Source organism: Loxodonta africana, chromosome 14, assembly GCF_030014295.1.
Source record: "Loxodonta africana isolate mLoxAfr1 chromosome 14, mLoxAfr1.hap2, whole genome shotgun sequence".
NCBI lineage: Eukaryota > Metazoa > Chordata > Mammalia > Proboscidea > Elephantidae > Loxodonta > Loxodonta africana.
The window spans coordinates 66521871-66593959 of record NC_087355.1 but is presented as its reverse complement, the minus strand read 5'-3'; positions in this window follow the sequence as shown (position 1 = coordinate 66593959).

The window sequence follows — 72089 nt, the reverse complement described above, 5'->3', positions numbered from 1 at the left end:
TTTTTTTCTGATGCTCAAAGCTCTGAGTAGATATTTGCTTATATGTACCTACAACATTCATGTTTTAATTTATTCATTTATTCAGTGCATGTTATTAAGCATCAACGAGCTGAGGTAAATAAGACAGGATACTTAGCTTTTGAAGAGCTCTCAGACTAGTGGGAGAAATAATATGTGAATAAGAAATTAAAGTACTGAAAGTGAATAAGAAATTAAAGCTGAAGCTAAAAGAGGTATGTATAAAAGGGCATTTTAGATTTTTTTCAGAAGAAGGAATTGTGCCTGGGAAGGTGGGAAGGTAACTGAATGAGGGTTCGTATCCTGTCTTATTAACCGGTCCAAATAAGAGGGATGCCACACTACCCGTTGCAAGGGAAACAGAAAGTGGAAATTTATTGTTTGCACAAACAAGGAGGCACTGGGTCCTAGCAGCAAAAGACCACAAGCTCCCAGTCCCAGGGGAGCTTGGAGCTTTTATGCCCTCCAGTCCCCAGCGGGGCGGGATTGACACCCCAAATCTGACACCGCGGTCCCTCCCATGTCAATATTTGGAGATCCAGGTGCTGAGTCATTTGCACAGGAAGGGAACTTTCACTTCGCAAACTGGCCCCAGTCTTCCTCTAGGGGGTCTTGTTCGTCCACAGCTCCTCAGGTCCCACACAGGCCTTAAGTTCCCAGTTTGCGCATGCGTGCGATTTGGGCGCCAAATTCAAACAGCGGTTAGGGCCCTAGCGGCACGGTCGGGTCAAGCAGCGTTTAAAAACGGAGGTTTGGCAGGCTGCAGGGGGGAAACTGCAGTAGGGCTGGGGAAGCCTTGGCGGCGGCTTCCAAAAGACAAAGTACTTACAGAAGAGTAGAAATTCTTCAATGGGAGGAGCACAAACGGTTTATAAAGGTGAGAGTTAAATGTTTTGCTGAAGGCTACATGGGCAACACAGGAGGAAATACAGAAGGAACTTGAGGGCTCCCAACTGTCTTTAGAGCTCTGTTCATTGGTCCAGTTTTTCCAAACCATCCTTGTGTCATATCTGACTTACAAATCATGATATTGCGACTACACGTGGGCATTCAATGGTTGAGAGAGTGAGCTGGGGAGAGGTGGGTGGCAGCTTGTGGCAAGGAGTGGAGAGGACTTTGAGGAGCAGCTAAGAACTTAGAATCTAGACTGAACTGACCCGGGATTTTATCTGCCAGCTGGGAAGCTTTGGGCAAGTCACTGAACCTTACTTTTCTCAAATGTAAAATGGAGAGCCTCATGCTTACCTCAGAGTTTTTATGAGGATTAAAAGTATTAGGTATTATGTAAGGTGCTTTTAAAAAAAAACTGTGGGCATAGGAAGTATCAATACATTGTAAGTCTCCAATCTGAGATACTCAGTTTTCTCAGGTACACACTCAAAGACCAGTATACCTTTTATGAGACGTGCATGATTTTGGAAATAACATTTCAGATGTGTTTCAAGGAACAACACAGTTCTAGAAATTTCTCTGATATGCACATCAAATTTCTTTTACATATAGATCCATTCTGTAGTCCCGTGTCTCTACCTCCAAAAGCCTTCATAGAAATGATCAGGCTTACTTCATCTGGGTGTCTAATCTGACCTCTGCATGCCTTGCTCATCATTCTTCATCACTTTTTAAGACATTGTGTGAAAAAGTTGACTTTTGAGAAAGGCTTTGAAGAATGCATGGAATTCCCTAAGACAGAGAATTGGCACTTTAGGTGGTGAGAGTAACATGAGTTAATGGCATAGAAATATGTTTAGGAACAACAACAACAACAAACAAACAAAAAATGAGCAAAATAGTTGTTTTGTTTGAAACAGGGCATGTTGGCAGGATAAGTAGAAGAATAAAATTCAAAATTTAGGCTGGGTCTGTAATATCGTTCTTATGGATTCTGAATTGAAAACTAGTGACATTTACATATGTCTTATAAAATAACTGACATCTCTTAGGAAACTTGGGTCCAAATTTCTTTTTAGAAGAATTTTACCTTACCTTTCCTTCCCTTGTTTGTATCATTTCTTCCCTTGTGTCTCATTAAGGACATTTGTGGTGAGGCCCCTATCTTGGCTGGTTGAGAGTTCATCTACTTCTGATGCCTGTTCTTCCTCCACCTAAAGCCACAATCTGTTCTTGAGAGAACACACTCATTTGCACAATAACCAATTGTGATGTGGGAAAGGGGGAATTATAACATCAGCTGGGATATGAGCGGCTGGCATGGATGAATTCCGACAAGGCACAGATTCTGTTTCCATACACATGTCCTTAAAAATAATGAAGGAGTAAAAAAAAAAAAGGGGTAGAAATATGCTAGAAGGGAGAAGAGTTGTTTCTGAATAGCTGTTTTTCTGAGGGAGTACATATGATGTCAGCCATTAATTAAGACCCTAAATTCTGTTTTCCTATAAAAAATTCTATTTTAGTTGTGGTATCTTTGGTGCATCTGCTGGCATAAGCAGGATATATGCCACAATAAAATTCAAAAATGTCTCTTTCTTGTAGAACTTGGAAACAGAAATTCTGAAATTGAAGTCAACTGGGTCTCCATGAAGTCCATGCTAAATCGAAATCCAGGTACCACATGAGTGCAGGCTAAAGGGGTTTATTATTGAAGGGAAGACAACTTGGACAGGAACCAGGTCTAGGATTTATAACTGCACAATTTAAAATTGATGTTGGGTGATCCTACAGCAGCAAGGGCATTTCAGTATCAAAAGTGAAATAAAAGTGAAGAATTTACTCCTGACCCCAATAATGAAAGTGAAAATCTTATTCTTTAAAGGTTTGGGATATCTTTAACAGAGGGTGGATGGTTGATGACAGAGCCAGGCATCACAAAGTCCTTTGGGAAATTATCTTGGCAATTTATTTGGGAGCCTAAAATAAGGACCAATGGATTGTAAGTAGAACCCAGATGGCCTCTTTAAAAAATGATGTAAGTTACATCCAGAATGATAGACTATTTGAGCTGAAAGGAACTTCATTACACATTGAGACTATCTCCTCATTTTATTAAGGAAATAAATAATAATCACTCAGCTAATTCCTGTCATAGCCAGGGAAGAATTTGCACCTTGTAAGAACTTTGTCCATGTTCTCTTAGTGCCCAACACTCACTTTATATATAAGCCCATGAACGCCCCACAATTCACTTGGGAGAGTCCCAAGGTAATCGTAAGGAGGAAGGGATATGTTACATGAACACTGTGGGAAATCTGACATGTCTGTGTAACCACTGGGAAGGGCAAGTGGCCAGAATCCGCAAAGAGAGTCCAAATAGTAGGCTGGCCAATTCAGTCCAGTTTTTCTGGTCACCTTCAAGATTTGGGGGAAAACAAATAGGAATTTTGCTTGAAAATACAGGATAGAATTGAGCAATTCCTTAGAAGCAAATCAGGGAGATCCTTCTAAGTCAAGGCAATAGGAACAAGGGGAACAGGAGCCCAGATGTCCAGGCAGTGAGTCTCCCAGGAAAAAGATAGGGTCGCAGGCCCCAGTTATCTAGTTGTGTAGAAGGTGGTGGCTGTGGTGGTCATGGTGATGGCTGTGGTGGTAGGAGAAAGTCTGAGAAGCTGCAGATACCTATGAATCTCAGGAAGAAGAGAGCAGACAGAACCATCTGGGGGGAAGGGGTAGAAGAAAAAGGCTGCATCTGACAATCCTGACAAAGCATCCAAAAATTTCAGACCTCAGACACGTTCTTTGATGGGATATGAACTGGAGATATATGACCCAAATGAATCCTTACTGGTTCCAGGGGAGGAAAAAGAAATCAGATTGGAGTTCTTTTTATACAGTAACCCAAAAAGTATCCCAAAATGACTTCTGTTCAGTGGAGGGGACACATTGAGGAAATAAAGAGCTGGAAGATTTGTTTACTACTATTAAAAATAATATTTAAAAATTTGTCTTTCCATCTCCGCATTCTGTCATCAGTAGAAGTATTCTTAGGCATCTATGCATTAGAAAATTTCTCAGAGAATATGCTGATGGAAAGGATCCACAGAAAATATTAGGAGCAAAGAGCCAGAGCTCTAGAACTGTGGTTTATCAGAGTGCTATCTACTCAGGTTCTAATCTTTTACACAGTTAAAGAGAGATTAAGCATTATCAACATTTAGTAGTATCAGCAGTATGCAAGGCAGCCACAAGTGTAGCATGGATCAGCATGAAATACAGATAGGTAGGGGGCACAGAAGAGGATTAGAAGACAGGACAGACCAAGGATATAAAGAGAAAAGGTGACAGGACTGAGAGAGTTGCTTCCCGATTCATGCTAAGGGTTTCAATCAATACTTCGTTGTTGTTAGGTACCGTTGAGTTGATTTTTTGACTGGTAGTGACCCCATGCAACAGAGTAGAACTGCTCCATAGGGTTTTCTTGTCTGTAATCTTTACAGAAGCAGATCGTCAGGTCTTTCTTCTGTGGAGCTGCTGGGTGGGTTGGAACCACTAACCTTTCATTTAGCAGCTGGGACCTTAACCATTGTGATACCAGAGCTCTTGCATTCAATACTTTACAAAACCAAAACCCACTGGCGTTGAGTCCATATGGACTCGAAGCGACCCTATAGGACAGAGTAGAACTGCCCCGCAGGGTTTCCAAGGAGCACCTGGCAAATTCGAACTGCTGACCTCTTGGCTAGCAGCAGTAGTACTTAACCACTACGCGAATACATTAGTGAAGGTTAATTTTAAGATAAAACCATTCCTATACTGTATTGTTTTCCTGAAGTATGTGTTAATATTATTAAAAACTCACAAATATCATCGAGTTAATTAATGAATAATAGTTTATTTTTTAAATAGGTTCTCCCTGCTCCCCGTCAGTGGATGTTTTTAGCTGTCTGCACAAAACCTTGAGTTAAAAGAACACTTTAAAGTCCTGTTAGAGAGTTCCTTGAGACCAGGTGGATCTGACTGATTCCTGCAGTCCATAAAGAGATGCTCACTGTGGGCAGACTGGGAAAAGCTTTCCTACCCAAGGGTGTTCCTGAACAAGGACGGGTACATTTTATTTTTAAATTTTGCAGTTACACACTTCTACCACTAGATGATATGCACGTATAAACAAGATCAAAATCCTGCACTTTCCGCATCCGTGGCATTAGTGATGAATGGGTAAATTCAAAATTCAATTACAGATGTTACTAGGAAAGATGAAAAAAATGTGAAAATGAAGAACTATCAGTATTGATCAGAATAATAAATATAATAGTGATGAATTTATTGGACACTTATTGTTTAAGCCAGGACTCAGCAAACTACAACTGTCTGTGGAACAAATCTGGCTAACTGCTTTTTTTTGTAAATAAAGTTTTATTGGAACACATTAACATTCATTTGTTAGGTGTTGTTTGTGGCTGCTTTCTCTCTACAACAGCACAGGTGATTCGTTGCAACAGAACTCTATTGTCTGCAAAGCCTACAATATTTTCTAGCTGGTTCTTTACAGGATAATTTTGCTGACACGTGGTCTAAGCATGCAAGGTTGTTTCATTCTTACAATTCTATGGTCGTGGGCATATCATATTGTCTTGTTTCACAGATAAAAGCATTGATTAAGGACAGAGAATGAATCCTGGCACATTTATGAAATGTAGGCATACATGACAAGTGTCCTATTGGTGTAGGACACGTGTGATACTGTCGGGATTGCATACCAAGATGAATGATAGCCAGCTTCAAAGTGGTTACAGGGAAACCTAAAACTAAAACCTAACCCATTGCCATTGAGTTGATTTTGACTCATGGCAACCCTCTGTATTACAAAGTAGAATTCCATAGGATTTTCTTGGCTCCAATCTTTTTTGTTTTAACATTGTGCTTTAGATGAAGGTAAACAGAACAAACTAGCTTCTCGTTAAACAGTGCACATATTGTTTTATGACTTTGATTACAACCCCACAACATGTCAACACTTTCCGTTCTCAATTTTGGGTTCCCTATTACCAGCTTTCGTGTCCCCTCCTGCCTTCTAGTCCTTGCCCCTGGGCTGGTGTGCCCCTTTAGTCTTGTTTTATGGGCTAGTCTAATCTTTGGCTGAAGGGTGACCTCAGGAGTGTCTTTATTATTGAGCTAAAAGGGTGTTTGTGGGCCATACTCTCAGGGTTTCTCCAGTATCTGTCAGGCCAATAAGCCTAGTCTTTTTTTGTGTGTGTGTTAGAATTTTTAGAGTTCTACATTTTTCTCCAGCTCTGTCTGGGACCCTCTATTTTGATCCCTGTCAGAACAGCCAGTAGTGGTAGCTGGGCACCATTTAGTTGTACTGGACTCAGACTTGTGAAGGCCGTGTTAGTTGTGGCCCGTTAGTCCTTTGGACTAATGTTTACCTCCTGTCTTTAGTTTTCTTCATTCTCCCTTGCTCCCAAAGTGGTGAGACCAGTCGAGTATCTTGGATGGCCTCTCACAGGCTTTGGCTACTCAACGAAGTAGAATGTAGAACATTTTCTTTATAAACTATGTAATGCCAGTTGAGCTAGATGTTCTCTTAGACCGCGGTCCCCATAGCCCCCATTCCAGTAATTCAGTCCCTCAGGGAGCTTGGATGTGTCTATGACGCTCCCATGACCTTGCCTTGTACAGGTTGTGCTGGCTTCCCCAGTATTGTATACTGTCTTACTCTTCACCAAAGTCCTGGCTGTACTCTTTATGGAAGTCGATTGCCAGGACTTTCTTTTGAGGCACCACTGGGAGGATTCAAACCATCAACCTTTAGGTTAGTGGTGGAGCACAAATCGTTTGTGCTACCCAGGTACTTTTAGAAAGAAGAAATTAAAATTATTGCAAAGCCAAGCATCTGTGTGACCCACAAGTAGAAATGTAGCTGTGAGGGGGAGAGTAGGGGGGAACTCTTGTTGCCCATGAATACTTTCTCCCAATTTATTCACAATAACTTGTAAGAAACCATTTTGACACAGTGGGTCTTAAGACTGAAGATGACTCATCAGATGAAACTATGTTTAAATTGTAATAGAAACATCAGTTGTCAGGTGTAGAGACACAAGAGAGAAGGCAGTCAAAGGAGGATTTCTTTGTGATGTCCTTGTTTCTCCCAATCAAAGACACAGTTCCATTACCAGGCTTGTTCTTCCAGTGTTAAAAAATGGATATACCTGGGTCCTCAGCTTATCTTCTGGAAAGGTGGAAGTTGGGAGTGGACTTGGCCAGTAGGGTGGCGTTCAGATTTACAGTTTCCTAACCTACTAGTCATCTTCAGAGAAATCTTTCCCAGTAGTTCACCCAGTAGTTCACCTCAGTGTACTCTGGTTACCCCTGGCTGCTCGTTAATCCCTGGTTGCCGTCTGATGATGCACAGTTGATTGCTGGATTTTTAATTCTTTTAACTGAAGGATTCAGGTAACTGCCTCAGAGGCATACAGGGTTGAGAAGAACAGGAGAGAAATCAGAAATCAGGAACTGGGTCCCTAGTCTAGCTAACTTAATCCTTGTCCTACATAATGAGGTGGGCCACATTGCCTAGGTCTTCGGAGGACTCCTACATGGATGTTCCTTTGCTTCAGGGAGACCTCTCCTATGAGATTTTTTCACATTCCGTGTCTCCCTTCCCTAGAATACTGCATCAACCCTACAGAATAAGGATGCCCTGATTGACTGTTCCTTCCACTCAGTCTTTGTGGACTCTAAAAAAGGAGAAGGTTCCAGTGTTTGGTGTCTCCTTGGGGTGAGGTGGGGTGTGAGTCGGGATCGGGGTGAAGGAGGGGGAGTGAGAAATTCTGGGGCCTTGCAGAAGTGTGTAGGGGAAAAATCAAGGGCTTCCATTCCCAGAGACTAATGTTTTGTCATAAAGACTCAGGAATAAAATAAAGCTTTCCACTACAAAAATGAATTTCTTCTTAAGATTATCCCATCTGGGCTACATGAGAAATTTATATTCCTTCTAATAACATGACTTGGGCTTTGTGTGTGTGGGTGAAATAATAATTGCAACCTTTGTGTACCAATGTTACATGTTCTTTGAGGTCTCAGAATGAATGTCCCAATTCCAGATCCCCTTTCCCTAATACCCAGGTATGTATGTGGGTTTGTATGTATGTGTGTATGTATGTATTTATAGTTGACTTTTGGTTGGTGCTGTGTATGTGGTATAGTGGCAAGCTGAAGAACTGGTAAAGGTAGTCTGGGCTATTGGAATTCAAGAGAGGGGAAAGGTTGAGAGATCAGACAAGGCTTTGTTTCAAATAAGTGAGCTGGGTCCTGAAGGAATTTGGACTTACATAAACCCAAAACCAAACCTATTGCTGTCAAGTGGATTTCAACTCATAGTGACACTGTAGGAATCATCTGATAGTGTTTCCAAAGCTTTAATCTTTACAGAAACAGAGTAGGTTCAAACCACCGACCTTTTGGTTAGCAGCTGAGGGCTTAACCACTGTACCACCAGGGCTCCTTTGGACTTGCAGAAGAGGGGACTTTTATGTGATGGAATTGTGAGGCAGAGGTGTGGGGCTTACTTGACATGGGATATACCTGTTTGTGAGTGGTTGGGAAAGAAAGAATTCTGATAAGGGCTAAACACAGGTGTTCAGGAATATCAGGTTAAAGTTTGAACTTGATCTCATGTCCCTGAAGGACCCAGAAGACTTGACTAGAGAAGCATTACTGACTGTAAACTCCTCATGGGCAAGGCCCAAACATCACGTTTATCTTTTCTTCTCTGTGCTTAGCTAAGTAAACATTGACATGTGGTCAGAACCCAACAAAGGACAAGTTAATAAATGCCAAATAGACTAATCAGGGGACCAGGTATAGGATGAACTGAAGAGTAAAAATAGAGAATAGGGATGAAACAGGGACAAGGGCAAAAGCATACAAACATTGCTTTCCTTCACCAAATCTTCCATGTGAAATGGTTAAATTTTAAATCTCATTGCTGTTACCACAAGTGTAGTTGGAAATAACCGAACATGAATCAATCATTACAACAGTAATTGTAAGCAGAAATAGGAAATGTTTCATAAAAGTCTATTTGTATCACTTCCGACTACATGGCCATGCCCAGCTGTGCCCAGTGAGGGATTCCACAAGGGGAGAATAATGGAGGGAAAAAAAAAAAAATCCAAAAAGTGAACTCTGTGTTTGTCATGATCACAATGTATTTGTGATTGGTTTGAGGAATAGTTTATTTAATAAATATTATTTCTTTTTATTGTTCCCATCTCCAGATTTAGATCTGAGTTTTTTTTTTTTTTTTTTTTTTTAATGAGAGTCAGGAGAAAGGGTGAAATTCTGAAGAATCAAAACAGATTTTGTTCAGTTTTTTAAAAATTCTCTCCCAGTACTTGGTTGGTGTGTTTGAATAGAAGGCTCACTTTCAAAATCTCTGTGTTATTGGGTGGAGAAATGAGAGCTGTAATCCATCCCTGGTTATGTCAAGTGGTGTCAAATTTGGCTTGCCATTCTTACTTCCTGTTGACTCCAAGAGAAAGGCTGCAGTTGGCGTCTCATAGTAAAAAACACGAAGCTCTGAAACCAGTCTGAATTACTAATCACTACATGTTCTGTTCAGTCTAACTGCTTTCCAAGTGATTAAATGAACTGGCCAGGTCAGTGACTCAGCTTCCGAGGTGGGAGCCAGCAATCCTCCCTGATCTGCACATCCCTGGTTTCAGTTCCCAAGGTTTCATCTCGAGCTGCCTCAGCTGGACAACTTCCCTCTTGGAACTTGTCTCTCCCAGGACAGAAAGATGGACACAGATGACGAAGTGTGTAGTCTACTGGAGAAAGGCCACCTCACCATGAGTCTTTTGAGGGAAAGAGTTACAAGAATGTCATCTTTCATCAGTTGGTGTCACTCTTTGGAACCAGTCACAAGTAGCTGGGTGTGGTAGGGTGAAGCTGTCTGAAGTTTGAAAGGAGAAAATAAATTGAGTAGGAAACATTAACTTTTTTTTTCTTGGCTCAAATGTCAGTAGATACAGTATTCCCTTGTTTATTTCAGTAACTACTGAGGGTTCTTGAAGATGTCACCATTTCAGAGTAGTATATTCAATGGTTTGGTTTTCTCAGTGATTAGCTGAACTTTGCTGCTTACTAAGATGGCCAAAGTTATCATAAAAAAGGCAGCACATAGTGGTGGAAATAGGGGTGGGAGCTGCGGGGCCCCATGGGAATACAATTCCAGGAACTCCCAGTCTCCTATGCAAATTAGATTAAACTGCTGCAGCCAGGGCTCCCAGGGCAGATAATTCTCATTCCCACCTCTTCCTTAGCGTTGTCTCTTGTGGGAATAAAGAAATCACTTTCAATTTGTTTCAGCTACTGCTTTGTTTTATAGAAGTACAGTCTGTGCCTCAATTTGTCCACTTTGCTTAAGGGAACTATTTAGCAGATAACTTTTGAAATACTTTAAAAAAAGGAAAAAAAAAAAGAGGTTTTGAGATCTTTCGGGGGGAGTGACAGATAGGGGGTGGGAATCAGAGTCATATCCTCTCAGGAAGAAACTGAAGTTGAGTCTTGAATGGCTGATGCCACCACATCCAAGTTTCATACTTGGCATGAAACTTGTAGCCACTTCTCATATTTCCTTTGTTTTGATTAGTTAATGCATGATAACTTGACAACATTCAGATGTGCAAGAGTGAGGAAGCAAGGATGGCAGGGAGGCAAGAAGGCCTCCAGCCAGCAACCCTTTCTTTTTATTATTATTTTTTTAACATGAATATTTTTCAAGCACGAGAACCGAGGGTGAATGTGAAGAACACATGGAAAACCACGACCTTGAGTCCCTGAACGGGGCCATTTCAGAGCTAACTGGAAAGAACACCTGAGCATGCGCACAACAGCGAGCAACATGCAAATCACTTCTTTCCCAGGACACTCCAGCCCTGCTGCTTTATCTGCGCAGATGTGCTGTGGGCCTAGCAGATAGCATCTGTTTGTTCTATTTATGGAAAAAGAAGCATGTATTTGTGAACCCAGCAATGAACACAACTTTTTTTGTGGATCTTTTATTTTATTTTTTTAAAGTTACATTCGGGAACAAAGAATTTTGGAGTAGTTAAGGATTCTAAATGCCATTTGATTCCCTCCTCTATTCATTCCTTACACCATCCCCAACCCCCTGCCCCAGAGTTTACAGAATTAAAATCAGGCCTGGGGAGATGAAGTGATTTGCACAAACACATGTAGTATTTATTCTTTCATTCAGCATTTATTGATTTATTTATTCGTTAACCAGATATTTACTGAAGACCTACTATGGTACCTACTGTAGGTACTGTGCAGCATTCTAGGACACCCTTGAACCCATTGCCATCAAGTCGATTCCAACTTGTAGTGACCCTGTGGGACAGAATAGAGCTGCTCCATAGGGTTTCCAAGACTGTAATCTTTATGAAAGCAGACTGCCACATCTTTCTCCCAAGGATGGGCTGGTGGGTTCGAACCACCGACCTTCGAGTAAGCAGCTGAGTGCTTAACCACTGCACCACCAGGGCTTCTTTTCTAGGACACAGTGGTGAGCAAAAATGCCACTATTCTTGCCCGTCGTGTATTTGACAGTCTCCTGGGGGAATACACATTAATAAAAGTGTTACTGTTTGTCACGGAGTTGATTCCAACTCACAGTGACCCTATAGGATAAGAGTAGAGCTGTTCCATAGGGTTTCCTAGGTTGAAATCTTTAAGGGAGCAGATTACAAGGTCTTTTCTCCTTTGAAGCCACTGGTAAGATCAAACCAGTGATCTTTCTGTTAGCAGCTGAGCACTTAGCTATTGTGCCACCAGGGCTGTTATTAATAAAAATAATCACACACAAATATACAAGTTTATCTGTGACAAGGGTCACATGTTGAGGTATGAGCCTAAGATAGGCAGTTTTGAGCTGGTCAAAGTGGTAGTCCTTGAGGAAACAACGTTTGAGCAGAGATCTGCAGGGTGAGTAGGACTTGACAAGGCATAAAGAGGAAGCAAGAGACTTCCGATCAGAAGGAACAGCATGGGAAAAGGCCCTGTGGTGGACGGAGCCTGAGAGTATGAGAAACTGAAAGAAAGTCAGTGGGACTGGAGGGAAGAGTGAGGGCAAGCAAGAATGAGATAAGGTTTGGAGGTGAGTGAGAGCCAGACACTGCAGCACCTTGTGTCTCCTTTTGAAACTTTGGCCTAGGAGTAATGGGAAGCCCTTGTAGGGAACAAATGGGAGGAGGCAAGAGTGGATGAGGAAGACTATTCTGGGGGGATATTGTAGTAGTCCAGGCAAGAGATAACCAAAGCTTGTTCTAGAATAGTGAGTGGTGGAAGAGATGGAAAGGAGTAGATATATTCCAGAGGCATTTAGAATGGAAAATGACATTCTAGTGAGGGAGTAAGTGGGTCAAGGACGATCCCTAGTTTCTGGGCAGGGAAAATGGATGAATGGTGGTATCATTCACTGAGACAAGGGACACTAGAGGGGATGATGATGACACATTTATTTGAGGAAGTGTTTAAGTGAGAGGTTAAGTGTTGACTGTAAGAGTCTGGAAAGAGCCCTAGTGGTGCAGTGGTTAAAGCATTCAGCTGCTAACCAAAAGGTCCATGGTTTGAAGCCACCAGCCGCTCTGTGGGAGAAAGATGTGGCAGTCTGCTTCTATAAAGATTTACAGCCTTGGAAACCCTATGGGGCAGTTCTACTCTGTCCTATAGGGTTGCTATGAGTCAACATTGGCTCAACAGCAATGGGTTTATATGGGTCTGGCCTTCGAAGGCAAAGCCTAGGCTAGAGGTAAAATATTTGTGAATTAGTTGTATATATTGTTTTGATAGCTGATATAATTTACTCCTCTTGAGCGTCTTTCCAGAACTACATGTCTATAAGTAGGGATAAGTCAAATAATCTTGGACGCCAGGCTAATTGAATGGTTGAACAATCTATTCCGTATGGCTGGAACTTGAACTGATGGGAGGCAGTTTCAGATCTAGTATGGATGAATTAGGGAGTTGTATGATTTCAAGATTAAAGAAGAATTGATCCATTTGAATTATGGTGTTGGCAAAGAGTATTGAATATACCATGGACTGCCAGAAGAATGAACAAATTAGAAGTACCGCCAGAATACTCCTTAGAAGCGAGGATGGTGAGACTTCGTCTCACATGCTTTGGACATGTTATCAGGAGGGACCAGTCCCTGGGGAAGGACATTATGCTTGGTAAAGTAGAGGGTCAGTGAGAAAGGGGAAGACGCTCAACGAAATGGATTGATGCAGTGGCTGCAACAATGTGCTCAAACATAGCAATGATTGTGAGGATGGCACAAAGCTGGGCAGTGTTTCCTTCTTTTGTGCATTAGGGTTACTATGAGTTGGAACCAAGTTGACAGCACCTTACAACTACAGCAACATGATTTGAAGGGTATAAAAATGTACGTCAGTACCCAAATATTTTCCTTCTTCCTCTTGACTTGCCAGAGTGGCTAAAATTACTGGCAATTATGTCATACTATAAATGGCTCTCTCTTTATTTTATTTGGCTTAGAATGATAGAATTTTAGTGTTTGAAGGGAATGTAAAGATTGTTTACCTTGAACTTCTCACTCAAAATGAGAGTCTGCTTTACAAAATCTCTAGACATATAGCTTCGACATGAACAATTTTGTGATGGGGAATTCAATATTTGACAAGGCAGTACATCTTATTTTTAGTTCTTTTCTAAAACTTATTATATTGTATTTTCCCATCCAGGATGACACAGAATAGTTCTCCTTTCACTTCCACATAGCAGACCATCCTCTGGTTTTAACCCATAAGTCATTACTATTCTCAACTATGCTGATATAAAAACAAAAACAAACCAAACCCAGTGCTGTCAAGTCGATTCCGACTCATAGCGACCCTATAGGACAGAGTAGAACTGCCCCATAGAGTTTCCAAGGAGCGCCTGGCGGATTCGAACTGCCGACATTTTGGTTAGCAGCTGTAGCACTTAACCTCTACACCACCAGAGTTTCCATGCTGATATAGAGATGAATTATTTAGACTCAACAGTCATTGAAGTTATTGGATTCTTTGGGCATGCATATTCTCACTGTTACAACAGCTCTTGGAAGCAGGTATTATTATTCCATAAAGAGATGAAGAAATCAAATGTCAGAGTTAAGTGACTTGCCCAAAGGCATGTCACTATAGTAAAGGACAGAGCTTGGATTTGAATCTAGGTATTCTGCCTTCTACTTTGGAATCCTACCCAAACTGCTGCTCTATCTAGATTAGAGCTCTGTGCTGACTTGGAAGAGAACCCATTAGCAGGCACCAGTTAGCTGATGGTGCTGAGGCAAAGTTTACTCACCTCCCCCTTGTGGGCTGAATGATTCCTGCCAACTTGACCTGCTCGGCAAATGTTTATCACAAACAATCGCAGATGTTCACATTGTTTTTGATTTTGAACACCTGGAGGCAGGATATGAACTCTCAACTTTTCTTCTTTCTCTCTGGCTCCCTTCAGCCCCCTACACTTATCTACCGGCACAGCCCCCTAAGGTACTTGAGTTTGTTACCTTATTCTAAAGGAATGGGAAAGAACACTGATCTTCACAGTTTTTCAGACTTCGCATGCTACTAGTTAAAAAAAAAAATTTTTTGAGCTTGTTTCCCAAGTATATTTATATGTGTGTGTGAGTATATACATATACCAAAACCAAAAAACCCAAACCTGTTGCCGTCGAGTCCATTCCAACTCATAGCAACCCTATAATACAGAGTAGAACTGCCCCATACGGTTTCCAAGGAGCAGCTGGTGGATTTTGAACTGCTTGGTTAGCAGCTGAGTTCTTTACCACTGTACCACCAGGGCTTGTCATATACATAAACATATACACTCATATATTCATGTTTGCCCCTGAGTAGCACAAACAGCTAAATGCTCAACCACTAGTTGGAAGGTTGGTGTTTTGAACCCACCCATTTGCACCTTGGAAGGCAGGCCTGCCAATCTGCTTCCAAAAAGTTGCAGCCTTGAAACTCTATGGCGCAGTTCTACTCTGCACATATGGGGTTGCCAGGATTTGGAATCAACTCGACAACTAACAACAGCAACAACCTATACATGTTTAGATAATACGTGTATGTCTATTTATATTTTAAATATATATCAAATATAAATTTAAAAGGATAGTGAAACTTTAAATCAAAGTTCTAGTATTTCTTTACTCACCCCAATCGATTGTTTGTCTTCATGGTTCATATTAGCGGCTGTCAGTGGAGGAACCACTGAAATGGAGTAGAGGAATGATGGCAAGAAGGGAGCCCAGTGTGATAGACCATGGCTAATTGGCATAGGATACCTGGAAATACATAGAAACAATTTAGATGTGCTAACATTGTGCATTCCTCTCTGTTGCCAGCATCAGCTCTGTTCTGAGGCTCATGCATTGTTGAGACCTCTCCGGAGGCTCAACAGTGAGTGAAGGGCTCATTGCTTTGGCCTGCATTGTTCGTGCTTGGTCTTAATTGCCACTTGTGTCCTGAGCTATGTGGTAGTAGCACTAATAGCTAACATTTGTTGACTGCTTACTATGTGCCACTGTGCTAAGAGATTTACATGCATTTCTTCATTGTCCTTATTACAACCCTGTGAAATATTGTATCCTCATTTTCCAAATGGGAAAACTGAGGTGTGGAAAGCTGTGATTTACCCATGGGTGTAAGGCTAGTTATGGGTGAATGGTACAGCTGGGAATTGAACCCAAGTGTTTTCTCCACCGAGTCACTCATACTTAGCTATTAAGCTATACCATAGTGAGATTAGTGGTTGGATTATTGATAGTAATCTGGGTTGATTTCCAACATTAGAAGTGACTCAAATGGGAAGACTCACTAGCTGCACTGACCAAAAGGTTAGGCTTGTATCAGGTGTGGATAAATGAGAAAAAATAGCCAGGTTTATAGAAATACAAACATGCCACCACAGTTAAAATGTACTTCTCCAACAGAATGTGAATACTTCTTTATTTCTAGCTAATTTGGCTCTCTGTGTAACCCACAGGCCTAGGTAGTAAATACATCCTGAATACTTTCCTGGATGAGACCCTTGGAGGCTATAGTTGTTGTTTAGGCCATACACAGTTTAACTCTTATATTTAACTGTTTGAGTGTAAGAGAGCTGTCAAGGGGCTCTGGAGTTCTCATTATCTGTCAGAGTGCTTCAGCCTGGTGGCGTCAGACAGACCTGAGTTTGAATCCTGGCTCTGTTGTATATCAGCTATGAGAACACTGGCAAGTTATCTAAGCTCTTCAAGCCTTAATTTCTTCATTTTAAAAATGGTGATAACACTATCTGCTGCAAAGTGTTCTTGTTAGGATTAAATAATGTACTATACGTACAGCATTTCACACAGTCCTTGGTGCATAATAAGCACTCAAAAATTAGAAGCAGTTATTGCTCTCTCTGACTCTGCTGTCTCTAACAAGAAGCACTCATTGATTATCTGTGGCATAAGCTTATGTCCTTGGCTGAGTTGATTATGTCCTATGGATCTATTTGAAAACAAGAAGGGACTTTCTTCTGCATCTCTTCAATATCTTGATGCCACAGAGAAAGAAATCTGTCTCCACAAAAGAGGAGCAGGGACTGGAGACATTAGAAGTTTATAGGCTGGAGGAGGTTGGCCCCAAGAAGAAAAGAATTCTGGCAATCAGTGACACCCTCCTGAGAGGGCCCAGATGTAGGCCAGATGCTGTGAATCTGTAGACACGTGAGGCTCGATGACGGTTATGCCATGACTTTCATCCATGTAGGCATGAAGAATATTGACTGATCTCACTCAGAGATTATTAAGAGTGACTTCAGGGCTCTGGAAACATGGGTATAGGAGGCTGGGACTCAAGGGGTGGTCTTGACATTCCTCCCAGTTGAGCAAAAGAGTTTCTGTAGATGACAGCCCTGTTCCCATGATGGATGCTTGCTTCACATGCCCTGCTTCTTGCCACCCCCAGAAGGGTGCTCAGCAGAAACATACTGAAGATTCTTCGATGGGTAGGGATTTGAGATTTCTGCCCAGGCAGAAATCATCTCTTGTGACTTTATCTAGTGTTATCAAAGTTGATTTCGATATGTGGTCATCAATCTAGTGATTATTCCTCAGCTCTTAGCGTCAGCCTGCAAAAAATGTTTTCCAGCCGGAATTTCCCCACACTGACTCAGTCTTCCACTCCATGTTTTGATAAGCATGTTTAGCTCTTCTAAATTTAAAAGGGTGGTAAAAGTTTTCCTTTCCTTGCTGGTGTGAGTAGAAGCACATTAGAATAAGTCTTTTTAGAAAAGGCCTGAATGCAAGAGCTGAACCACAGACACAGGAAACACAAAATGCATTGTTGTCTCTTCCTTGCTTTCAGTTTTGCCCTTGCTCTTCCCCAGTCAGTTCATTTTGCTGAAGCTGGGGTGATTTTTCTACCTTCACAACTATTAGTTTTCTGTTGCTGCTGTAACAAAATCAGTTCACACTTAGCTGCTTAAAACAATGCAAATTTATTCCCTTAGACTTCTATTCATCGGAAGTCTGATACGAGTCTCATTGGACTAAAATCCAAGTGTTGGCAGGATTGCATCCTTTTCTGGAGGCTCTAGGGCAGAATTCATTCCCTTGACTTTTTCAGGTTCTAGCAGCTGCCAATATCCCTTGGCTTCATCTTCAAAGCCAGCAGTGTTGCATCTCTGTGGTCATTCTCCCACAGATCCATCTCCCTCTGGAAAGGGAAGGGTCTCTTCTGTTATGGATCCATGTGATTAGATTGGGCTCACCCATATAAGCCAGGATAATGCCCACATCTCAAGGTTCTTAATTTAATCACATCTGCAAAGTTGCTTTTGCCAAGTAAGGCAACGTATTCACCGGTTCTATGGATTAGATCGATGTAGACATCTTTAAACCAAACCAAACCCAAAGCTGTTGGGTCAATTCCGACTCATAGTGACCCTGTAGGTCAGAGTAGAACTGCCCCATAGAGTTTCCAAGAAGCACCTAGTGCATTTGAACTGGTGACCTTTTGGTTAGCAGCTGTAGCTCTTAACCACTGTGCCGCCAGGGTCTCCTGGACAGCTTTAGGGGGATGCTTCATTCTGCCTACCATACCAACCATCCTGCTTCAAGCATATCTTCTCTCCCTTGGACATTTGGAACAGCTTCCTAAATGGTTTCTCTTTTCCCATGTGGTAACTTCTAGCTTCAATTAGCAGCTGAGCGCTTAACGATTTGCACCACCAAGGTACTCCAATCTGATACATAGAAGGCACTCAATAAATGATTTAGAATGAAGGAAGGCCATTTGCCAGATTGTTTTCTGAAGTTAATACAGTCAACCCCTCACTGTATCCTTTCAGGAAGCATTTATTGGGTGCAGGCATTGTAAAGTACACATGAACTCTGATGGTTAAAATCTGAAGCTAAATGGAAATGTAGGAAATGCCATGGCCTTGACTGGATCTTGTTTAGAGGGAATTGGGATAGTATTGGCTGAAGGTTTTGCTCTGAAAGCTGATAGGAAACCCTTTACAATTCCACAAATTGTAGGCCCACAACCCCTTACACGCAATTACAAAAACACTGAACAGCAAAACAATAAGTTTAGTGACACAATTCATCTGACAAAAGTACTGGATCTTCAACTGAATTGAGGTGAGGTTAATTATAGTCTCCATTTACCTCATTTCATGTGAATATTCATTCATTTGCTGTGGAAACACAGATGCGTTTCATTATGTGTGGTTGCTGCCTCAGATCCTACTGGTGGTGCGACCAAGTAAAGGTCTTTGCACCTGTGGTGGTCCTTAGTCCACCAAATACCTCCCACTCTCAGCTTTTGGAGTACACAATAGGATTACACTTTCTGAGCCCCTTGTGGGTGGTGGGACCACATGATTAGTTCTGGGCTATGAGTTGAGAGCAGAAATAAAAACTTCACAAAATTTCATTATAAAGTAACAAATGTCTATTGAAGAAAAATTTTAAATAGATAAAAGAAAAATATTCCTTTCCAATCTCTCTACCTCTGGGAGTTATATTTCCTTGCAATCATTTTTTCATGTGAAAGTCCTCCCACCCCACAGAGCTATAATCATAATAATAAGTACAATTTTGTATTTTGCTTTTCAACTTACTGTTATACGCATTTCCCACTTGATTAAATTGGCTTTTTCAGACATTTTAAATGCTGCATAATAGTTCATTACCAATCTTATTATTTGTTAAGTGAATGAAGGTAATAAAAATGTCATTACTTAACCATTCTTGTATCATTGGTAATTTGTTATTTAAAATTTTTATCTACTGTATGTATATACACACACACAAGCATTTATGTACATAAATCCCTTTTCCATATTTGGATTATATTCTTAGAGTAGATTCTTGAAGTGGGTCATTGGAATTGGATAGTTTTAAGATCTTTAGTCCATATCATCAAGCTTCCTTTCAGAAGGCATCATTGCTGTCTTCCAAGATGAAGGGTCAGAGTGCATTCTCATCATACTCTTGTCAGCAGAATTACTGTCTGCTCCATTCCTGGCTCTTCCATTCACCCTTTAATCACATTCTTTTTGACATGTTCTTATCCCTAATGCTCACTGTTTCCAGCTATGTTGAGGTATAACAGACGTACAATACACTTCACATATTTAAATTGCAGTTTAAAGTGTGATTTGATGAGTTTTGTATCCCTATATAGTCAGTTTCAGAAGAGGACTTGGACCCAGGGATATCATTGCTGACGTCAGATGGATCCTGGCTGAAAGCGGAGAATACCAGAAGGATGTTTACCTGTGTTTTATTGACTATGCAAAGGCATTCAACTGTGCAGATCATAACAAATTATGGATAACATTGTGAAGAATGGGAATTCCAGAACACTTAATTGTGCTCATGAGGAACCTTTACCTAGATCAAGAGGCAGTTGTTCGGACAGAACAAGGGGATACTGATTGGTTTAAAGTCAGGAAAGGTGTGCGTCAGGGTTGTATTCTTTCACCATACCTATTCAATCTGTATGCTGAACAAATAATCTGAGAAGCTGGACTATACGAAGAAGAATGGGGCATCAGGATTGGAGGAAGACTCATTAACAACCTGCGTTATGCAGATGACACAACCTTGCTTGCTGAAAGTGAAGAGGACTTGAAGCACTTACTAAAGAAGATCAAAGACCACAGCCTTCGGTATGGGTTGCACCTCAACATAAAACAAAAATTCTCACAACTGGACCAATGAGCAACATCATGACAAACGGAGAAAAGATTGAAGTTGTCAAGGATTTCATTTTCCTTGGATCCACAATCAACAGCCATGGAAGCAGCAGTCAAGAAATCAAAAGATGCTTTGCATTGGGCAAATCTGCTGCAAAGAACCTCTTTAAAGTGTTGAAAAGTAAAGATGTTGCCTTGAAGACTAAGGTGTGCCTGACCCAAGCCATGGCATTTTCAATTGCATCATATGCATGCGAAAGCTGGACAATGAATAAGGAAGACCGAAGAAGAATTGACAGCTTTGAATTGTGGTGTTGGGGAAGACTGTTGAATACACCATGGACTGCCAAAAGAACGAACAGATCTGCCTTGGAAGAAGTACAACCAGAATGCTCCTTAGAAGCAAGGATGGCGAGGCTGCATCTTACATACTTTGGACATGTTGTCAGGAGGGATCAGTCCCTGGAGAAGGACATCGTGCTTGGCAAAGTGCAGGGTCAATGGAAAAGAGGAAGACCCTCAACCAGATGGATTGACACAGTGGCTGCAACAATGAGCTCAAGCGTAACAACAGTTGTAAGGATGGCTCAGGACCGGGCAGTGTTTCGTTCTGTTGTGCATAGGGTGGCTATCAGTCGGAACTGACTTTACGGCACCTAACAACAACAACATATCCCTAAAACCATCACCACAATCAAGATAATAAACATTTCCATCAACCCCAAAAGTTTCCTCATGCTTCTTTGTAGTCCTTTCCTCCTCCAACTACTGGCAACCCTTGATTTGCTTTTTGTCCTTGCAGATTGGTTTACATTTTCTTGACTTTTATATAAACGGAATCATAAAATCTGCATCCATTTGCTTGTTTGGCTTCCTTCACTCATAATGGTAATTTTGAGATTCGTTTATGTTGTTGCTTGAATCAATAGTTTGTTCCTTTTTATTGCTGAGTAGTATTTCATTGTCTGGACACTGGACATACTACATTGTGTTTGTCCATTCATTTATGGACATTAGGGTTGTTTTCAAATTTTGGGGGAAGATATTACATATAATAATATCTTGTGCCATAGTGGTTAAGAGCTACAGGTGCTAACCAAAACGTCAGCAGTTTGAATCCACCAGGTGCTCCTTGGAAACTGTATGGGGCAGCTTTATTCTGTCCTGTTGGAAACGCTGGTGACACAGTGGTTAAGTCCTATGATAGCTAACGTCAGCAGCTCAAATCCACCAGGCACTCCTTGGAAACTCTATGGGGCAGTTCTATTCTGTCCTATAGGGTTGTTATGAGTCGGAGTCGACTCGACGGTAATGGGTTTGGTTTTTTTGTTTGTTTTTTATTACATGTAAAGTTGCCATAAACATTTGTGTATAAATCTTTGTGTAAGCATTTGCTTCCATTTCTCTTGAGTGAATATCTAGAAATGGAATAATAGTCTAGAAATGGAATAATATCTAGAAATGGAATGACAGAGTCTTAAAAAGCAAAGATGTCACTTTAAGGCCTAAGGTGTGCCTAACCCAAGCCATGGTATTTTCAGTTGCCTCACAGGCATGTGAAACCTGGACAACAAATAAGGGAGACTGAAGAAGAATCGATGCCTTTGAATTATGGCATTGGCAAAAAATATTGAATATGCCATGGACTGCCAGAAGAACAAACAAATTTGTGTCAGAAGAAGTACAGCCAGAATGCTCATTAGAAGCAAGGATGACGAGACTTCGTCTTGCATACTTTGGACATGTTATCAGAAGGGACTAGTCCCTGGAGAAGGGCATCGTGCTTGGTAGAGTGGAGGGTCAGTGAAAAAGAGGAAGACCCTCAATGAGATGGATTGATGCAGTGGCTGCAACAATGGGCTCAAGTATAACAACGATTGTGAGGATGGTGCAGGACTGGGCAGTGTTTCGTTCTGTTGTACATAGGGTGGCTACGAATTGGAACCGACTCAACAACACCTAATAACGGGACCGCCAGTGCAGCGTTAAATGTAAGTGGTGAGAGCAAACATTTTTTACCTTGTTCCTGATCTTAGGGAGAAAGCATTCAGTCTTTCACCATGAAGTATGATGTTAACCGTAAGCTTTTTTGTAGATGCTCTTTATCAGGCTGCATTTAGTGCTATAAATGCTCTCTAAACACTGCTTTAGTTACATCCCACAAATTTTGTTATGTCATGTTTTCATTTTCATCAAGTTAACAATATTTTCTAGTTTACCTTTTGCCCTGAATCTTGTCCCTACCTCTAGCCTTTCCAGGATCTGCCACTCTTTCCCACCTTTCTCTGGGTATTTGAATTTTCTGCCCGTATTCTGACATGGTTTGCCTTTCTGACATTTTATCTCTGATCATCTCACCTGAGAGCTCCATGTGTGTGATCTGGACCCTGAATCTCTACCCAGAATCCTTCAGCAAGCCCTGGTTCCTTTGCTGTGGATGGTATTTGGCTTTTTTTTTTTTTTTTTGGTTTGGATAGTAAGTCTAGGAGAACATGCTTTCCCCTTTTAGTATATCTAAAAGTTGAAATTACTCTCTGAGATAACAATTAGGATAATGTAATCTATCCAACTTGCTTGTTGGCTTCATATCCATGTCAAAATTTGGCAGCTTGTAATTTTCTCCATCTATATAACTGAGCACAGTTCCTTAGTGATGCCTTGTTTTCATCAATATTTTAGGCATTGGGCTTTTTTCTGGGAGGGGAGAGGGGGCGAGGCGTATATGCACAACACCTTTCTTGCCCTTCCAGTTGAAGAGTTAGACCCAGTAGTAAGAGAGATGGAAATCAGTGGATCGTGTCAGCTGTATTACTGATACAGTAAATTGGAGCATGTGGCATTTGTTTCTTGGCTAAGAGAGTTTGCTAATACATCAGCCCTGAATTGACAGCCTTAACATCCAGCACCCCTTCAGACCCTGACACAGCAGGAACAATGCAGGTCTTCTCCAGCTGGGGAGCCCTTATATGAATCATAACAGAAGAGATAGAAAGGGACTGAGGAAAGCACACTCCATTTCTTCTTCCAAACTCAACATCTTGGTCATTCATCCTCCTTGTGGAGTGAGGAGAGAAAAGAGGAGAGGCTCAAGCCGAATCCCTGCATATGGTAACACCAGCAGTGGGGGGACTAAGTGTTTCTCCTAACAACAGTGGCTTGGTTACCTTTTGAGAATCATTTTGTGAGCTGCAATTATGCCACTTAAGAGTTTGCCTGTCTAAAGTCTTGCTCTTTGAAAGGAAGCAGTGAGTTAGTGTTCATTGGAAAGTTAGGAGGTCTGCATTCTAGTTCTGGTGCTAGCGGTTCTTCAACCTCCATAGCCTCAGTTTTCTTATCTGTGAAATGGGGGTAATACTGCTTGCCCATCTTACCTGATTGATGTGATAGTTTAGTGAGATAATACATATGAAAGAGCTTTATAAAAAAGTAATTTATTATTCTTTTTTATAATTATTGTACTTTACATGAAGGTTTGCAGAATAAATTAGCTTCTCATTAAGTAATTAGTACACATGTTGTTTTGTGTCATTGGCTACCAACCCCACAACATGTCAGCACTCTCCCTTCTCAACTTTGGGTTCCCAGTCACCAGCTTTCCTGTCCGCTCCTGCTTTCTAGTTCTTGCTCCTGGGCTGGTGTGCTCCTTTAATCTGGTTTTGTTTTATGAACCTGTCTAATCTTTGGCTGAAGGGTGAACCTCTGGAGTGACTTCATTACTGAGCTAAAAGGGTGTCCGGTCGACATACTCTTGGGGTTTCTCCAGTCTCTGTCAGGCCAGTAAGTCTGGTCTGTTTTCATGAGTTAGAATTTTTGTTCTACATTTTTCTTCAGCTGTGTCCAGGACCCTCTATCGTGATCCCTGTCAGAGCAGTCAGTGGTGGTAGCAGGGCACCATCTAGTTGTGCTGGACCCAGTCTGGTGGAGGCTGTGATGGTTTTGTTCCGTTAGTCCTTTGGACTAATCTTTCCCTTTTGTCTTTGGTTTTCTTTATTCTCCCTTGTTCCAGATGGGGTGAGACCAGTGGAATATCTTAGCTTTTAAGACCCTAGACACTACTCACTAAAGTAAAATGTAGAACAATTTCTTTATAAACTATGTTTTGCCAGTTGAGCTAGGTGTTCCCTGAGACCATGGTCCCCACAGCTCTGAGCTCAGTAATTCAGTCCCTCAGGGAATCCGGATGTGTCTATGGAGCTTTCATGACCTTGCCTTGAACAAGTTGTGCTGACTTCCCCAGCGTTGTGTACTGTCTTACCCTTTACTCAACATACCACTTACCTATTTAGTGTTTTTCCAACCACACCCCTCCCCTCCCTTGTGACCATTAAAGATTGTTTCTTTTTCTGTGTGTAAACTTTTTCATGAGTTTTTATAATAGTGGGCTCATACAATATTTGTCCTTTTGTGATTGACTTATTTCACTCAGCATAATGCCCTCCAGATTCATCCATGTCGTGAGATGCTTTGCAGATTCATCATTGTTCTTTATCATCACGTAGTACCCCATCGTGTGTATGTACCATAGTTTGTTTATCCATTCATCTGTTGATAGGCATCGAGGTTGTTTCCATCTTTTTGCTATTGTGAACACTGATGCAACGAACATGGGTTCATGTGACAGCTCTTATTTCTCTAGGATATATTCCTAGGAGTAGGATTGGTGGATCACATGGTGTTTCCGTTTCCAGCTTTCTAAGGAGGTGCCATATCGTTTTCCAGAATGGTTGTACCATTTTTCATTCCCACCAGCAGTGCATGAGAGTTCCAATCTCCCCGCAGCCTCTCCAACATTTGTTATTTTCTGTTTTTTTGATTTGTGCCAGTAATGTCAGGGTGATATGGTATCTCATTTTGGTTTTGACTTGCATTTCTCTTAATGGTTAGTGATCGAGAGCATTTCCTCATGTGTCTGCTAGCCACTTCAATATCTTCTTTGTTGAAGTGTCAGTTCATTTCCTTTGCTCGTTTTTTAGTTGGATTATTCATCTTTTTGTTGTAGAGATGTTGAATTTAGAGATTAGACCTTTGTCAGATTTGTTAGTGATTTGTTGTTCTTAAATATGTTTTCAGTAGCCAGTTATTGCTAAATGATGAAAATCTGCTTGGAGAATGTAATAGCAATATTAATAATTGCAGCTACCTTTGTGTGTCTACTCATGTCAGGCCACTGTGGTAGGTACTTTACATATATTCTTCCCATATTCCATTAATATATGTTCTCTTTATGTTTTTAATATATTCCTTTTCAATTATTTATAAAAATTATAGTAACTGCAAAGTTATTCTTATCCTCAGTTTACAACTTGAGCAAAGTGCTTGTTTTTACCTCAAATAAATTTTTTTTTTTTACCTTAATTCATTGCAAATCTTTGCAAGAGTTTGTTGCTTTTGTTTATTGGAAAAGGAAATCATAGCAACTGTAGATCTCCTACAAAAGAAAAAAAGAGGGACAGAACTTTAACTCTTCTCATCACTAAGCATCACCATCTGTGCTGTAGAACTGACTCTAAGTCATGGCAACTCCGTGTGTGTCAAGAGTAGAGCTGGGTTCCATAGCGTTTCCAGTGGCTGATTTTTCAGAAGTAGATCACCAAGCCTTTCATGTGAGGATCCTCTGGGCAGATTTGAATCTTCAGCCTGTCAGTTAGCAACCAAGGGTGTTAACTATTTGCAGTAGCTATGGACTCCTTTTCTTCAGTAAAAGTGACAGTAAGTGGTATAAGAATTGGGCTCAGGGAAAGAAATTAGGTCGTGGGTGTCAGCATATTCTCAGTACATGATGGTCCTGATGCCTTATAATGAAGGTAGGAGGAAGGGCTGAATCTTGGCCACACTCAGCTTTCTTCTGCTCTCACTGTGTATCTTCTCTGCTGGGTTCTGCCCCCCTTGCCCCTGCCCTTCTTTCTTCCCAGGACTTGGGCCAGCCACTTACAATGAGCAGAAGGGCAGGATGACCTCTTCCTTCTTCTCCATTGTGCTTGGGGAACTAAATACAGTAGATGTGCTCCATTCTGGCTTTACTCCGCTTCACTAAGAGATCTCTATGGATTAATTCCCAAGAGATCGAATCTAGTTACTTTACTGTGGCAAAGTGAAATTAGTGTAAAGCAACAAGGAACCAGATTAATGTGGCTTCAGGAAATAATCCATAAAAAACTTATGAGGCCTTTAGCAGGCTGTAAATTGGATTTCAGACAGAGTGAGGGGAGGGGAAAGAATCGTGTTAAAAACAATCAGTTTGTAATGAATAGAGCTAATACTTTAACACTTCAGAACAGAAGAAAACACCAGAGTAAATAACTCTGAGAGCGCATTGGTAATATTTTCTAACATGTGTAAATAATTGAAATTGTGATTATAATCCTAACTAAATTTTTCTTGCTTTATGGCTGCTGGGAAGTGTATTGTTCATTAAGTATCACAGGACTCTAAATCAAAAGAACAAAGAAGAAGGGGAAGGCAGAGGGAAGAGAGGGAAAAGAAAAATATCTTGTCTGGGGAATCATTTGTCTATAGGCAGGAGAGTCAGTGGTTTGGTGTCTTTGTAACAAGGGGTTGTGCCGTTTCAAGATATATTTGTTCACAGGCCATGGCAGCTGTAGTAGAGTCTGAAAAAACAAATAAGCAACTTATTAGGTCTGTATAGTGTTTTTCTGGGATAAGGAAACTGACTTCTGAAAGAGAGGAAAAATGGTTTGGAGGTTGATGAAATACCAAGCTTCTCTCTTTCTCTTGCTCCCTCTATCTCCCTCTCCTCCCTCTTCCTTTTCCTTCCTCTCCCTCTATCTCTCTGTCTATTTAAGCAGGGGTTGTTGTTAGTTGCCATCAAGCCGATTCTGACTCGTAGTGACCCCATGTGTGCAGAGTAGAAATGCACCATAGAGTTTTCAAAGCCATAAACTTTCTGGAACAGATTGCCAGGCCTATTTTTTGAGGGACCTCTGGATGGGTTTGAACCAGCACCTCTCCTTTGGGTATTATGAGCTCACATCAGTCTTCTATGTTGTTTTGGAGGTTCTGGGTCCCTCATAGACATGACGAATCCTCCAACCATTGTGTTCCATTTCTTCATACCGTACCCCTTCATTGTGAACATTTCCTTTCTCCTTTACTGCATCTTTTAACTTTCCTGAATTCTTTCTTCTCCTCTTTTTTCAATTGTCCCCATGAATTTGAAGATGCATGAGGGGAAAAATCTCTAAGTTTGGTTGTCATTTCTAGTAGGGTACTCCTTCTGGCTTAATTGGTTAACAACTTTTGCTGATAACTGCCTGGATGTATGGGTTGATGCATCTCCTGAGGGCAAGAAAGAATCATAAATGTCCTGCTTATCAATATAACCCCATAACATATCCTCAACATATTGAGCCCAAACAGACTCAGTCAAACCCCATAACATAGTAAAATTTATCTGTCATCTATCTATCTATCTATGCATGCCACCAACCACACATAAATCCTTCCAGATATCTCTAATTTTGGAATGGCCACAAGAATCTAGAGCCCCTTCCACATTCTTCTGGGGTCAAGGCAAGCCCCACAAAATCTAATTCATAACCATGTTAAATCTGTGGACAGTTTTTGACATTTTTGAGACACTTGAGACTCTTTTTTTGGATAGCTTTGAGAACCTCCTTTTGTTCCTTGCACTAGGACTCCCTTTCTATCTTCTGCCATCCCCATCCAGCCAGTTATAGCCTCCCTGGGGTTCTCAGGTAACACGGGAGAATAAAAAACAATGGTGACTTACAGAATCTTAAGATACTCAGCTGACCTCAAAATCCATACCTGCATCATGGGGGTCAGCTAGATCTCTAGTTAAGTTCAAAGAAGCATACCTTCATAAAAGTTTACGTAAAGTAAAAACTTTCAACCCTCCCATATCACCATAGTAACCACATCTTATAACAAGCAACTGCTGTTATCAGAACTGAACTTGCAAAAGTAACCTTTACCCCAAAATGAGGTCCTGATGGTTTCATACAAGTGATTCATGGCCCACGTTACCCATGAGCTAGTTAGCATTGGAAAGCCCCCATCTGGATCAAGCTCAGCAAATTCTTGGTACCAGAGCTGTTGTTCACAGCTCTTCATATCCTGACAGCAAGAAATAAAATTGACAGTAAATGTGGGGAAGGCGCAGAATTTCTGCTCCATTTATCTACACTCCAATCAAAAGTGACTGATATAGTGAGACTATAGCAGCTTTGGTAATGAAAAACCACCATCCAACGGGGACAAGGAGAAGGGGCGTATATGGCAAGGCAGATGATAGTGCAGCGTCTCAGACCTAACGCAGTGCCTGCTCAATATATACTTGTTGAATAATGAAATGAGAGAAGGAAGGAAGGAATTGGGATCACATTGAAAAATGGAACTAGAAAGAATTATGCAGAGTAATGGATGCCCTAACATAGAGACATTGCTATCTTAGCCAATAAAGCATTCAAAACTATTGCATGCTATTTTGCACTAGGAAAAAAAAAAAAAAAAGCCGTGGTTTTTTCCTACCGGAAGAGCCAGTTTGAAATCCTTTGCTTGGGTCCATTATATAGTCTAGATCAATGAGTTCTGAAAAGACTATGGGTTTTGCTTGCGATTTCACTCCTAATAATTCTTCTTGGTTTAATGACACCTGGACATCATTTTAGATTGTGTTCCTTTTGTATCTGCTGCCTCCATGGCTGATTTCAGATTGGCTTAGCAAACAAATTTTGGAATAAAACAAAGGAAGCTGTTAAGATTGTATTTCAACTCATTCTAAACAGAGGGTGGGAAGAGGCAACAGTAAGAATAATCAAAGTGACGAAAAAAGTCTTTACTCAGTGCATTCCCAAGGCACTTGGGACACTTTGAAGATATTAATTAATGCTTGTTAAAGTCCTATGGGGTAGGAAGGAGGCAGGGATTATTAACTTGTTTTATAGGGGAAATGAAGCAAGAGGGCAGTAATTATGCAGGAGAGTAAACTTTCAAGCCCCAAAGTCCTTTTTCTCAGGCCCTTGCTCACCAAAGCCCATTTACCATGGTTCCCGAATTGTGGTCTTGAGTGAATTTTGGTAAGCCACCTACTTATGTCTCTTGACTTCATACCTCGTTCCTCAGAAGAGGTGTTCTATGCCCTTTCCACACTGTTGGAATCCCAGCCTTCCACGGCCCTCCCTCTCAGCGGCTGGAATTACCTCCTATTTCACAGAGATCCTGCAGCCGTATGCAGCGAACTCTCAACCTCCCTTCCCTCTGACTCAAAATTTATTTTTATCTTCACCAGTTTTCCTTCCAGTCTTGTATCGGAGTCTCATCCCATTCTGTATTCTATACATGACAGTCCCCTGGTGAGGGGTGTGGGGTGGGTGTGGGGTTCCTGCCACCCTCTTCCCTCATTTCTTTAATCTCTCCTTCTCCCTTGGAAACCCTGGTGGTGTAGTGCTTAAGTGCCATGGCTGGTAACCAAAAGTTCACCAGTTCGAATCTACCAGGCGCTCCTTGGAAACTCTGTGGGGCAGTTCTACTCTGTCCTGTAGGGTTGCTATGAGTCAGAATTGACTCGTCAGCAACTTTCCCCCTCTCCCTTAGCTTTTCCTGTCAAGCTAAAATCAGGTTCGAAATTCTCCCTTCTTAAAAATACGTTTCCTTGGCCCTGCTTTTCTTTCGTGTGACTTCTCTATCTCTCTTCCGGTGAATGCTAAAATTCCGAGAAGAGGAGCCTGTGTTTCACCCTTATTGACTTTTTTGTGAAGATCATTTGGACTGCTCTTGTTTTCCCTGAGAGGTACAGGGGCTCTGCAACCATGCTGCCTGGGCTCAATCCCAGTAAGAGCAGGGCTGGCCTTATCACTACCCTGCTGCCCGCTGGAGAAAAGTGGTCCTTACTTCAGTACCGTCTTTCCAAGAACCGATTTACCGTTTATAGCTACCATCCATCTGTCAGTTTTTCATACTTTGGTGGCTTGGGTGTTGCTGTGGAAGCTATGGCACTGGTATTTCAAATACCAGCAGGATTGCCCATGGTGGACGGGGTTCAGCAGAGCTTCCAGACTGAGATAGACTAGGAAGAAAAGCCTGGTGGTCTGCTTCCAGAAATTAGCCAGTTAAAACCATATGGATCCCAACATAATATTGTCTGATATAGTGCTAGAAGATATGTTCTGTAGGTCGGCAGGCACTCAGAATACACAGTGGCTACAAAAATGGACTTGGGCACACCAAGATTGTGAGGACAATGCAGGACTGGGCAATGCTTTATCCTGTTGTGCATGGGGTCATCATGAGTCAGAGCTGACTTGGTGGCAACTTAACAACAACCAAGCTTTTACAGCAGGTCTACTTGGGGACACATTGTACCTTTTTATTTTCAAATTTGAGCTCACATCTGAAATACTAATTTTTCTCATGGGATTCAGCTGAGTTTGTACATTTTTATGGGGGATGAGTTACATATTTGGAATTCAGATTTTCCTTCTAATTGGAAATAAGAAAAAAAAAACTTAGAAAAATCTGTCTATACATAATGGGCTGACTACCATTCGCAGCTCTTCAGCGTCTTCTATCAAAATCTCTGTACACATAGATTAGGATAATTACTTAGGCCTGTGAGGCAGCATTTTTTTTTTTTTTTTTTTGTACTTTAAGGGAAGGACAGGGAAATACTACTTCACCAGTTACCTGAAGGTCTTATAAGCATTTCTTTTCTACCCAAAAACTTCTTTTCTACATTTGGTCTAAAATAACTGGAGAGGTGAGAGGTCTAAATACATCACGAAGATTGTTATAGGCCATGGAAGATGTCCTGATTGAGGGGAGAGAGAAGAAAGAGCAAAGCCAAGGAGAGTTATTGGTATTAGTTCTTTGGGTAACAAACAAAGCACCATTATGTTAAAAATGTACCACCCGTTTGTCAGTTTTTTGTACTGTGGTGGCTTGGGTGTTTCTGTGATACTGGAAACTGTGCCACTGATGTTTTGAATACCAACAGGGACATCCATGGTAGGCAGGTTTCAGCATAGCTTCCAGACTAAAACCAGGAAGAAAGGCCTGGCAATCTACCTCTGAAAACCAGTCGATGAAAACCCTATGGATCACAACATAATATTGTCAGATAGAATGCTGAAAGATGAGTCCCCTTGGTTGGAAGGCAACGATAGACTCAAACATGCTGATAATCCTGAGGTTGATGCAAGACTGGGCAGCATTTTATTCTGTGGTACATGGGGTCACCACGAGGCAGCACTGGCTTGATGGCAACTAACAATAAAAACAATGTTAAAAATGGTATTTGATGACACTTTTTACACGAGACTGTCAAGCTACAGATACCAAAACTAAAGAAAAAAGCAGTCCTGATCTTCAACTGAGGAGCCCTGGTAGCACAGTGGTTAAGCATTCAGCTGTTAACTGAAAGGTCAACAGTTTGAAAGATGTGGCAGTCTGTTTCCACGCAGACTATGGCCTTGAAAACCCTGTGGGCAGTTCTACTGTGTCTTGGAGGGTCACATGAGTCAGAATCGACTCGACAGCACTGGGGTTTTCATCTTCAACTGCCTCTAGCTAGTGGATACTCATTTATCCAATAAACATTTATGGAACACCTTCTAAGCCAGGCACAGGCAAGGCAGGTATGAATAACTCTGTCTCTGTCCCGAAGGAGCACACAATAGAGGGTGTGCGGCAGAAGGTGTACACATAGTTTAGGTGTGACGAATGCAATGATTCAGGCTCTCCTGAGGTGTGATGAGAGGATGCAGACTCCGAGAAGGGGGAAGAACATCCCAGGGAAGGTGCCGATGGAGCAGCTTCAGGGAGGAATTAGCCCAGAATCGAGGGGTGGGAGTGGAAAGGCATTTAGGGAGAGATCGAATGTGGAAATTTGGGGAGGAAAGGGTCATAAGAGGGCAGTGTGCAAGATAAGACTGGAGAAGTAGGCAAAGTCTGGATCAAAAATTAACTGATATTGAAATAATTCCAGTGGCAAAAAAAAATGGGGGTAAGAAAATACAAATAAAGGATTAAGCATTGCAGATAAAAGGTTTTGGCTGGGAATGGGAAATGTAAACCATGGTTTAAAAAAACCCTTGGGAAGATCGTTGTGCACCAGACTGCATGTGGGTCTGAGTGACCCTGACACAATCAGAAGCCCAATGCTCTTTAATGGTCTGCATGGCCGAGATCACAGTCCCGATCTCAAAAATGCTGTGTTCTTCTATTTCAAGGGAAACCTACTTTCTATCTGTGTTTATTTTCATCTTTGTTCCTTACTGCCCACTGCAGGGCAATGGAAACTAGATGTTCTTCTTTAACTGGGAGTTTGGCCTGGTCTCTAGATATCCCTTCCTTTATCTGGTGACAAAGATAGATACTTAATGCTCTAGGCTATGTTTGCTCTGCAGGTTGAGGTGTGGAGCGGTATGTGTGGCTCTGTTTCCACCCTGCTTGTTGGATTTTTTCTGCAGATGTTATAACTGCAAACTTGGTGGTACAGTGGTTAAGAGCTTGGTTGCTAACCAATAGGTTGGCAGTTCAAATCCACCAGCCACTCCTTGGAAACCCAATGTGGGCAGCTCTATTCTGTTCTATAGGGTCACTGTGAGCCATTACTTGATGGCTATGGTTTTTTTTTTTTTTAATGTTACACGTAGTGGCAGTGATACGTGGCGCTTTCATGATCTCAAATGGCTCACCTTTGTAAAAGAATTTTCACAATGGAACTGGCAGCTTTATAAAGAAATAGGCAGTGTTTATAAAGAAACCAAGAAGTACTTCTTCATCACTTTTAGGGGGTATGGAGCAACTTCTCACACAATGCTGGGCAAATATTTTTAAACGTGGTGCTGACCATGATAAAAGAAAAATACAGCTTCTGAGATGGCTGTTTGTTTTTTGCTTTTCCCGTTGCGTGTTTGCTCTGCTGAAAGACAGTCTTAACAGTCAAATTAAGAGAAGAGGTGGTATTTACTTAGCCCCTATTATTCTCCATTTCTTTTCATGTACATTATTTCCTAACAATCTAGTGAGGCAGGAAGTGTTATTATCCCCAATTTATAGACAAGAAAACTGAGAATCAAAAAGATTAAATGGTTTTTAGAAGAGTACAGAGTTATTAAGGGGGAAGAGCTGTGGTTCTTTAGCAGTGCCTATTAGATTCAAAAGCTTCAGCTTTTCTCATGGCACCAAGTTATAGCAGTTGGCGGCCGCTTACCCTCACAAGACCCTATCATTCTCCCTTTGTCTGTAAAAAAGGTTATACTTCCATTGAAGCAAAATGTACAAACAAGAAAGTGCACATGTGTCATAAACATATAGTTTGATGGGGTTTTCACATACCTGAACACACCCAAGAATGAGCTTCCAGATCAAGACATAAAGCACCATCGACATCCCCAAAGGTTGATGGCGTTGTTCAGTTCTCTATTTTTACTGACGTTCCGTCTACTACTAAGACAGGGGTGTTAAAGTCCCCAGGTGTAACTGTGGATTTGCCTCTTCTTTCAGTTCTATGTGTTTTTGCTTCTTATATTTTGAGGCTCTTTTGTTAGGTGTATACACACTTAGCATTGTATGTTTCTTGGTGAATTAACCCTTTTATCATTATGTACTATCTCTCTAGGTACATGGTTTAACTTCATTTTTCCATGTGTATATGCAACCTGAGAAAACTATGGCTAGGGCACATGGATTCTTTATTGCAGACCTAGTCATGATTATATTCTGCTGTTTATAAGAGCTAATTTGTAAAGGTCTTAACTCTCTTTAGTTGAACACATCTCACCTGCCTGGCTGTATCTTGAACACAGAAAAAGTGAAAGAACTCATCATTGAGAAACTTCTAGTCCAGTGAAGCCACAGACACCTGCCAGAGCAAATGGGTTGCCCCTTTTTCTCTATAATTGTACGGTAGAATAGTCTGTTTTTGAAAGGCTTAATTTCAGGTTATGGATTCTGAGCAGATGAAGACTGCTCCCCGAATCCTTGTCCAAGAGTACCCTCTGCTTTGGTTTTCCTTTGTCTTTGCCTTGGAGAAGACAGGCATGGTTTTCAGGAGAGGCGGGATGTCTCTCCTTGACACAGAAGGCAAAGGAAGATGAATATAGACCAAAGGAGATTTGTATCAGTGAGGGAAACGAAAGGTTTAGTAAGATTTTTCCCTTTCTCCAGAAGTTTTGGTCACTCAGAGCACCGCACTGCTGGTAGACCAATGATTTGATGGAAAGCGGCAAATTCAACAGTCTCCAGCCTAGTCCACGTAAGTCAAGCCTCAGCAGTGAGAGTGACATGGTACCTGTTGTCTTGAAACAACCTTCTCTTGTTCCCAGTATGACTCTGAAGCAAGAAATGTCTACTCCGGAGGGCAACATGGAGATGCGGGAAGGGATTAGGAAGGTAGGAGAAATGAGAAAAGTCCCTGAAAACATTTCTCTTGCTTCGTTTTATATTTGTCAGTTATTATACTTCTGCTAGAATAATAGATGGTCCCCAGATTGAACACCACCTTCAAATCTATTCTCAGCATTCAACTACCTTGGATTAACTGCTTAAGTTGTGAGCTTTAGTTTATAGCATCAGCATAACCCTTGAATGAATTATGGATTTGTATTCACTCCAGAACAATCTATTACCTGCCACATAACAGAAAATGCCATTTATTGCAATTTGTGCAAACTATAAATCAATACGTTATTACTTAGAGGCATGCAAGCTGTGGCTATATTGCATATTCCTGCATTTGGTAATGGTGTCTGAGTTGGAGGGCAGAGGAGGAATGGATATTCACTTTGTAGTCTTCATTTGAGTACTTGGAAAAAATCCCCAGGAGAATTAAAGGTGGTTGCTGTCTCCTCATGTTCCAAAGTCGTATCTCTGCTCAAGTGTTTATCTGGGTCTCAAACAGCTACTGGCCAGCCTCAAATAATCTTTGAATGTGGTTTTAAATGGGAGGACTTGATTATACAAAATCCAAAAGGTTCTAGAATCCTCTTACAAAGATTCTAACCCTTGCTGCACACTGGAATCGCTTGGGAGGCGAGGCAGACTTTTGAAAATTACTGATGCCGATGCCAAACCCCAAACCATCGTGACAGGAATTTTGGAGTGATGCACCACCAACAGCAGAATTTAAAAAAAGTCATCAAGATCCGTTTAACGTGCAGCCAGGATTAATAACCTCTGGTCTGCAGAAAGGAAGAAAAAGAAACAGAAAACACAAGTTTTCTCAAATCACAAGTGGAAATGTACCCCAGAGGGAAACATTTTGTCATCTCACCCTCCTTATTCTTGCGTCAAATAGAACCTAACCTCAATCATAATCAGGCTCTGGGGGGTTTCAGATACAAGTTTATCCACAGAGGCTGCTTAGAGTATTTCTGTGCACACTCTGAGGAATAAAAACAAACCAAGTTAAGTGTGCCTCACATGAAGTAAGTGCTTAACAAATCCTTATTTTCCTCCCTTAAAAATGCAGACAACCAATAGACATCTAGAGGTCCCAGGCGGTATAAATGGCTAATGTGCTCTACTGCTAACTGAAAGGTTGGAAGTTCGAGTCCATGCAGAGGTGCCTTGGAGGAAAGGCCTGGTGATTTACTTCTGAAAAATCCGCCATTGAAAACCCCCTGGGGCACAGTTCTACTCTGACACACATGGGGTTGCCATGAGTAAGAATTGACTTGATGGCAACTTATTTGGTTTTTGGTTTATTAGGCATCTAACATATGCAAATAAATACACATCAGCCTTGCATACAATTTTGTCTCCTTGGCTTGGAACTTTATGGAGTGCCTCCTGACCCTTGTCACATCATGGCACACTGAGGAGAAGATATTTGATCTGTACACTGGAGTGAATATACCAGGCTGCTGCCCAGCTGCCCTGAGATTTGCCCCCAGCTGGCCCTTTCAGGGCCAAAAAGTAAATCTGATTGGAAACTGATTTGATTTTTTGGCCCTGAAAGACTGGAAAGTTTGCAAGAGTTTCTAGGTATTTCTTGCCTAGATTGTACCCATCAAGACCATTTTCATTTTACCTACAGCACTAAGGAGACACTGGAAGCCATCTTGTTGGTTTCCAGGGTTATAAGGCAATAATATTATTCTTGTTAAGTGCTGTCGAGTCAATTTTTTTTTCTTTTTAGTTAATTTTTATTGTGCTTTAAGTGAAAGTTTACAAATTAGGTCAGTCTCTCATACAAACATTTACATACACTCCTAATTGCTCTTCCTGTAATGAGACAGCACACTCCTTCCCTCCAATCTCTCTCCTTGTGCTCATTCGGGCAGCTTCTGGCCCCTCTGCCCTCTCATCTCCCCTCCAGAAAGGAGATGCCAACATAGTCTCATGTGTCTACTTGATCCAAGAACTCGTTCTTCACCAGTATCATTTTTCATTCCATATTTCAGTCTAATCCCTGTCTGAAGAGTTGGCTTTAGGAATGGTTCCTGTCTTGGGCTAATGGAAGGTCTGGGGACCAGGGCCTCCGGGGTCCTTCTAGTCCCAGTCTGACCATTAAGTCTGGTCTTTTCACAAGAATTTGGAGTCTGAAAAAAAAAAAAAATTTTTTTTTTTTTATCCCACTGCTTTTCTGCTCCCTCAGAGGTTCTCTGTTGTGTTCCCTGTTAGTGCAGTCATTGGCTGTGGCCGGGCACCATCTTGTTCTTCTGGTCTCAGGCTGATGTAGTCTCCGGTTTATGTGGCCCTTTCTGTCTCTTGGGCTCATAATTACCTTGTAATTAACCCAGATGCCACTCTCCAAAGTGGGATGCAGAATGTTTACTTGATAGATTTTATTATGCCAATTGTGTCGAGTTAATTCTTGACTCATGGCAACCTCATGTGACAGGCTAGAACTGCCCCATAGGGTTTTCTAGGCTGTAATCTTTAAAGGAGCAGATTGCTAGATCTTTCTCCTACAGAGCCGTTGGGTGCATTTGAACTGCCAACCTTTCAGTTAGCAGCTGTGCACTTAGATATTAGGCCACCAGGGCTTCTTTTAAGGTAATAATAAGAGCTACAATATGTTACGTGAATACTATGTGACTGGACAAAATCCATATTTATGCATATTCCCAAGAAAGGTGATCCAACCAAATGCAGAAATTATAGAACAGTATCATTAATTTCACATGCAAGCAAAATTTTGCTGAAGATCATTCAAAAGTGGCTGCAGAAGTATATTGGCAGGGAACTTCAAGAAATTCAGGCTGGATTCAGAAGAAGACGTGGAACCAGGGATATCATTGCTGATGTCAAATGGATCCTGGCTGAAAGCAGAGAATACCAGAAGGATGTTTACCTGTGTTTTATTGACTATGCAAAGGCATTTAACTGTGTGGATCATAACAAATTATGGATAACATTGTGAAGAATGGGATTTCCAGAATACTTAATTGTTCTTATGAGGGACCTGTACATAGATCAAGAGGCAATTGTTTGGACAGAACAAGGGGTTACTGAGTGGTTTAAAGTCAGGAAAGGCGTGTGTCAGGGTTGAATCCTTTGACCATACCTATTCAAATCTGTGTGCTAAGCGAATAATCCAAGAAGCTGGACTATATGAAGAAGAACGGGGCATCAGGATTGGAGGAAGACTCATTAACAACCTGAGTTATCCAGATGACATAACCTTGCTTGCTGAAAGTGAAGAGGACTTGAAGCACTTACTAAAGAAGATCAAACGCCACAGCCTTCAGTATGGATTGCACCTCAGCATAAAGAAAACAAAAATCCTCACAACTGGACCAATGAACAACATCAGATAAACAGAGAAAAGATTGAAGTTGTCAAGGATTTCATTTTCCTTGGATCCACAATCAACAGCCATGGAAGCAGCAGTCAAGAAATCAAAAGATGCTTTGCATTGGGTAAATCTGCTGCAAAGGACCTCTTCAATGTGCTGAAGAGCAAAGATGTCACCTTGAAGGCTAAGGTGTGCCTGACCCAAGCCATGGCATTTTCAATTGCATCATATGCATGTGAAAGCTGGACAATGAATAAGGAAGACCGAAGAAGAATTGACAGCTTTGAATTGTGGTGTTGGGGAAGACTGTTGAATACACCATGGACTGCCAAAAGAACGAACAGATCTGCCTTGGAAGAAGTACAACCAGAATGCTCCTTAGAAGCAAGGATGGTGAGGCTGCATCTTAAATACTTTGGACATGTTGTCAGGAGGGATCAGTCCCTGGAGAAGGACATCGTGCTTGGTAAAGTGCAGGGTGAGCGTAAAACAGGAAGACCCTCAACAAGGTAGATTGACACAGTGGCTGCAACAATGAGCTCAAGCATGACAACGATTCTAAGGATGGTGCAGGACCGGGCAGTGTTTCGTTTTGTTGTGCGTGGGGTCACTATGAGTCAGAACTGACTCGATGGCACCTAACAACAACAACAGCATGTGCCACAGACCGTACTAAAGCGCTTCCCAAACGTCAGCTCCTTTTATTGTTCTAACCACTATGTAAGACAGGTCTATGTATTCTTCTCTCTCATGTTTCACATGAGGAAACTGACACACCCAAGAAGTTAAGTGACCTTCCCACAGACGTATTCCTAACCCTTAACGTACTTCAGCATCTCTGTCAAAGGTGTTCCTCTCTAAGGCCATGGAAAGATCTCCTCACCTCTGTGTGAGTCTAAATGGCAGAAAGGAGAAAGAAATGAAGAAAACCACATCTGCACCTTTCAAATTTATGGTTTTGCAAAAAAAAAAAAGACATGGAGGGGGGCTCAATAATGCCAAGGTCGCAGGATAAATTGGTGACCGCTCTAAGAAAAGCCTCGGAGGGCTATTTGCTTAGGGAGTTCTTCTGACCCGAGCCCGGGGAGCGAGCTCCCAGCAGTTCTCCAGCCTAAGCCCAGGGCTGTGTTTTCCTCAGCAGCAGCCTTTCTGTGGAGCCCTAACTGCAGTCGTGTTGAATCATGGACTAGATTAGCCACATTACAGGTTTAGCTACAATATATTTCAAAGTTAAAACACAGGCTACGGCAGTGGTATCAAAACCTGTAATTTCTGATGCAAATGAACAGCATGAAAAATGACCCCTGGCTACTGGGATAGACAGAGGAATATGTGAGTGAAATAACATGGCAGTTATGTCAAAATTGGAAGAATAACTGTATTCTAGAATAGTAAATTATTATCATGGCCTGACTGGTGCAGTAACCCATAAGGCTAGAAAATGTGTACTTTTTTTTTTTTTTTGGTACCTGGATAAAATTACGTTGTCAATTTTGTTTAGTCCCTCTTTAAGACCTGAACATTCATTTTTGAAAATATGTGTGGAACATAAGGTGACATTTGAAAAAAACACATAACTTTCAGAGAATACTGATCCCATTAGTTCTTATATTACAGATGCCGATGAATTTAACTTTTATAGTGTTGCTAACACATGGAAGGCATAAAATGGACTTTCAGCTACCCAGGGTTTTCAACAGTGTCTCAGGGAAGCGCCTGAGCTTTATAAAATGTTTTGTGGGGCATGCTATGGCTTCGGGTTTCATAGCCACAAGCCTCATAAGCGTCGCAGGGATCGGAAAGCCCTAAATTCAAGCCTTAGCTCCACTTCTTCTCAGCTGAGTAACCTTATGCAACCTACTTAACTGCATTGAGCCTAAATTATTTTTAAAATGGGGATAATACCTTTCTCATAGGTTCTTATAAAGATTAAGAATGATAATATGGATAAAGCACTCAGCGTAGTGCCCTAAACCAAACCCAAACCAAATCCTCTGCAGAGTGCCTTATCCAAAGTTGAAACCAAAAAACCAAACCAGTTGATGTTGAATCAATTCCTACTCATGGCAACCACAAGTGTCAGGGTAGAACTTCGCTCCAAAGGGTTTTCAATGGCTGTGATCTTTCAGAAGTAGATTGCCAAGCCTTTCTTTCAAGGCATCTCTGGGTGGACTCAAACCTCCAACCTCCCAGTTAGCAGCCAAACAAATTAACTGTTTGTACCACTCAAGTGCTCTTGGAAAAGTAGATCAAAAACTAAACAACACCTGCTGTCGTTGAGCCACTTTTGACTCATTTGTAGGACAGAGTAGAACCACCCCACAGGATTTCTAAGGCTGTAATCTTTATGGGAACAGACTGCCCCATCTTTGTCCTGCAGAGGCACTGGTGGGTTCGAACTGCGGACGTTTCGGTTAATAGCAGAGCTAGAGGACCAATGAAAATGAGGGAAACCCTCAATGAAATGGATTGCCACAATAGCTACAACAATGACTCAAACGCATCAACCCTTGTGAAGATGGCACAGGACTGGGCAATGTTTCGTTCTGTTATACGTAAGGTCATCATGAGTTGAAGCCAACTTGATGACACCTAACAACACAACAACAACAATTAAAAAAATTATGCAGAGTCCGAAACCATAACTTGATGAGAGGGCTGACATATTTACAGGGTTACCCCAGGTATACTCACATAAATCTAATAGTTCGTGGGAGGTGGTTTCAGCAATGAATATAATTTCTTTGTAGAAAATGGGATATTGTTGGTCATTTGCATGACTGGATGGGATTATTTACTTGGTGTTCCAATACATTTTTTAGCTCCCAAGGGTCATGGTAGATAGAAAAGCAAAACTGAACATTGTAAGTGGTTAAGTTACTACTATATTTAGAAGAAATGAAACTTTAGCCAGTTCTTTTTTTTTTTTTTTTTTTAATGAAAACTTACTGTTTTGGCTACAGAGAAGCTGGTGTGGTCTTGGCTTTACATTATAGGCACACTTAGTTTGATGCAGTGTATTATAGTGTTCAAAGCATTTTTCATAACTGTTATTCCAGTAGGAAAGTGTGGGTATGATAAGGAAGTGAAACTGGCTTTGATAAATGTGAGGAAAGCTAGTAAAAATGTTATGGTCTGAATGAACATTTTTGTAGACCAATATATGTATATAGATACAGCTTTCTATCTGAGGACTTGAATATGGCTTACTTTGTCATCCAGTAATTTTGGTTGTGGGTCCCTTATTTCTTTTGTTTAAAACCCTCAAATTCAGTAATTTGCACTGGGTTTCCCCCATGGTGAATATAATGCATTACCATAATTCAAGTCATATTCATTCAACTCTGTGGTTTAAGGGAGCCCATACATTTCAAATTTATTTCCAAGGTCATGAAGCCATCCCCTATGGCAAGTGCAAAATGCCTTTGATGTGGTGGACACAACATCTGTGCAGACAGACACACTTAACTCATGCAGTGCTTTGATGTCACGTTTTGGTTGAGAGGTAAGGTCGTTTGAACCCAAGTACATTTAACATTAAGTCACATTAAAGAATCAGGCGAACGGACTTTGGCAGGGGAAGATGACACTTTGGATATAAAGTCTGTCCTGGAATGCCTGAGAGGAAAAAGAGGGGCTCTTATGCTTTTGTAAGGAGCCTTGGTGGCACAGTGATTTAGTGCTCAGCTGCTAACCAAAGGATTGGTGGTTCTAACCCACTAGCCTCTCCATGGGAGAAAGATGTGGCAGTCTGCTTCCCAAACAATTACAGTCTCGGAAACCCTTTGGGGCAGTTCTACTCTGTCCTATAAGCTAACTATGAGTCGGAATCGACTTGACCGCAACATGTTTGGGTTTGGTTTGTGCTGTTGTTATCCCCATCATCAGCCCTGAGATACAAGGTGTCCAGTGTTGAACTGTGTAACTCCTAAATCTGCTTCTCCTGCTGGTTTCCTCATCTCACTGAGTGGTCCGACGTTCAGCCAGGTGGCCATACTAGAACCCTAGTGTCATCCATTGATTTCCCACCCTCATCTCCGATTGATTACGAAGACTGGTTAATCTTCAAGTTGTCCAAATCTGTTCATCAGTGCTCTGTCCTCTTTTCTTGCTGGAATAGTCACTGTAACCTCCTGATTTCCTTTCTGAGGCCCAGGCTGGATCTACTCCAATCTTCCTCCATTCTGTAGCCATGGTAAAAGAAGAAATGACCAAGACACTTGTCTGCCTAAAGTGTTTTAATGGGTCCCTGCTGAAAACTGGCTAAAAAGCTTCACGTTCTTTAATTCGGCCTCATGACTCCTCCCAGGACCAAGAGAGCCTCCTGTTTCAGCACTCTCCACCTGATCTTGAGTCTATGCAATTCCTTTTGGATGGTACATACCCTTCAGCTTCCTACCTTGGCTAAACCTCATCCCTCCTTCAGGGTTTTGCTGAGGTATAATTTCCTCTAGGAAGCCTTCCCTGACTGGCAGCCTGAATCCCAAGCCAGGACCGAATCAGTGTTCCTCCCACATCATAACCAGAACTCACTCCCTTCGTAGAACTTCTCAAGCTGATATCTAATCCCTTGCTTCCCTGTGCACGTCTTCTACTAACTGTGAGTTCCTGGAGAGCAAGGATTATGTCTCATTCAGTATTGTAGTCCTAGTAACTAGCAGAGTGCACACTTTCAGATTCAGAAAATATTTGTTAAATAAATATATGATTTTTATTTTCCCACCCCTCTCTCCTGTAACCAAACATCAGATCTTAATACGGGTTTAGTGATACATCTGCTTGAGTCTCTCTTGGGAATGGGAAAGGTTTCTTTATAGAAATGCTAGGCTATTTTGGTTTAATGAAGTATTATTAGAGGACATTGGAGCCTGACGTTCCATCTCTAGTCTTCAGGTAGCGGAAGTGGAGCAGAACTGATGCACAGCTTCTTGCGGAGAATTAGCAAGTGAAAAGAAGTGCTGGCAATGCAGGCACAGTGGAAAGGATGTTTTATGCACACATCCCTTATCTCTTCCCAGTTTATAGATCTTTTCTGAATTTTGGCATTTAGCTGAGCAATAAGGAAATTCAATTGTCACGTATACCAGTAATTTTCAAGTGCCGCCATTTACGCAAGACTGAGTAGGCACCTCTGGAAATACAGTAGAACATTGTTCCTGTCCTACAAGATCTTGGCGAGGTAGGGAAGATGAGATTTGAATAATAGTATTAGAAAAAGGGTCAAAATGGGATTTACTTAGATGGCTGTGACAATGAAGGATGTTCTGATGAGAGTACGTGCTACTTGGTGACAAGGCAAAAGAATTAGAAATTTCTCAACCACTGCTCTTCCATTGCCCTCCATAGAATGGAAGCAATTTGGACATGGAATGAGTGTGAACCTGGAGCCACATGAATGTGTGACTCTGTTGCTTTCTTGAACAAAGATAGAGGACATTGGGGAAGCTGCTTAATCATGTTGATCCTAAATTTTTTTATACAAAAAAAAAAAGGGGGATAAAATGTAATCCGTTAGGTTGTCATTATATAAAACCATGTGTGAGTTAACATGGCTCATGTGAAATTGTCTATGGTTATGATAATTTATTTAAACACCAGGGCTCCTGGTATACAGGAATTGCTACACACCTAGAGATTAGAGGAAAACTTAGAGGAAAGCTAAGCTTGTAGAGGAAGATTTCAGTACACAACAGGTTTTTTCCAGGATCCAAGAGGCAACACTGTGTGCAAAGAAGGTAAGCAGGACTGTGCAGTCACATAGGAAGACTGGGAGAGGTTTCTGGGGCAACCAGGCATGTGGTATCTAGGGCAGACATCAAGTCAGACACCATGAGGGCTGGCCAGGAATCTGGGAAGAGGGCGAGTCATCATCAGTGGGGAGGGGCTCTGATGAGTTCCATCCATGAGTTTGCTCACCCCATGACCAGGAGATTTACTAGGTCAGCTGTGTGTCATGTCAGCAACAGCTTTTTCACAGTGTTTAAGAGATCCCAAGTGATCTTGGCAGAACTTACTAAAGATTTTTTATTGTGTACATTTCATTTTGAAAAATCCAGAATATGGTGCTTTATAAGGGTTAGACACTGAAATATTTATTTGATTTAATATGCACTCTGAAGTGCTTCCTATAAACAAGGCACCATCTGAAATATTAGTATAAATATTACAAATATTAACCAGTTGGTCCTCATAACAACTGTGTGAGGTTGGTACTATTATTATCCCCATCTTACAGATGAGGAAAATGAGAAAGAAAGAGGATAACAATTTTCCCCAGGTCATAGAGCTAAGTAAGTGCAGAGCTAGGATTTAAATCCAGATGAAGGTTCCAGAGATGCTGTTCTTAACCACAAAGTTGTCTCTTGTTTTATTTTACAAAATCACTTATCTTTTAAAACTGAATTTATGCGCTCCTTACTGTGGAAGGCATGAGTCTAAGATGACCCCCAATGACCCATACCCTTGTTATAACCTGCCCGATTAAGTGTGGGCAAGGCCTGTAAATCCGATGGAATTTTTCTCTCAACATTATGTTATATTATATGGAAAAAGGAGTTTTTCAGGTGTAATTAAGGTACACTAATCAACTAATTCAACTAATCAATTCACTTTGAGTTGATCAGAGGGGAAATTATCCTGGGTGGGCCTGACCTAATCAGGTGTGCCCTTAAAAGAGACAAAAAGCAGTAGCAGACTGCTTACTTGAAGTACACTGCCATATTGTGAGAGGAAGGGGCCATGTGGCAAGAACCTGTGGGCAGCCTCTAGGTGCTAAGAGTGGTCCCTGGGTGACATTAGCAAGAAAAAGAAGCTAGATATAATGGAAACAAACAAACAACAACAACAACAACAACAAAAACTTTGCCTTTGTGTTCAAGGAGGCTTATGTTCCATTCCTGGATCCACCAGTTAATAGCTGTATGATTTTTGCAGCTGAACATCACCCCTTATTTGTAACACGGCAATAATACTACTAGACCAGCGGTTCTCAACCAGGGGCAGTTTTGCTTTCCCCAAGGGACAGTTGGTAATGCCTAGAGATATTTTTGATGTTCTGACTTGGTGGGTATGCTACTGGCATCTAGTGGGTAGAGGCCAAAAACAAAACCAAGCCTACTGTCATCAAGTTGATTCCATTCATAGTGACCCTATAGGACAGATAGGACAGAGTAGAGCTGCCCCATAGGGTTTCCAAGGCTGTAATCTTTATGGAAGCAGACTGCCACACCTTTCATCCATGGAGTAGCTGGTGGGTGCAAACTGTTGACTTTTTTGGGTTGCAGCCAAGTGTTAATTAACCAGTGCGCTACCAGGGCTCCTTGTGTAGAGATCAGAGGCCACTAAATATCTTATAATTAACAGGACAAGGCGACGCTACAAATAATTATCTGGCCCACAGTGTCAATAAGGCCAAGGTGCAGAAATCCCTTACTAGACTAGTAAAATTGTCCTCATGAACGGAAAATGGCTTGTACAGTGCTTCATATTTGGGAGGAGGGGTTACCATTGCCTTAGGGATATTTCCATAAATTGCACATGTGCTTCCTCTCTGCCCCAAGATCCTGTCTTCTTGCCTATTTCTCCCTCCCCAAAATCATCACATGCATTAAGAGATGTTACTAATGGGAGGTGTGTGTGTGTGTGTGTAAGAAATCGCACGTAGCCGGTGAAACCATAACTCTTGTCTCTCAAACGTGGTAGACACTGAATGATTCCCTTTTCTTTTCCTGTGGACTATCATTTTGTCCTGCTTATCATCTTATCTTTAACACATACGTGACTGCCCAATGTATATAATAAGTATATCATAAATGTTTATTACATGCCTGAATAGGTGAATGGGCTTCTTTGAAAAATAACGGTTTGCCATAATTTGTTCATTACCTTTCTAACATTTTGCTATCATGTAGTATTTTGATAATTTAATATTATGGTCAAATGGAAAGAGAACAAAGTTGCAGTTGGAAATTAACTGTGTTATTTAACATTGATTTAACATTCCTGAGCCTTCTTTAAAGGAGGCATAATAACATCTATCTCATAAGATTGCAAGGATTAAAGAAAACTGGTAAACTCCTCCTATCTTTCAAGACTCAGCTCAAATGCCAGCTCCACTGGGAGGCCTTTGGTAACTCCCTTGGTGACCATGCTGTGCTGCTAAAAGAGTTTTGTCCCTAAGTCAATTACTGCACACGTCATACTGACTATAAATATTTCTTCATACTCTGTATCCTCCACTAGAGAGATGTAATGGTCAATTTTTAAATTAAACTTTTTTTATTTTGAGATAATTACAAATTCCAATGTTATTGCAAGAAATAAAACAGAGACATGCTATGTGCCCTTTACCCAATTCCCCCAAAGCTATATATAGTGCCTATCGCACAACAGGATATTGACATTGACAGTCAAGACACAGAACGCTGCCGTCGCCACAAGGATTCTTCATGTTGCCCTTTTATAGCAGCCCATGCTTCCCTCCCACACCCACTCCTTCTTCAATCCCTGGCAACCACTACCCTGTTCTCCATTTCCATAATGCTGTCATTTTAGAAATAATATATAAATTGAATCATACAGAATGTAACCTTTGGGGTTTTTTTTTTTTTTTTTTTTTCCCACTCAGTACAATTTTCTGAAGATTCACTACTGGGTAGTATTCCATGGTATGGATGTACTTCTGTTTGTGAAACCATCCATTGAAGGACTTGTGGGTTGTTTCCAGTTTTTCGCTGTTACAAATAAAGTTGATATAAATGTCTATGTGCAGATTTTTGTGTGAATTTAAGCCTTCATTTCTTTGGGGTAAATGCTCAGTAGTGCACTTGCTGGTCCTACTGGAGTTGTGTGTTGAGTTTTTTTTTTTAAACTACCAAACTATTTTCCAGAAACCATTTTATGTTCTTGTCAACAATGTATGAGTGATCTAGTTTTTCCACACCCTCACCAGCCTTTAGTGTTCTCACTCTTTTTCATTTTTGCCATTCTGGTGAGTGTGTAGTAGAATTTCATTGTGGTGTTAATTTCCATTTTCCTAATGGGTAATAAAAGTTTTTTTTCTTTTAATGGTGTTGAATATCTTTGCATGTGCTATTTGCCATCTGTATATCTTTGGTAAAATTTCTCCCCATGTCTTTTGCCTGTTTTCTGATTATATTGTTTGTTTATTTACTGTTAACTTGTGACAGTTCTTTATGAATATGTGGTTTCAAACATTTTTTCTGTGTTTTCTTTTAACCTTCCTTTGGGTTATTTAAACATTTTTCATAATGCCAATAGTGCTTTTGTGTATATCTCATATATAACATTGCAGGTGGTTGCTCTAGGTGTTACATTTTATACGTTTAAGTACACATACACACATATGCATATGTAAATATATATATGCATATATACCCCCAGGTGTGTGTGGAAGCCTAAGTTCTCCACGTCTCCAGAGTTGACAGCTCAGAGGATGGCTTATCATTACTTCTGGGTGGGGGTGGGAGTTCTGACTCCTCACGAGACTGCCACTGATAATTCCCTGGCTGGTTCGGGTTCAAGTTCCTTGTTATTGCTTTCCACCTTGCCTCCACAGAGACCAGAGTAGGGAGTGGCTCTGCAGTCACTGAGTGGTGGTAAAACTCCTGATTCTCCACCAGCCCTCCTTTGATACCATCCCAGGAAGGAGAGGAGGGGTGGCTCATTCCTGGTGGGTGGGGTTGGAAGTTCAAGCTCCCTACTTGGTCTGCACCGAGACTTCATCAGGGGCACCCGTGGGGATAAAGCTCTTAGCCCCTTGTTCTGCCCTTTGTCATACCACGCTGGTGAGGGGAGTTGTGGGTAGTTGGGATGCCTTGCGACAGCCAGATGAGGGTGGAAGTCTAGGCTCCCTGCTTGGCCTTGTTGGCATGGGTGAAGTGGGGCTGCTTTGTGTATGTGTGTGTGTGTTATTTGATTAGAGTAGAGCAGCTATTGTCTAAAAGTTTTCTGTCTTGCTAGGGTGCCCTTCTTTCCTGGTTTTATGACTAGAGAGTGGAGGTTTTCAATGTTTTTATTTTTGTCTGGTCCTGTTTGTGTCTCTGGGCTGACAGCTTCTTCAACCGTAAGTCTGGAATATATGAGTCAAAACAAAATCCAGAGAACTCACCACTGTGTCAGTCCTAGTGTGCTGAGATTCCCCAGTGGGTCTGCTTTATTCTTTCTACCTTTCAGTCTTCTTAGGTTTGTTTTGTATATAACGTCCAGAGTTTTTGACTGGACTTAATGAAAGAAATAAGGGAAAGTATAACTCCTTCTTTCTGAAAGTGGAAATTAATGGTCATTTTTCTTTCTACCTCCCCCCACCCCTACCAAGCACCTACAAGGAATGTTTAATGAACGTTGAAAGAGACAATGATGGAGAATTTTTTTCATTGTGAAACAGAAAACAAGTGTAACAGATTACTATTTTCCCATCATTTTATTTTGTTTTTTATTGTTATATAAACTAGGAAAGCTTCTACTTGTTACGAATAATAGTGGATTTTAAGGTTGTTTTTGTTATGTTTCCCCGTTTTATTTATTTATTTTTATTGGTGTTAACTCTAGCCAAGTGGAATAGCCATGATGGAGACAGCACAAAAAGGAAACAAATATTCACATAGATGAGCTAATGCCAAATGACCAATAAATGCGACCCATTGTCACCCAGTGGATTCTGACTCATAGCGACCCTAGAGGACAGAGTAGAACTGCCCCATAGGGCTTTAAAATCTGTAACCTTTACAGAAGTAGAGTGCCACACCTTTCTCCCATGGAGTGGCTGGTGGGTTAGAACCCTCCATCTTTTGGTTAGCACCCGAGTGCTTAACCACTATATATCCACTTTAAATTGCCTGGTAAATAGTAAGTACTGGAAAAATATGCTCAGGTGAGCACTGTTTCCCTTGAATTATGGCAAGCAGTTAATTGTTTTTAAATTGGTGTAGGTAGACTCTCTATTCCATCAATAAATCTGTCAGAAATGGGTTTATTGTGAAGAAAGGATGTCACAGAGGGGTGGGCAGTCATGTGGCCTAGGAGCTGCTTCCATATGTTTTATGTCACCGGCCAGCTGAGAAACTACTGAGAGTTGCTATTCCATTGAGAAAGAAACAGAGCAAGTTTGGTTTTGTGACGTAATTAATACTTACCTGAATGGTTGTCTGTAAAGCAAACTTTGGTAAGTCGAATTACATATTTCCATTTGGTTCCATTATACATTTAGAGATAAATCTTCAGCAAATATGTTAGCCCCATCACAGCTTAAAATTCACTTTTGACGCTAAAATTTTCTTGGACGCTGAGTTGCTCTGAGAATTCTTCCTTGACCATATACTGCACACCCCTCTCTTATAACTCTTATCCACAGATTCCAAAGAGATATCTTGCTCTACAGCTTTGTTTCTATTGCAAGTTAAATATTCCCTTTGGAAAATCTGGGCATTTATTTTCATGAAACCAGTTTTTTTTTTTTTTTTTTTTGGAGTAATTTCTTAACAAGAGTATATCCTTGAAGTATTTGAAATGCTGTAAAATGATTTTATGCTGTTAAATATTTGGTTCAGTGTATGTATCTTTTTTTTTTTTTCCTGGTGTTTCTACACTGTTCACAGAACCACTCAAGGGAAACATCTTCCTTTGGTTCCTTCTAACCTTTTATTTTCCCTGTTTTCAACCTTCTTTTTCTTCAGGGTGTTAGTGGGTTCCTTTCTGAAACATTCATGACCCTGCTTCCTTTTGATGTACCCTGCATTTCACTGTTAGCAAGTTGAGTCTTCAGTATAAGAAAGGCATCACAGGCTTCTTGGTTATTACCCTGTTCCTGAAGGTGCAGTCCTGGATTCTCTTTTTGGCGTAAGTGAAACTAGCTAGCTAAACGGTAGTCATTCGGAATGGCGGGAAGTCATATAAATCAGGCAGCGTGAAGGAAGTGCAGCCCCAAACTGAGATGAAGTTAATACTTCAGCTCATGTCCCTTGTTACACAGTCTTAGTGACCAATTTTTATTATTCTCCCTATCTAGAATTTTCTTTCACACCTCTTTGGTCTAGCTTTAAATGCCACCTTCAGAAGGAAGTCTTTGCCTGTGTTAGGCTACTTTTCTTCCATGTGCTTATAGCATTTATTACTTCATTTGCTCAATCAATAAATATTTACTGTATAGGGTCGCTATGAGTCAGAATTAACTTGATGGCAGTGGGGTTTTAGTGGGTACCTATTATGTGCTTAGGAGCCCTGGTGGCACAGTGGTTGGTTAAGTGCTCAACTGCTAACTAAAAGGTCAGTGGTTCGAACCCACCAGCCACTCCTCGGGAGGAAGATGTGGCAATCTGCTTCCATAGGGATTACAGCCTTAGAAACCTTATGGGGCAGTTCTACTCTGTCCTATAGGTTTGCTGTGAGTCAGAATTTACTCAACAGCAATGGATTTGCTTTTCGTTTGGTATTATATGCTTGGAATGATTTTAAGCTCTTTCTTATACTTTAGCACTTTGTATGCTTTTCTGTTAGTAGTTACTCAAATGCATGTTCACCTAACATCTATTGAGTACCTACTATTTGGTAGGCTTTGAGCTATCTACATTCCCATGCATTGCAGGCACTATTCCTTTTACTTACTTCACAATATAGACTGTGTAATTCAGACAAGACTTTCAATCCCTTAAGATCAGGAATAATGTTTCATTCGTCTTTGTAGATCTTGCACCTAGCATAAGTGTGGTACATAGTTGGTGCTCAGAAAATATTTGATGAATGAATGAAGTGATGGCTAAGGTTATGTGTCAACTTGGTTGGGCCATGATTCCCAGTGGTTTGGCAGTTGTGTAATATTATGTATATTATGTAATAATATAGCTTGGCAGTTATGTAATGATGTAATTATCCTCCATTTTGTGAATATAATGTAATTATTTCCATGATGTAATCTGATGTGATCAGCCAATCAGTTATAAGGGGAGTTTCCTTAAGGGTGTGGCCTGCATCCAATAGATACGGATGTTCTGGCAAAGTTTGATGGCTTTTGCTCACTCTGGATCCTACATTCGGCTTATCACATCTGACTTCCTTTTCTGGGAACTTCATCCAGCAGCTTGCCATACTGCCTGTCGATCTTGGGATTCATTGGCCCCTGTAGCCTCTGAGCCAGCAGCCTACCATCTGACCTGCTGATCTTGGGTTTATCAGCCCCTGCAGCTATGTGAGTCAGGAGAAGCCTCCAGCCTCACGCCTGACCTGCAGACTTGGGACTTACCAGCCTCTACCGCTGCGTGAGTCATTTCCTTGACTTAAATCATTTTCTCTGTCTCTCTTTCTTTGTCTCTCTGTCTATATATATGTATATTCATTTCACTGGTTTTGTGTCTCTAATGAACCCGGCCTAAGACACTGAATAGATAAAAAAGCATGCAAGAATGACATTGGTTGTAGAGACAGGACTGTGTGCCATTGCATGTGAAAGGGCCAGTTGTCTCTGCGTATGGTGTCTGTGACACAGACACTCAATTCCATCACAAGCAGATCCAGCCAAATTGACTCTGCTCAGGCATAGCAATGTCTTTCCCTCAATCAGATCATGTGCCGTTTACCATATACTACTTGATGCCAAATTATGCTCCCCTGATGAGCATTTTTTTGATGAGCATGACATTTCATTTGCATGCACATAAGCAAATTCATAGTGTTTAATCTGAAAGTGCAACCCCACTAAGAATGCATTTGTTTGTATTTATTTAGAAGTTTTGTTTGGATGGGCACATGGGGGTGATCTGGGATATGGAAGCCTGGAAAAGCTAATGAAAGCTGGTTCTCCCTTGAAGAATGCCTTTGGGATGAGGAAATGTGACCTTTAATCACCTCCAGACCTCTTTTTGTTGTTGTTCCAGAGCATTCTGTAAGTAAAAACTTCCAGGTCTCCCCAGTTCTTTTATCTTGATTTTCCAGAATGATTATATTTACCTTCGGTCTTTGAGGTGAATTTGCTGGTGTTTAGGTAGAGTATGTTTGAGGAGAGTTTGCAAGGAATGACTTGCCCAGATTACTAACAATTTAGGAGTAACTGTCACACTCTTTCAGGTGAACTTTAATTATTACACTAGCCCATTAATGTAACTTTTTGCTGCTTCAGGGAATTGCTATCATTTTGTCCCTATTTTCTCAAAAATGTCCTAAATTTTAAGGATGGAGCATGGAGTTCAGTTTTACTTAGACACTGTATTCCCTCCATACAGACAGTGAGGCAACTCACTCTTAGTTTGTTGAGTTATAAATATTCCCTTTATTGGTGGAAGCGATAAGCAAAAGAAGTTAATTTCTGGCTCATGGTGTCTCTATATAATGTATGGGTATATACCATGCAGACTTATTGTGTAGAGAGACTTGACGTAGGAAAAGAAATAGGAAGCTCGAAGTAAACACAAGGGAAAGGAAAATGGTTAGTTTAGCATGGTACCAAGCACTAACCAACTGTTGTCTTCATTTCGAGGCAATCAACAAACAAGGCAATCTCCTTCTCTTGCAAGATATGTTTATTTTGCAATTAGCCAGGAAGAAGGAAACTTTTTAGAGATTTTTTTGATTGAGGGCTGGTAATTCAAATGGAAGCTACTACTTTAAGGATTAAGAACAGTATAAAAAATTCTCAGAAGTTTTAGTTCTATAAAGTTTATAATGGCTTATGCTTGACAGTAAAGATTAACTTATACTCGTATAGATTTGTTCTGTTTATTTTTTTATTCCAACTTAATTTTCACCGAGAAACACTGGAATTCACCCACAATACTGGGGATGAAAACAAACACATATTTGTGTATATACATGTATATATTCAAAAATCTTCCATGAACCCTTGATAAGGTTTTTCTTCTTTTTTTTCTTTTGAAAAGTGATTTATAACCAAACCAAAAAAAAATCTCAAGTTACTGGAGTGGAGAGATTTATTATTACTACCCAGAGTCAAGCATGCTGGAAGGATTTTATTTGGTTTCAAGATTCATCCAAATCATTATGCATTGGAAATCACCTGAAGCTAGAAATCTTTTTTTTGCACTTAAACCAGCATCTTACATTCACTGTCATCTGTTGGAGTTAAGGTAATTTCAGTAGAGCTTTGGTTTACAATTCTTTAACCTACTTAGATGCCTTGAGATTGGCTTATATAACTCCATTTACAATGTTTCCATAGCTCCCTGACTTTTCCCACCCTGCTGTACAGATAATGATATTTTGATGTGCAATGCTTTATTACACCCAGTGCTTGCCCTTCAGGAAATATGAATAAAGTCGGTCAACCGCATTTATTGTTTAGAAGACAATAATTATATCTTACTTTTGTATAGTGCTCTGGTTTGCAAGGCACTTTCACATAATTAAATCATTTGATCTTTAAAACAACCCTCTGAAGTCAGCAAGGAAGATATTATTATCTTCATAATACAGAGGAGACAGGTTCAGAGGGATGTCACATGATTTCTAAGTGGAAGAACTAGGATTCGGGAGCATAGCTTCTCAGCCCACTGCTGCTCACTAAACCACTGTGCCCTTTACTCTCCCATGGACTATATGGAAGGAATAAGGTGATTTTCTCTTAATGGACTAAAAAATGTTCTTATCACATACCATCAAAGACAAAGTATATACTTTTGACACTATCAGTAAAAGAGTAAGTTGTTATGAATAGGGCACTTAAAGTTTTAAGGGCACACCTTTAGGCAGTATTAATGAGGAAGAGTTTACTGTAGAAGGCAAGTTTGAAAATGGTTATGACTTGTGCTTGTTGTGTTAGTTCAAGTCCTCTAGGAAGCAGACACCAAGGTGGAATTATACATAAGAGATTATTGGGGACAAGACTATGAGAGGAAAAGGGCAGGGAACCAGAGGAGGTGGGGAGAGCCTTCAGAGCACATGCAGGTCTGATTCCTGGGAAGGAAAGAGGGAAGGAGGGTGGGTGGGAAAGAAGAGTCTCAGAGTGATGCCCAGTTCTAAGAAAGTTTCCAGCCAGACTAGAGGCGAGCACCCTCAAGCCAAAATCTTCTGCAGAAGAGCTCTGCATCTCCTAGGATCCATCTGTCTTAGCTACGTGGCTGTGCTCAGTCCCTGGCTGGCAGTAGCCCGTGGGAAGTGTGCTCACGGTGCTAAGGTGGTGGTGGACTCATAGCTTAGTGGCTGGGGGCAATCAGGCAATTACACCCCCTACGGTGGGAACTGAGTTATGCATTTTCGTGGTCACCACATGTGTCATGGTCGGCCACTTATTTTTCACCTCTGCACGAGTAAAGAGTTAACTAAAATAATAATGACTGTTCTTAGTAAAACACGGGAACACTGGGAATAAAATTAGAGGCTCGGTTATCACCAGTAACAAACTGGCCTCTATTATAAGGAAAGAGGAGAATTCTGGAAGGTTTGCATTTCTGTTTTTCCAAGGTTTTATTTTTAATCTTTCTTGAAAACCAAAATGTGTGCTCAGTGAAGGCAAGAACAGTAAACTATTTTAATATTCCTAGCGCATGTATGAGGAGCCCTGGTGGCGCGGTGGTTAAGCACCCAGCTGCTAACTGAAAGTTCAGCAGTTCAAACCCAACAGCATCTCCACAGGAGAAAGATGTGGCAGTCTGCTTCCATAAAGATTACAGCCTTGGAAACCCTATAGGGGCAGTTCTACTCTGTCCTCTAGGGTCACTGTGTGTTAGAATCAACTCAGTGGGCACTCAACACAAGAACAGCGCAAGTACAGTGTCTAGTCCGTGGTACGTGCTCAGTGAATTAGTGTGGAACAAATGGATGGATGAATTTAAAGGATAAAGAAAGGAGCATATTATTATTTCTAAAAAATTTATTTTTTCAATGTTCGAATGCCTTCCAAGGGCATTTCTTTATGAAGCTTGTAACAACAGACTCTGTTAGGCTTCTGAAGTGGAGGAGGGATGGGACTCTAAGCAATCATTACAGCAACCCTGTCTGGTCTGAAGACCTTGAATCTGAGGACTTGGGTAGCTGACACATCCTTGCGTAGTCGCTCCCTCTGCATGCTAGTCTGGAGATGGGCAAGTACGTTTGCCTGAAGTGGATGCTTGTTTTTTCTTAGCCTTCTTTCTTAGGGATTCAGAACAGTACTAAGGATAGCAAGAAGGAGATAGAAACTGGATACATAGGTGAAGCCATTCCACATTCTTCAAATCAATAGAAATAATTTGAATAATTTGTTGAACACAAGCACATCAGGTTTATTTGGTGTGGTATCCTAGTGCATGTTTCTGTCAATGGGACCCCTAACTCCCCATGCCCTACAGGTACCCTGGAGTCTTCCTCTGTCTCATATCCAACTAAATATTGCCAATTCTTCTGTTCTATTACCTTTTTTTCTTTTTGGGAAAGATTAATTGGGTACAGTGACTATGAAAACCCTGATAGCTTTCCTTGCCTCCAAGAGCTTTCAGCTCTGTGTATTATAAGGAAGTGTCACGTGCAGTTGGGCTTCGGTCTCAGATCTGCCTCTACCCAGCAGTGGGACTTTAATGCAGATCATTTTACCCTCTTTCAGCCTCAATCATCTCATCTGTAAAATGGGAATAATAGCACCTACCCCAGGGGATAGAGGTAGGCACTAAGTGAGGTAATACAGGGAATGCCCTTACTATAGCCTGGTGGTTTCTCCCGGCCACCATGCCTCCATGTCCAGCCCAACACCATTGTTCGGCTAATCTTCTAAAGGGATTTTTTTGTGCACATCTTCAGGTGAACTCTGTCTAGACTGGCTGCTCTTTTTCAAGCTTCTCCAGCAATGGTGCAAGGTCAAAGAATACATGGAACAAATTCTAAGTTCCTCAGTCTGCCATTCAGTGTCCTCTACAAGCTGCTGTCTTCCTAATTTGTTAATGTCATTCTCTGTTACTTTCTTACAGAAAACCTCCTGCTCCACTTGAGCTGAATTACTAAGTTTCCCAGGTATGTCACATGTGGGTGTACCTCTGAACCTAAGTGACACCTTTCCCCTGCTTGACATGCCTGCCTTATTGCTCCCACTCTAACATTTTCAAAGCCCAGTATAAGTTCCCTTTCTTCAAACATCCCAGCCCATAGTGATTCCAGTTCCGTTGCTTACGGTGTGACCTAGGGTACTTACCTTATCTCTCTGGGTCTATTTCCTTACTGAGAAATGGTGGTGAATAATACCTACCTCAGAGCATTGTAGAGAGCATTAAATGGGACATGTAAAGCACATAGAGAAGTGCCTAGCACATGACGGGGGCTTATCAAATACTGCTATGTATTGTACCTGCCTTGCCCCCAGCTCCTGTATACTTACTGTCTATGCAGTGGGGACTACTGGTGACCCTGGTAGGCCAACCAATATGTACATATATATTTTCTCCACTAGCATAGACTAAAAGTTCAACTTCTAACATGAGTCCTAAATGATACTAAAATTAGATCCTGAAAAAATAAGATATTACCGTCCAGCCATCTCTTGGGGGATTAGTGTAGTTTGCAAAAAAAAAAGTCTTTGTCTATTGTCTAAGGAAAAATTTCAGTCACCTCAAATAAATTTTTCAATGTTCAGGAGCAAAGATAGTGGTTTTGTTAGTGTCAAAGCAGCACTTTTTGTTTTTTAAGATACACTTTACGTACGGCCAAGTTTACCCTTTTTAGTGTATAGTTTGATAATTTTGGGCAAATGCATGCCATATGAACACCACCACATAATGAAACAGAACACATCCATCACCTTCCAAAAATCCCTTTGTGGTCCCTTTGTAGTCATTCCTCTCCCCTCCCCACCTCAGCCACTTGCCAACCGCTGATCTGTTTTCTGCCCCTATACCTTGGCCTTTTCCAGAATGTCATGGAAGTGGAATTATACAGTATATAGCCTTTTGCATCTGGCTTCTACTTAGCTAAATGCATTTGAGATTCATCCCTGTTTTGCATGTATCATTAGTTTGTTCCTTTTCATTGCTGAGTAGTATTCCTTTGTATGGATGTAGCACAGTTTGTTCATCCACTCACCTCTTGAAGGGCATTTGGGACTTTTCCAGGTTTTAGAAACTATGCATAAAACTGCTGTGAACATTTGAATACAAGATTTCATGTGAACATAAACTTTCATTTATTTGTGTCTACAAATTGTATTTCTAGGAAGTGTATTTCTGGGTTGTATGGTAAGTGTATGCTTAACTTTATAAGGAGCTGCCAACAGTTTTTCAGAGAGGCTGTACTGTTTTCCTTTCCTACCAGCAGGACAAGAGAGCTTAGTTACTTCACATCCTCACCAGCATTTGGTATGAAGTGAGCATTTTTCACATGAGAAGCGCTGAATGTTTATAAAGTGATTTTATCCCAGTTGCTTGCATTATTCCCATAGCTTTTACTGTACCTACTATCTCAGCAACTTCGCTTGCAAGTTAACTAACTTCTGAGTGTGACTCAGTTTTTCCCTGGAAGCCAGAATACCTTTTCATTAAAAACAAAATATTAGGTTTGGCAGCTGAAGAGGCCACAGAGGTTTTATGCTTCATTAAAAGCAAAACTCAAAAACCAAACACAGAAACACAATAGATGGGGGGAGGAGTGAGATTAATAATTTAGTATCTTCGATTTCTAGGAATAAAGCAACCTGTGATATTAGTTCAGTTGAAATAGGACCCAACTTAGGCTTACTCTCCCCCTAGTCATACCTTTCTATGGTTGTCTGATGGGACCAGTCAACATTTTCCTCCAGCAGGTTTTTTCTGAAGCCAACTGCAATGAGGAGTAGGATGGGCAGAGATAAGTAATACGGCACCAACTGGGTTCTGACAAAGGGCTACAGCTGAGAAGAATGTGGAAATGTGATAGTGAAGAACTTCTAATGAGGTTTCATGGAAAGAGAATTTTTAAGAAGCCCCAGGCTGAAAAGGACATTAAAAGAAGCAGAGCTTCATATACATGAGAGTTCATGCCACCCTACTGGAGCAGATTGGGTAGGCTAGGAAGGGAACACAACGGTGATTCTCTCTTTATTCATAGCCAAGATCTAAACACAAGCACATTTAGGGCAACTGGCACCCACTTCATTCGGAAGGGTTGAGTCTTAGCCCAAGATATGGATGGAAAATTAAAAACAAAACAGAAATAAACTGTATCTTTCATTTTGTTTTGTTTTTATTGTAAAATCCTTGAGTAATTATAATTTTCACAAAGTTTTTGTCATGTCAGTTATTCATTCGTGGAAACAGATAAAGACCACTGACCTATTGCTTTAAGAGCAAAAGATGCTACCAAGAAAAAAAAAAAAAAGACTCTTTTATAGACTGTAACAGCAATAAATACTATTGCAATGGAAGAGACCATGTTGCATGTGAAAGATAGAACTTTCACTGGGGATGAGGAAACCCGGTGGTAGGCCTGTGTTTGCTACCAATGAGCTCTGTTATGTTGGGAAGAAACCACTTGTTAATCTTTCTGCACCTCAGTTTCCTCATGAATAAAATAAAGGTATTAAGTTGGTGATAATATAATCCTAGAAATATAACCCTTTCTAGCTTTGTTGTTGCTGTGCGCCACTGAGTTGATTCCAACTCATAGAGACCCTATAGGAAGGAGTAGAAATGCCTCAGATGGTTTCCTATGGTAGTCTTTATGGGATCAGATCTCCAGGTCTTTCCCCTGGGGAGTGAGTGATGGGCTCGAACCTCTGACCTTTCTTGTAGCAGCCAAGCACTTAACTGTTGTGCCATCAAGGCTCCTTTTTCTATCTTTAAAACCCCGTTATTCTAAGGAGTGACCAGTGCAAGTGGTCAATTTTCTTTGTGGAAATCCCTTGCTTTTTTTTTTAGGTAGGAGAGTTAAGAATAGGTAGTCCTAGTTTCTATGGATTAAGGAGAACTCTCTTTTTAAGATGTTTTAAAATCCTGGTACATGCTTCATGGACATTCAGAATTATAAATCTTTGTAATTATTTTATGAAGAAACTTCAAGTCTCTATTGTTAAATGTAGGCAGATCAGCCAAGGAAAACCACAATACAACCATCTTGAGAATGTAACTGGAATGTTCTGCTAAAACTATTTTCCATTTTCATTTTAACTGTCATAAGAAAAGATGTACGTAATGGCCATTTTAGTTTCTCCTGTTCCTTGTTGCCTCTTATGTTCCGTGAATTGCAGGAATATGTGATGTTTCCCATATGCTCTGATTTGACTTACTGTTCCTTTCAGTTGGGTTTTTACTAACCTGTGAAAAAGGAGAGTGTAACAAGAAACTGAAACTCATGATGTGGGAAGGGTCAAAACACTATTCAATTCAGGGGTAAAGAAGGATTGTCAGAAAGCATCGGTGCTGGAGTTTCATTAATTGCTGTTGCTCTCTGAGCCTTCTTGTCTGGGTAAAATCTGCAGAGACAAGAGTGTGGGGAGCAGGACCACCAGGAGCAGAGACTGTCCCGTGAGTTGAGCCTCAATTAATGCAACTTTCATAACCAGGTGATAGGACTCCTTCTTATAGGAAAATAATCTTAATGCTGGGGATCAGGGTCTATTATATGGACATCACAGGGAGAGATGTACGAAGGGAGGAGGGAATGGAGTCAGAGTGCAATTCATTTCCATTTAGCGAATGCTTAAGGCTTAACACCCATATCATGATATAGCCATTGAGTGGCAGAGAGCAAACACATTTTTCCTTACAACACTTTGGATGCCATCCTGCTCTAGATGGACTGATCAAATCAACAGTTAATTAAATGATATATCCTTTTAGTGAGCAACATCAGCAAAACTGAAATGAGTCAGATTACATAAGAACATTGCAGATTTTCATCTTGAGGCATTATTTTTTGGGCACAGTGGTAGATGAATTGCTGTAACAAAACTATTGACTGTGATTATGTCAGAATCTTGTATTAGCTACAGGGTAGACATTTACTAAATACTTTCTGACTTGAATCTTTTCTGATATTATCTATCATCTTTCCAAAAATATGATGCCTTTTGCAGTCTCCCCATCCCCCGATCTATTAGTGGCACAGTGGAAAGAACTTCTGTTTCATAGTTGTCACTAACTACCTGGTTAGTGACTTTGGGTTGGCTATTTTAACTTATCTAAAACCAATTTTGCATGTGAAAGCTGGACAATGAATAAGGAAGACCAAAGAAGAATTGTGGTATTGGCAAAGAATACTGAATATATCACGGACTGCCAAAAGAACAAACAAATCTGTCTTGGAAGAAGTACAAGAATGCTCCTTAGAAGCGAGGATGGTGAGACTTCATTTCACATGCTTTGGATATGTTATCAGGAGGGATTGATCCCTAGAGAAGGACATCAAGCTTGGTAAAGTAGAGGGTCAGTGAAAAAGAGGAAGACCCTCGATGAGATGGATTGACACAGTGGTTGCAATAACAGGCTCAAGCATAACAACGATCACAAGGATGGCACAAGACCATGCAGTGTTTCGTTCTGTTGTACATAGAGTGGCTATGAGCCAGAACCAACTCCAGGGCACCAGACAAGAACAACAGAATCCATTTTTGTCATTTACAACAGGGTCAACAAACTATGGCCTTCGATTCAAATTCCTGCCACTTGTTTTTGTGTAAAAACTTTTGTTAGAACATAACCACATCCATTTGTTTATGTGTTGTCTATGGCTATGCCTAAAAGGGAAGAGTTGAGTAGTTGTAACAGAAACTATATGGCTCTCAAAGCCTAAAATATTAACTATCTTGTCTCTAGAGAAAAAAAAAAAAACTGCTGAGTCCTGATCTACAATATAAGAAACGTAGATCACTATCTTTCAACTTTTTTTTTAATTTGTGATCCTTTTTTTCACAAAACAAAATCTTGTGCAAAACTGCAATATACAAAACAGACAAAAATAAAGTTACTGCGGTTGAAGAAGTGGTTGGGGTTGAAGATCCGTCCAGTTTGGCTCCTTCTGTCTCCCAAGTTATTGCCAAAAAGCCCCAGGGCACCAGTGTGAGTACTCTTTGAATAGATGACATTTATGGGTAATATATGGCTCTGGAACTATACACACACACACACACATATGTATACACATATATACATAAAAAATATACATACATATATATATATATATCCATGTTTGTTGTTGTTTGGTGCTGTCCAGTTGGTTCCAACTCATAGCGACCCTATGTACAACAGAATGAAACACCGCTATGTTCTGCGCCATCCTCATGATTGTTGCTATGCTTGAGTCCCTCGTTGCAGCTACTGTGTCAATCCGTCTCTTTTTTTTACTGACCCTCTACCAAGCGCAGTGTCCTTCTTCAGGGACTGATCCCTTCTGATAACATGTCCAAAGTATGTGAGGTGAAGTCTCACTATTGTTGCTTCTAATGAACAGTCTTGCTATACTTCTTCCAAGACAGACTTGCTTGTTCTTTTGGCAATTCATGGTATGTTCAATATTCTTTGCCAACACCATAATATATTTACAGAACTGCCCCACAGGGTTTCCAAGTAGCGACTGGTGGATTTGAACTGCTGACCTTTTGGTTAGCAGCCATAGGTTGCAGTAACTCTTAACCACTGTGCCACCAGGGTTATATATATATATATATATATATATATATACACACACACACACATATATGCATATATATATGTAATGTATATATTTATATAGCAAATTAGAAACTATACAACGACAACAAAAAAAAGAAAATCTCAAACCCACTGTGACTGAGTTGATTTGGACGCACAGCTATCCTATAGGACAGAGTATAACTGCCCCATATGGTTTCCAAGGCTGTAAATCTTTTCGGAAGCAGATTACCACATCTTTCTCCTGTGGAGCGGCTGGTGCGTTCGAAGCACTGACTTTTTGGTTAGCAGCTGAGTGCTTTAAAGGCTGCACCACCAGGGCTCCTATATATATATACTTGTAATTTGCTAGCATATATGGAGAAAGCAGAATTCAGTGGTAGATTTACCTCTTGTTTCCAATCTTCCATTCTTAGCTTGTAGCAAGGCTTCATTTGTCTTCAAGCCAATTTCAAGGGCTCATACTGTGGTGATTCTACGACAATTTCAGTTGGTCATTACTGTGGTGATTCTCGCAATGTGGCAAGTCTTTAAAGTCTCTGTGTTTCTTGGAAAACTTTTGTATACTGATAAAAGAGAAACTAAAGCTACATTTTAAAAACAGACCACAAGGGTAGACTCTATCAAAGCATAATGTCTCAACATTTTCCTTTCAAAGCATGGACCAATGGGTAAACTGTTTATTTTCATACACTTCAAAGCCAGATTTTTCTCATGATGGAGGCAGCAAAGAAATTGGATGTGGTCTAACAGCATAATAAAACCCAATTCAGTTAGTGTTTATGGAGCGCCCACAGGGTGTGGGCTATTGTGTTAGACAAGATAAAAACCTCTTCTAGTTATTGCATTTCTAAGGTCTGTTTCGCCTTTCTGAATAACCTGGAAACTTTCAGTTCATTGCAGAAAATTCCTTGTGAAACATATATCCTCGTCTCTTGACTTATTCATATGTAAATGAGCAAAATGGTAGTGAGGTGGGGTGTGGGAAAGGAATTAATAAACAAATTAATAATTATAGGGTATCTATCTAGTGTTTTGTGTTATTGTCGTTAGTTGCTGTCCAGCTGGCTTCAACTCATGGTGACCTTACGTATCACAGAATGAAGCAATCATGTTTTGTGCCATCTTCATGATCATTGGTAGGTGTGTGAGTCCATTGTTGCAGCTATTGTGTCAGTCCATCTTGATGAGAGATTTCCTCATTTTCGCTGACCCACTACTTTCTTGTGTTAAAATCTTTCATAAAATTTCTCTTAAATTCTTCACAACAATTTAGTGGATGGGTCATAAATTATATAAACACGAAAACAGTAACTTCCCAAAGTCACACAACAAATTAAGTGATAGAATAGGGGTTCTAAGCCAGGATGCTTAAACGTATCAAACTGTAGGGTCCATTAGCTCTCTTTCAAATATGAAAGGCACATCATATATACTTATGTAAATACTCAGATGAATAAGTATACTCACAACTACATGAAGGTTGGAATTGTCATTTCAAATGCATAGGACAGCATTGCTTTGCATAGTAAGTGACCTATATAACTTGGAAAGTGATCGTGGTCTCCAGCCCAAATAGATAATAGGAAGTGATCTGAGCAACAGATCAAGAACAAGACTATATCTGTCCCTGAAGACCAGGGGTCAACAAACTTTTTTTTGTAAAGGGCCAGACAGTAGATATTTTAAGATTTGTGGGCTGCATGATCTCTGTCACAAATACTCAACTCTATCATTGTATCACTCAAGCAGCCGTAGCTAAATATAAACAAATAAACATGACCGTGTTCCAATGAAATATTATTTATGGACAGAATCTCATAATTTTCACATACTGCAAAATATTTTTATTCTCTAGATTTTCTTATCATTTAAAAATTCAAAAACAATTATTAACTCCCAGGCCATACAAGGACAGGGGCAGACTGGTTGTGGCCTGTGGGCCATTGTTTGCCAACTTCTGCATTACACCAGTGGTTCTCTGATACTGTGTCAAAATCAACTAAAAAGTTTGTTGGAAGTGGTTTCCCGAGCTCCACCTCAAAATGTTCTGGTTCTGTAGGTCTGGGGTGAGGTAAAAAATATGAATTTATCAAAAACCTTATAGATGACTCTTTGGTTACATGAGCCAGGGTCTCGAGTGAAAATAGGTGGCATCCTAAAATTAGAATAATTCACGCAGTTTTATTTACGTGAAATGTTTGGGTGGAGTGTAAGCAAGCCACAAGGGATCATGCAGGAACTCAAGACTACCTGGAACAGATCACCACTGGGCCTGAATGTGTAGGGGGATGGTGTGGCCACCAGAATCAAGAAAGAAAGAGAGATGGTGGAGGAGTCCACCTGGAGAACTGTGGTGTTGAGGGAATCATCCATCTAAAGTGATTTTGCAGAAGGAGAACTAAGGAAATAATATATGCTGACTTCACTTTCTTCCCTCTCTCAGTCTCCTGCCAGGTGCCTCATTGATCAAGCCTAATCAGAAACCATACTGGTCAGCCTCCTGGGGCAGAGTATGGTAGAGAAAACTGGAGAGTGAATCTGAAGGGGCAAACAAAAGATATCTTGAAGAGTGGCACAGACATTTTAAAGAACGTTGGCCCTAGTCCCTCTTCCTAGTCCTTGGATGATATTTATAAATCCTAAATCTCTGATACTATCCATGGCCCCAGACAACATCTAACTTCACCAACACCCTTGGCATCAGCATTTGGATGTATACTTTTGTCATGTGTTCTGATGAATACAGGAGTGTTCAAGGACCACTGGAAGCATCTTTTAGTTCCATAAACCAAACCAAACCGAACCCACTGCTGTTGAGTCCATTCCAACTCATAGTTACCTTATTGGAACAGTAGAAATGCCCAATACGGTTTCCAAGGCTGTAAATATATATATATGTATATATATAGAGAGAGAGTACGTTAGATGAAGGTTTACAGGACAAACTAGGTTCTCATTAAACAGTTAGTACACATATTATGACATTTTGTGACATTGGTTAAAAACCCCACGACATGTCAACATTCTCCCTTCTCGACCTTGGGTTTCCAATCACCAGCTTTCCTGTCCCCTCCTGCCTTCTAGTCCTTGCCCCTGAGCTGGTGTGCCTCTTTAGTCTTATTTTGTTTTACAGGCCTGTCCGATCTTTGGTTGAAGGATGAACCTTAGGAGTGACTTCATTACTGAGCTAAAAGGGTGTCTGGGGGCCATACTCTCAGGGTTTCTCCAGCCTCTGTCAGGCCAGTATGTCTGGTCTTTTTTTGTGAGTTAAAATTTTGTTCTACATTTTCCTCCAGCTGTGTCCAGGGCCCTCTATTGTGACCCCTGTCAGAGCAGTCAGTGGTGGTAGCCAGGCACCACCTAGTTGTACTCGACCCAGTCTGGTGAAGGCTGTGGTAGTTGTGGTCCATTAGTCTTTTGGACTAATCTTTCCCTTGTGTCTTTAGTTTTCTTCATTCTCTCTTGCTCCCAAAGGGGTGAGACTAGTGGTGTATCTTAGATGGCCACTCATAGGCTTTTAAGACCCCAGATGCTACTCACCAAAATAGAATATAGAACATTTTCTTTATAAACTACGTTATGCCAATTGAGCTAGATATTCCCTGAGACCATGGTCCCCACAAGGGGTATAAATCGTTATGGAAACAGACTGGCATATCTTTCTCCCACAGAGCAGCTTTTGGATTCAAACTACCAACCTTTCGGTTAGCAGCCCAGAGCTTTAATCACTGCTCCACTCTTGTGGGCATGAGTCAGAATGCATACACTAACAGCCTGAATAGCTCCCATCTGACAGGATGACAAAGAAAGGGGAGCACCTCTGAGTTTCCAATTTTATAAAGGCAATGGGAGTTTTAGAAAACTTTTGACTTTTTAGAACTTCAACTTCGTGGTTGTTATACCTGAAGAATCCAATCACTGTAAAATATGTCAATTGAAAAGAATTTACTTCAAGTTATTGTCTACGATCCTCTTTAAAAAAAAAAAAAAAAGATTCCATAGCTGAAAAGTACCTTGCATGCTAGGAGGGACTGAGCATATTTATACATTACTAGCCCTTTCAGATTTGTTTGGTGAACTTCAGGAAAAAACAACTTGGTTTATTCACTTTACAGCAAAATCCTCTCTCTTAATTTTTTTTAATCTTCCCTATAGATAGCCATATATAATAGGACTGTCTGGTCTACTTTAAACGAAGAAGGAAAACAAATATAAGTTAAAGGTTGAAAGCTGAATCTCTTGAGTTGATTTTGGTTCTTATGCGTTGTTGGGCTCAAAGGCAAGAGCAAGGAGAACAGTTGAGAAGGCGCCACTGTGGTCTAAGAAATTTTACATATCCATTTGGCTTTTGCTATTTGCATAATAACCATCCATTTATTTTCCCATTTGTCTATATTTACACATTCATATGGTTTACTTTATACATAAGAAGACATCTCTCCCCTTCCCCCCTCATCGGTATAGCGCAATGAAGGAAATCTGTTTGCCAAATGAAAAATGTAAGAGATTCTCAAAAGAGGCATTAATGAATTGATGGTAGCTCTTTTTTTTTTCTGGAAAAAAAAAAAGAATGGCAATAATTTTCAAATTAGTAAGTTCCCTTTTTGTTCTTCTCTAGAAGATTTTGCATAGATTGTCCTGACCTGAAGCCAGAAGTCCATTTTTCTCTTTGATATTCTCATTGTCTAAGAAGTCCTTGCTTCCTTACTTATTCTCTTTTTTCCTTCTCATATTTTGGGACAGAGCCACTTCCATAGGAACTTCAGGGTAGAATTCCAAAATTTCAAAAGAAGCTTATGTATAATTTAGAAAACCAGTTTTGGGAAGAGCTTTTCCCTTATTATCCTCTTCATTGACATTTAAGCAGCATTTTGGAAATTATTAGGTATTTTCTACTTGGGGATTCTTAGATAATAAGACAGGATATGTAGTCAGAATTGGCAGTGAACAGGAAAAAAAAAAATTAACTAACTGATCAATCACCAGAGTAGCTAATTACACAAAAATAAGTTTCCATTTTCTTTGATGAATTCTCTCTGGTTCTGGCTATCTGATTAATTACAGTGTATAAATCAAAACTAGCTCCTCAGAGGTGCGAAGCCACTGGAAATTCTCTTATAAAATGTTCAATGAATTCTATCAGTTCCTTAAATCATGAACTGTTACTTAATCACAGGTTCCTTTTATTCAGCAGCATAGAAAGGAATGACATAATAACCTCTTGGAAATTGCTGAGACTGCTTATTTTAAAATATCCATATAAAATAGAATGTCCTTCCTGAAGATGTCTTTAAAACCAAGGACCTTGTTGACTCTGCATGATTCATTAAGTTTTAAGAATACCCTTTGCTTCTGCTCCCCCCCTCCGCCCCCACTACCCATTGCTATGTTTGGTTGCTGTTATGGATTGTATTGTGTCCCTCAAAAATATGTATCAACTTGGCTAGGCCATGATTCCCAGTATTGTGTAGTTGTCCACCATCTTGTGATCTGATGTGATTATCCTATGTATTGTAAATCTTAACCTCTATGATGTTAATGAGGCAGGATTAGAGGCAGTTATGTTAATGAGGCAGGACTAAATCTACAGGATTAGGTTGTATCTCAAGTAAATCTCTCTTGAAATATAAAAGAGAGAATCAAGCAGAGAGGAGAGAAATCTTATTACCATCAAGCAAGAAGAGCCAAGAGCAGAGCGTGTTCTTTGGACTCTGGGTCCCTGCACCAAGAAGCTACTGGACCCAGTGGAAGATTGATGAAAAGGACCTTCCCTCAGAGTCGACAGAGAAAAAAAGCCTTTCCCTGGAGCTGGCAACTTGAATTTGGACTTCTAGCCTCCTAAACTGTGAGGAATAAACTTCTGTTTGTTAAAGCCATACACTTGTGGTATTTCTGATATAGCAGCACTAGATAATTAAAACAGTTACTTTTGTTTAAATTACATCTCCTTCAACTACTAGAGTTAATTTTCATGCTTGTAGTTGGATTTTCTCTCAAAATATTGGACCATTTTCTTATAGTTTGCTCTATAAGTTGCTATTAAAATACATCATTTAAAAATATGGCTATCATGATTTGATCATCTCATAACTATAATTGTCTGCCAAATTGAAGACTGGGACAGAGGGAGAGGAGATATAGAGGTGGGAGTTTTGAGAAAAAGGAATTGAAATGCTTCTCTTATCTCTGTAGTTTTATTTTTCATTTTTAATTTTTAGAGTAGTAGATGAGATGCAAAAGGCAGCAGGAGATATGGAAGGAATTTTGATGTGCTTCTCACCTTCACAGGAAAGAATGCCAGTTAACAATTTCAGACAAACAATGACAAAACACTAGACCAATGGTCCAGTTTGCCATATTCTGTTCTTCCCATGTTCTTTGTTGTACTCTTCCCGTGCCACAATACTTACCAAAACTCTGATCACCTTCAAAACTTGAGGGTGTGGAAAGGCCTACAAGGCCCAGACAGGAGCTGGAACTGAATGATGTGGGTGGGTGGCGCTGAGCCCATCCCCATCTAGAGCAAGCTGAGCTGCCAGTGACTTGGGAGTTCTAGGGGACTGTAGCCATGTGGTAATGTGGGCCTAATGTTCCCAGATCTTTGTATATTTCAAGAAAATCTGGAAATCTGGATTTTTATGGGAAATTTCTTGATTTTTGAATGTTGGAAATTAATCCAATTGAAAAAATAACACTGCGTGGGCCAACGACACACACATGCAGACCAGATTGAGTCTTTAGGCCACCACTCTGCAACCTTTGACAAACACAGCTCTAACAGCTTTGTGGAGAACCCTGCTCTGGGGCCTTCAGCACCACCAAGAATGGAGCAACTGTTGTTCCTGTACTTTGATTTCAGCATAAGGAGAGAATGAAACAGACATGAATTCATAAGCACATATCTTTGCGTGAAAAAGAGACCAAAGTCTCCCTCATTGTCTTAGTGAGGGGAGAAATGTGGGATTGTGTATCTATTTAGTTTTCACTCACAGGAGCTGATTTTTGAAAGTGTTCACTAGCTCACGGAAATGTTTTCTGACTTCGTAGGGACTTTGAGTTCACACACTTGCCCACTAGCCTAAAGGTTGGTGGTTTGGACCCAGCCAGTGGCACTGTGGAAGAAAGGCCTGGTGACCTACTTCCATACAGATGACAGCTAAGAAAATTCTAAGGAGCAGTTCTACTCTTAACATATGGGGTTAATGGGGTTGCCATGAGTTGGAATTGACTTGACTGCAGCAGGTTTTTTTTTTTTTTTAATACCTGTTTTGACTAATAAGAAAGTCAGGGCAGAGTGGTTAAGAGTATCAGCTTTCCAGTAAGGATGATTCTAGTGCCAGTGGTTAAGAGGACAGTTTTGGAGTGAGAAAGAGTTGAATTTAAATCCCAATGCTTTTTTTATTTTCCAGCAGCCTGTTCTTGATTAAGGTACCTAATATTTTTGAGCTTCAGTACAACCAGTTATAGCATTCACAGTGTGTCTTGTGTGCTTGCAAGATACTGGATGGATGGAGGCTTGGTGAGCTGTTTGGGGTAGGTGGTTTGTTTTAGGAGCAAACAATAACATGGGGTTAGTTAGAAGGAGCCTGATTATGAAGGCTTTTAATACATGTAAGAGTTTGGAGTCGATTCTGTTGGCTAGGTTGAACACGGAAGTATCTATGCACAGGCAACCTAGAAAGAGTGTTTTAAGAATGAGTTAACAGTGGTATTTGGGGTAGCTCAGACTTGGGAAGGATGATTGTTTAGGTTTTGCAGTAATCCATATCTGTCTGGGTTAGATCATAGTTGTGGAAACAAAAAAAGGAGAAATGGGTGTAAAGGATATCATTAGATGTGACTTTCTTTAAACAGCCTCAATCTGAAATTTTTGTGTTTGTTGAAAAGCTACACAGCTGCAAACCTAAGAATTTTAGATTACTTTAAAAGTAATTTATGGTTGGTGAAAAAGAGAAGAGGACTAAGGATGGAGAACTGAGCAAGTAAGAACCGAGAGGAGGAAAAATACACTAGAGTAAATAGAGAACAAAGAAGAACTATAAAGAGGAAACAGGATATTCTAAGAAAAATTTCTTTTCTGTGTAAAATTTTCAAGGTGATTTTACATTCCCTAGGTGGTGTTAAGAGTTCAGCTGCTAACCAAAAGGGTTGGCAGTTGGAATCCACCAGGCGCTCCTTGGAAACCATATGGGGCAGTTCTACTCTGTCCTTTAGGGCCGCTATTGTGTCGCTGAGTCGGAATTGAATAGACAGCAATGGGTTTGGTTTGGTTTTGGTATATCTTTTTTTGTTTGTTTTCCTACCGTTTCTGTATTTTTTTTTGTTGTAAAAATATGTATAACAATGTTTGCCAAATCAACATTTTTCTCATGTACAATTTAGGGACACCAATTATACCTATGTCTTCAATGCTGTCCATATGATAAATTGTATCTTGCCTATCTTCCGGGAATGCAAGCGGCTTTCTTGACTGGGTTTCACTATCATATGCCTGTCTCTGAGCTTGGTGTGGAGCTACATAATGTACAGAAAGAGGAACATCGCAATCTTTTGTAAATATAATACTTCACTTTCCCATTCATTTTTAATACGTGTCTAATATCTGCAAGGATTCAGAGCCTATTTTGTTTCCTTCTTAATGAGTTGTATGATTTGTATTTTGTTAAATATAAGAGTGCCAGCTCTTACCAAGTAGTGACCTTCTTTTGTTGTTACTTCTATCCAATGAAATCTAATATCATGCCTTGTATTCTTGTCTCACGAAATATTAAATTGAACAGTCAGTAAGGTTTTTGCTAAATTTTAAATAGTACTTGTTATTTATTTTCTGAACAGAAGCTTGCCCTAGTCATCTACTTTCTATCTCCTGCTGTATTTAATAGAAAGTATATATTTTTTTATACAGTAAGATGAGGCAACCTTAGTGGCACAGTGGTTAAAGCACTTGTCTACTAACCAAAAAGTCAGCGGTTCAAACACACCAGCTGCCCCATGGGAGAAAGATGTGACAGTCTGCTTCTGTAAAGAAACCCTATGAGGTGGTTCCACTCTGTGCTATAGGTTTGATATGAGTCTGAATAGACTTGACAGCAATGGGTTTTTTTTTTTTTTTTATAGTAAGGTGAGAGGTCAAAATTTGCAGAAGACTGATCAGGGCTACCTTCTTGGCCATGTAAATTTGTATGTAAAATCAAATAATTAACATATTTGTTCATTCATTTATTCCTCTCACTGACCATTTTAAATATGACTAGATCAAGCCATACTTTCTCTGCCTTCTTTCCACATAAACTTACGATTACTCAGTTGATAGATTGTGAAAAATCTTTATAGCACTCTCTTTCTTTTTTATATCTTCTCTACCCTGCTCTAATTTCTTGTTTCTTCCTCATTGCCAATTTTTTTTTTTTGGTATAATTTTTATTTCCTTTCTAGTCTCTTGAGGCTTGCTTTCCTTTCCTTCTCTCCCTTCATGTGAAACCTCTCCTATCACCCCGTTCTTGTGTTTGTTGTTGTTAGGGTGTTTGGTGCTGTTGGGTAGGTTCAAACTCATAGAGACCCTATGTACAACAGAACAAAACAATGCCTCGTCCTGTACCATCCTCAAAATCATTGCTATGTTTGAGCCCATTATTGTAACCACTGTGTCAATCCATCTCATTGAGGGTCTTCCTCTTTTTTGCTGACCCTCTACTTTATCAAGCATGATGTCTTTCTCCAGGGACTGCTCCCTCCTGATAACATGTCCAAAGCATGTGAGACGAAGTCTCACCATCTTCGCTTCTAAGTAGTATTCTGGCTGTACTTCTTCCAAGACAGATTTGTTCATTCTTCTGGCAGTCCATGGTATAGTCAATATTCTTCTCCACACCATAGTTCTAAGGCAGCAATTCTTCTTTGGCCTTCCTTATTCATTGTCCAGCTTTCACATTCATATGAGATGATTGAAAATACCACGGCTTGGGTCAGGCACACCTTAGCCCTCAAAGAGACATCTTTGCTTTTTAACACTTGAAACAGGTCTTTTGCAGCACATTTGCCCAAAGCAATATGTTATTCGATTGAAAACCTTATGAAAGCAGAGAAACATTGTCCTTGTGTTTACCAGGTGAAATTTAAGCTCTTGCAGAGCTGAGCCTGTTTCTTCGTGTCCTTGTAACCCAGGTTAGCACAGTGCTTTACACACAACAGATGGGTGATAAAAACATCCCAACATACATTACTTAGAATCTTTTTGAGTGTAAGGTATACTGTGTTAGATGCTGGGATACAAATTCAAGTGGGATATTTTCTGTAGTGTCCAAGAACCTAAATTTAGTAGAAAGATGGACAAGGAAATCAACACTTGTTTATGGAATGGTGAGAGGTATTCTAGAAACTAGCAGTGGCTGGGATTTCAGGAAGGCATCCTGGAAGGTGTGGCACTTGCTGAGTTTTGAAGGATACCAAAAACAAAAACAAACCCGTTGCTGTAAAGTCGAGTCCAACTCATAGTGAACCTATAGAATAGAGTAGAATTGCCCCATAGGATAACTGTGCTACCAGGTTAGGTGTAATTAGAAGTGATAAGACCTTAGGTTGTTTCGGAGAATGGGAATAGGAGAAATATTGACAAGGTAGACTTTGTAGGGCT